The sequence below is a fragment of the Mus musculus genome, chromosome Y (assembly GCF_000001635.26).
Source record: "Mus musculus strain C57BL/6J chromosome Y, GRCm38.p6 C57BL/6J".
NCBI classification, from domain to species: Eukaryota; Metazoa; Chordata; class Mammalia; order Rodentia; family Muridae; genus Mus; species Mus musculus.
Window position 1 is genome coordinate 79,297,438 of NC_000087.7, and position 72,089 is coordinate 79,369,526.

A 72,089-nucleotide genomic window follows, 5' to 3' on the forward strand; every position below is an offset into this window, starting at 1 on the left:
AACTGAAAGCAACATAACCTAAGGGCATCTGTCAATATCCTGGATAACTATTCACAAAGCTAATCTTTCAAATTCCAACCAAAATTTTCATAGAATGAGAGGATTGGGATTTCGAAATCAGGTGAACATATTTCTTATTATTCATTAGTATTTTTTACTTAAACTAGCAAAATATATGTATTCATTTTTTAAATTTCTAATGTATTTCATTATTATTATTATTATTAATATTATTATTATTATTATCATTATTTTTGTTATTTTTATTACTAAAAATCAGTTTTTCAGTACAGTTCTTATTTTCCTCCTGGTTCAATTTGGTTAGAATAGTATCTAATTTTCTCTCATTGATTAAATAGGTTGTAACTTCTTTTGCTTTTATGTTGTGAATATAAGTTATGATTGTTAAAAGCCTGTTAAATATACATGATATTTTCTAAAGCAAAAATTCATGTATGTTAAAACTGTATTTAAAATCTATTTGTAATATTAACCATGGTAGAAGCAAAAAATAATCTCAAACAAAGTCCTGTATGAAAGGAAGAAGTGACCAGTTCCTCATTAGGCAGTGACCATTCCATCTCCACAGGAGAATATGCAGTGTAACTGTGGCTTCATAGAATGAATTCTGTATTGTTCCTTCTGTTTCTAATTTGTGGAACACTTTCATGAGAATTGGTATTAGTTCTTCTTTGATGGTCTGATAGAATTCTGCACTACAGCCATCTAGTCCCAGGGTTGTTTTGGTGGGAGATTATCATGATTGCTTCTATTTCTTAAGGTGTTAAGGTGCTGTTTAGATGGTTTATCTTATGGATTTGGTATATGTCTAGATAATTGCATATTTCACTCATCTTTCGCAGCGTTTTTTTTAATTATTCATTACTTAACTATGAAGTTTATTCATTTCAAGTTTTTTTTTTCCAGGCTGCATTCCATGGAATATCTTTGGCTGAACTGGAATTTGCTCTATAGACGAGACTGACAAGGAATTTAGAGATTTTCCTGCCTCAGCATAATAAGTCCTGGGATTAAATGTGTGTTTGCCCCCATTCCCTGGCACCTAGGAATTAATTTTGAAGACTACTTACATACCTTCATATAGTTCAAACCTTATAATATTACAAAATGGAAGCGTATCACAGTGATTCCTGCTTTTAACCAGAGGACTATGGGTCTTATATCATATCTCTTTTGACTTCTAAGAAAGCCATACATACATAGCCAATTTGAGGCCAGCCAGTGCTAATCAATACAATTTGGCCAAAATGGAAAGAAAAAAAAAACACACAGTGAAAGTGCCTTTCTTATTTTAAGAATGGGCTACATTATAATAACACACACACTCAATCACATTCAGACTCACAGAAACAGACAGACACACACAGAAACACACACAGACACAATCAGACAGAAACAGAGTGAGACAGAGAGAGAGAGAGAGAGAGAGAGAGAGAGAGAGAGAGAGAGAGAGAGAGAGAGAGAGAGAGAGAGAGAGAGAGAGAGAGAGATCCACAGTGTTGGTGTTGGGAATCATAGCCACCTCCTATTTGGTAGCAGCAACTTTGTGTAACAGATAAGTCATCTTTTTAGATATTGGCTCTAATTTTGAATTGGCCAAGAAAAACCTGATACTATGCAGTCTGGAGCTGACATTTGGATTTCATAGGATCCCTGAAAATGGTTTCTGAGCAAGAGAACATAAAGTTTAATCATTCCTGGTGCATCTCACATATCTTCTGCCCAGTCTCCAATTGAGACACACAGAATTTACTGTTGGGGATTTGATAAAGGGGGTTTATTTTTGACAAGAAGCCCCTGAAGGATTACACAAATACAGTTGAAACAACCTTAGTACATGTCAGAGTGTGGTACCTCCCTTCTTTATGCTTCTCAGTGCAGCTTCATTTAGTGTGTTCATTTAGTCCTGGTCAGAACACACAACAGAGCAGAAACAAACATTCTTTTCAATTTTTACACACCTTCTAATTTTTTCTTGTTTTTGTTGTGTATCTTGACAGACCCTTGCAAGCATTAATTTATTCTTAGATGAATTTGGACATTTTGAGTAATGTTCTCTTCCTACACCTTCCTTCTCTCTCCAGAAATGTGGAGATCTTTACATGACTCAGAGTATAAGATCATTGGCTGCTCTTGCAGAGGGTCTGGGATTCAATTCCCAGTGATCATCCTGTGTGTCACAGCCACATGTAAGTCCTGTTCCAGGGGATCTGATACAAGCTAACTTAGGACCTCCATGTAGTCCAGGAATGTTCACATCCAACAAATACACTCTTTCAGGTAAAAATGTCCATCCAATAGAAATAATGAAAAGTATGCTGTTTACCAATTGCCATGTAGAACTTGATTTCCAAATGAATACAAATATTATCAAGAGCAGACTTTAAAGTATGCATGTAGGTCAACCATTGTGATATGTTTGGTACTTATTTTTTCTTTCTTTTCTGTTTTGCATCCCCTAGGACCTCGCATACCTATGACTTGGAGGAAAGTAATCCAGAGTTCTTCCATAATCTCTGCTTCAGTTTCTGCCTCTACTTACCAGCTCTGAATCAAGTTCTGTCCTGACTTTCCTAGATCATGCAATTTACAAGCTGAGACTTGTAAACAGAAAGAACCCATTACCTCCTTTTGTAGTTTTGGGCCCCGATCTTTATCACATTGAAATCAAGACAGGCTTGCATACTTACACTTATGCTATCTGCCTGTGCTTGAACTACTGGTTACAATCAGTTTGTTCAGAACAGTGGAGTGACTGTTCAATGCCAGACAGTTACCTAGACATTGTTGCCCTATGAATTTGGGTTACATCTCTCTGGGTAACATCATTCTGTCTAATTGGCCACCCAGACATTTATATACTTATAGGAGTACTTATAAAAGGAGAGATTCCAAGATAATGGCTTTCTTTCTACTGATAAGCTTGCCTCCCCGAGTCTCAGCATAAACGTTAATTATGATTCATTAGAAAAGAGCACACACAAGACTGCAGAATCTCAGCCAATACTATTGAGAACACTTTTTTTTTTTAAATCACAAAGCCCTCACACAACGTTTTAAAAATCCTTTACTGGATTCATCTTCTAAGTATACACTATATGTTATATTTAGTGTATCATAAAATACTAAAGAGGAGTATCTACTTATGCACACTGAAAGTGTACTTCAAACAGAAAGCATTAATACTGTTACTCCATAGATGAAACATGTTTATGAAGTAACACTAAGGGAGATTTACACACAATATTTGCATTTCATATGAGGTCCCCAGATGAAACTTAATTGCATCAAAACACATGGCACAGCATGGAATAGGTATGACTAATATTAAAATAGTGAACAGCTGAATGCAGGAAGTATGGAATACAGAGTTACTAAGTTTGGTGGAATACTATATTTACATACAACATACATTAGTCAAAAACTCCTGCTGCATTAACTTTGCACAAGATTGAGTGTCAAAGCTAGTACATTTTGTCTGGTGTTTGGTGGTTGGTTACGCAAGTTGGTTGTGGTTTTTTCATATCCATAGTTAAAGAAGAAGCACTACGAAAAAAATTAGATTCAGAGATTTTCTAATTCCTCTCTCTACCTTTATTTCTGTCCTATCTAGTGTTTTGGAGTATAAAAAGAAGAACCTAGAAAATATCAAACACAAGCTCTAAAAATGAATCTTCCTTGCCCTCCACCAGAAATCATCAATTGTGAAGAAATACACTTCATCTTCTTTATCATAAATTTTAAAGGACTCTCTTCAATAGCTTCTTGACTGGACAGTTTCTTTTTACTTTTGTGTGTGTGTGTGTGTGTGTGTGTGTGTGTGTGTGTGTGTGTGTGTGTGTGTGTATGTGCCTTGCTGTGCATAATTCCTTCCTGTGTTGCTATCCATTCATGTTTGTGGATTTACTCACAACAAAGCAGATACAGTGCATTGGAGTATCTTTTGCTTTTTTTGCTTGTTTGTTTGTTTGTTTGTTTGTTTTTGTTTTGTTTTGTATTGTTTTGTTTTTTTTAATTTTCTGGTGGTGGGGAGTGCATCTATGCTTTTTGTTGGGAGCTATTACTGCAACGCTATTGTCCTGCTCTCTGAATTGGGTCTCTCCCCCCCCCCCGATAAGAAAAGAGGGTTAAAAGCAGGCCACAGACTCACTGCTCCGAGAACAACTACAGATTGTTCCAACCCTAAGTCAGTGCTGGATGTCCTGACCTAAAGATGTACCCTGATAACGCCAAGTTCATGCTTCAACCAGTATTCGCCAAAAGAAAAATTTCCGCTGCCCCTTCCTTTCTGCTGAGAAGTACTTCCTCTCCCCCCCCACCCTGCTGCCCCATCCCTCCTGCTGAGGTGCATTGCTTCTGCCCCATTTCTCCTGCTGAAAGGCACTTCCCCTTTTGCTTGTGCATTTAAACCTTGGTCATGGCTAATACATTGGGGTCCTGATGTAATTCAGAACATTTCCATATCTTTGTTCGCACAATATCCTCATCTCTCTCTACACCCCATTTATTTCTTAGGAGAAAGTCCTGTCGAGACCCTCGAATAACTGGACCTGCTGGACGGGTCAGCTTTTGAAGTTACAAATCAAATACTACCATTGAGTGACAAATCTACCTTAGACAGGGTTTTGAATACTTTAACATAAAGTGTTTCTCTCTTTATTACTAAGAAATTATAATCTTGTTTTTCTTGTACTCCTGAACTATTACAGAACTTTTAGGTCCATTTATACCAATTTTATGCAGACACTAAGCAATGTCAACCCATTGCTGACATTTTTTTATTGATAATGCAATTTGATCAATACATGAGTTCTTGTTTCTGCCTTGTGTCTGATTGTGTTTTCTTGAAGACTTGTATCTTATGGGCTATAACAAAAACTTGTAATGCTTGTAATGTACAGTTGAGGAGGGTGGTCTGGAGACTCGGGGGGTATTTCTGTGTATAGAATGAATGCCAAGTGCCTGGTGTTAAATCAGGGAAATGTTGCTCCTTAGGCTACATGCTCACCGTTTTGTGTTCATACATTTGGGGACAATATTTTTCAGTACCACAGAGCAAACGTTACAGGTACTTATTTTTAAACTGTCAGTAATCACCAAATCTGAAATCTGGGCCTTGGACCACGCTGTTCTCTCAAAGCTAGTCAGAAAATGCTTAGCCATATGAGCCCAATCCTTGCTTTTTATCCTTAGAGTGGAGGAAAACTGGTCTTTCCTGTAAGGGTTTTGCAATTAGAGATTCTGGTGTCAGCAGAGCTTACATGACCCCTATTGAGGTTGATCATTTGTAATAGCAAGGGAAATGTGGGAGGATCATTACCCTGATGGCTCAAAATAAGTCTAGAACACACTGCATTCTTCCCCCTTGTGGGTGCCATCCCTGTTCCCTGTCACATTTTGAAGAGAAACAGTGCTCCTCCAGGAAGCTGGAGGAAATTGGCCTGTATTCCTTTGGATGCTGTTAGACCCAGCCTCCAGGTCTGGACTGACTATCATTAAGGCCCCTGTCCCTGCTGTTCTCTCAGTTCTCCACAAAACAAGAGACTCTCTTTAGCTTTTGTGCTGAGTGATGTCAGCCCTTCTTCTCATATACTGATTAACTAGGCTATTTGGGCCTTAGAAGAATGTCTTTTTCTCAACTATCTATTTACCAGGTAAACTGTCAGTGAGAATGGTGAGACATCTATTCTTGGCAAGGTTACCATAATTAAGGGCAGGGAATATGAAGATAATGCAGACTTATTGATATATTCCCAAAGTCTAGATTTAATTGACACTCTAATGACTTGCACAAGAAACATGAGATTGTGGGTTGACTTCAAAGTGTAACATATGAGGTCCATATAGAAAATCAGGAGATGACTGTTGAGAACAGCACTGGGCTTTAAAGAATTTGTTCTACCATGACTTTCCCAATATTTCACCATCTTAATAAGTATGTTGTGAAGGCAGGAGATGGTGTAAGAGTGTTCTCATCAGCATCTAGGTCCCATGGATGCTTGTACACTCTGTCACTTCAAGATATCTATGGCACAGTGGTACCTGATTAACAAAGAAGCCTTTGTAGTGCCACAGAGCAGCAAATAGTGGCCTAGAAGCAGGAAGTAGGAAGGTTGACCATGGCCCTCCTTTCAGGATTTACACTTTAAAGCTGAGACACACTGTAAAACACACATGTTTCTGACATTTAGCCCATGGAATGTACAGAGAATATCTCGGTCGATTGGTGTGATGGTTTTAGACATGACTGAAAATGCGTTTATGTTAATCTGAGTGTGCTAGTAATCTTATGCCAACTTGTGAAAATCTAGAGTCACCTACGAAGAGGAAACATCAAATAGGATCTCCCTACATTAGATGGGTCTATAGGCATGCTTTTTGGATTAAAAAAAGTATATATTAATTTAATTTTTTTCATGTAATATGGGTTGAACAAATTCTTTCCCTACTTTATATCCCTACCATTCAACTCAGAGACACTGTGAAACTTATAGAAGTCATGGACCAAATGGATTTAACAGATACATGTGGAACATCTCTCCCTAAGACAAGAACACACATGGTATGCACTCACTGCTACGTGGATATTAGACAAAGAACACTGAATACCCATGATATTATACAGTAAATATCTGCACCGAAGCTGTACCCATACTGTATTCATATCATCACGAATCAGTATGCACAGTTCTCAGTACTGTGCATCTCCTAAAGGAGTATTGCCAACAGCAGATTTAGCAAGGCCTCAACAAGAATTATACCACTGGTAACATCACAATTTGTGGCTTTTAGGCTATATTAGGAGCTGGAGGTCATCCTCCTCATCTCTGTTATTCCCACAGCCTGAGGAAATTAGGGGAGCTTGCAATAACAGCAAGGATGGAGAACCAGAGACCAGCAAAGGGACTAAGACCATCTATCAGAATAAAAACCAATCTCTTCTAATATTTGAAATATCTGCCTTCCTAGCCCTTCTAATAAACCTATTTTTCAAATCAGACCTAAAGCCAAAATGCATGGTAGAATGTCTTTAGAATGAAAATAGCAGTTGCCACCTTAAGCCTTTGTTTGCAGGGATGCACTCCCCCTGCAGTCTGATTGGAGGATGTTGATTGACCTGCTTAAGAAAAAGAGACCCAGACAATGAGAAAGTAGCAATGCAAAGCTTCTTTTGGGGAAGTCCAGATACTTTATTCAGTTGCAAATTGCAAAGCTCTGAGAGTAGCAAGAAAACAGCTTTTCTGGGAGGCTGAGTCCCCAACTAAATTCTATGCAAAAGAGGAATTTTAGTTCTCAGAGTGATACTTATAAGAAGATTCAGGATCTGTGTTCAGCTAACAAATTAATCTCTTGGGCAGCCTCTGTGCTCCATGTTCTTATGAAAAAATGCAAACCGAGCCCCTTCCCCAGATTCGAATCGGATCTGGACCCTTACATTCCTTAGTTAGTGTGTCCTTTCATTTTATCAATGCATAAGAATTAGAAGTAACTGGATGCCAGTGGTGATCTGCTGCAGACTGACCTTTAATATCAGTTTGCAAAAAATTTAGATCAAATAAAGTAAAGGCAAGATGCGCCTTTGGTGACCTTGGGGGATATAACTGCCACTGTTTTGTCATAAAAGGCCAATTCTTTAAGGTCTGATGAGCACATTGAACTATTCCGTTTGCCATGGGCTTATAATGAATTCAAGTTTTATGTTTGATTCCAAATTCCTTAAAGAATGAAATAAAATTTTTACTAGAATAGGATGGCCCATTATCTGTTTTGATATGTTTAGGCAATCCTATTGCATTAAATGCTTGTGGGCAATGATCAATTACGTTTTTAGAAACCTTTCCTTTATGCAGAGAAGCAGAAAAAAGCAAAAAGAAATCCTGAACAAGTATCGATACAAACATGTTCATATTTTAGTTTTCCAAATTCTGCATAATGGGTTATATCCATTTGCCAAATATGATTAGACATAAGGCCTCTAGAATTGACTTATAAATGTGGCACTGGAGATAATGAAATACATTTAGGACATTGCTTTACAATCATTTCGCTTGTTCTTTAGTGATCTTATGTCTTGTGTGTGTGTGTGTGTGTGTGTGGGTGTGTGTGCGTGTGTGTGTTTGTGGGTATGTTATTAAAATAAAAGTTAAAAAAAAGCTTTTAAATTTTGTAAGAAAAAAAGCTGAGAAAACTGTGCTGAGAAAGCAATCCAATAAGCAGCCTTTCTCCATGTACCCTGCCTATACTCCTACATGTGTCCTGTCTTGATTTCACTCAGTGATGGAGTGCAATATAGAAATATAATACAAACTAAGCCTTTTTTCAAAGGAAAGGGAGGAGATGGTGGATGGGTTGGGGATTTGTTGAATGGAAAATGGGAAAGGAGCTATCATTTAAAATGTAAATAAATCCCAAAATTAATGAAAGACAATATGTCCTATGCAGAAATCCAAAATGACAACATGAAACTGCTCACATACTATCTCCTAAGCTCAAATGTGTAAGGCTTGGACATGCATGACTTCCATCTGTGCCTGCAGGCCACTGAAATCCGCATCAACTATGTGGATATCTACCCTGACTTCCTGGCACAGATGCTCCCCAAAATGAAGTGGGCAGTGATTATGCAGGGAGCAGTCACCTCAATCTTGGCTGAGGTACTTAAAGATCCAACTGAAAGCTATTAACAGGACGACACGTTTTTTAGGAAGATGTACCCACATGTGGCTTGAGATTGATGTATTGGATGGTACCCTGCAGTTCTCAGAATCTGGACATCTTTTCCCTATAAGCTGCAGGATCCCCAATATGGTGTTGAATGATAAGGATACAGAGATATAAACTTGTTAGCCACCACACTGTGAGGTGGGAGAGGGTGCACAGGTGAAGGAACACCCTCATTGAAGCAGGGGGACAGGGGATGTGATAGGGGGTTTCTGGAGGAGTGGGAAACTGGGAAAGAATACAACATTTGAAATGTAAGTTAAAATATATGTAATTAAAAAAAAAGACCAACCAAATAATGCAAAGTGAGGGGCCCATCGCTGCCACCGAATATGTAGCAAATGATGGCCTAGTTGGACACAGTGAGAGGAGGGGATCCTGGTCCTGAGAGACTCTATACCTCAGTGTAAGGGAATGGCATGACAGGGAAGCAGGAGTGCTTAGGTTGGTCAGTAGGGGGAGGAGGGACATGTTATTGGGTTTTTAGAGGGGAAAACTTGAAATGGGATAACATTTAAAATGTAAATATAGAAAATATCTAATAAAATAAAATAATAAAATAAAAAACCTTGGGAACAATAAGTTAATAGCAGAATAAAAAAAATCAAAGAAGCTGGGTGTGGTGTTGCAAGCCTTTATTCCCTGGACTTGGTAGGCAGAGGCAGGCAAATTTATGAGTTCAAGGCCAACCAGGTTTTCAGAATGAGTTCTACAACAGCCAAGCCTACACAGAGAAAACCTGCCTCAAAAAAAATAAGAAAGAAAGAAAGAAAGAAAGAAAGAAAGAAAGAAAGAAAGAAAGAAAGAAAGAAAGAGCAAAGCACCAAAGCACTCATGTGAATGCACTGGTTCCAAAGACAGCCCTGTCCAAATGATACAACAGCACATATTTTCACAAAATGGATTCTGAACATGTCCTCAGATTGGTCCTTTGACTATACTATCTAGGTTATTCCCCTCATGGTCACAAGAAACAAAAGGAGGCAAGATATTAGTCTGAAGCAGATATCAGACTGATGCCAAGACCAGCCTATGACTCCATTATGCTTTCTGTTTTCAAGCATCCAGAGAGTGGTTCTCAACCTTTCTAATGCTACAGTTCCTTCATATATATTCTTCCTCATGCTTGGTGAGCCCTTACATAGAATTATTTTTTTCCTACTTCATAACTGTAATTTCCTACTGTTATAAATCCTAACATAAATACCTGACATAAAGATAGTCCTAGACAACTCCCATGAAAGTGTCACAAGGACTTAGAACTTATAGGTTGCCATTCACAGTGCCAGGAAATACTAGTAAGACTAGCCAGCTCCTTGATTTTTACACTTTCTGCCTTCCAGAACTGTACTAGGATAGATGTGATCTATTTTAGTTGTCTAATCATGTGATCATCTGGAGTTGTCTAAGACTATCTTTATGTCAGGTATGTATGTTAGGATTTATAACAGTAGGAAATTATAGTTATGAGGTAGGAAAAAATAATTTAATGTAGGGGTTCACCAAGCATAAGGAAGAATATATATGAAGGAACTTGGAAACACACATACCCAAGTGGATGATGGAGTCTATTTTTCCTGTCCTGGAATCTTGGCAGGGATGAGTCAGCTCTAATGAAATAGATGAGAAAGGTTACTGGATGAATTCCTACTCAAAGTCATTGGAGACAACAGCAAATCTGTTTTGTCCGAATGGAGAATGGATGAGGATTTGTGCTCCATTAAAAAGGTCAATAAATTGACTAATTTGATTCCTGCCTGTATATTTGTGTGTGCTTTGTACTTTTTTCTGCTTTGTGTTGTGCTCTGTGTTCTTGATTATTACCTCTAGGGTCCTTACCATACTTGCAAAATGAAACATTTCTCAGTTGGAAAAGCTCTCATTTTTTTCCTCTGTATACAATATGATTCTTTAAAAAATAAGTTTTTGATTCCTTTGTACTAATAGTAAGATCAAAATTTCTGGGAAGACACTTTTCATTGAAAATACAGTTTTTCATTCAATAGATTCAGATTACTGTCCCCCCAAATCCTTCTACAACCTCTCCACTTCTCGACCCACCCAAATTCACACTTTTTCTTTCTCCCTTTATTAAAATACCAACAGGCATCTAAATAATAATGATACTATTAATGATACTAATGACAATAATAATAAGAATAAGATACAAAATAAACAAATGAACCAGAACAGAACAAAGCAAACATAATGAAAAAGAGGCAAAGAAAAAGCACAAGAAATATACATGTAGACACAGAGACATATATGTTCACAAACACTCAGAAATCCCATAAAAACAAAAAAGACTGCAAACCATAATATATAAACAAAGGACCCTTAAGGTATTCTTTAAAGAACCCTGCCAATACCTTATTATATAAAGGACCTCCAAGATTATTATCCAGTTTGATTTTCATTTGCCAGGCAATGCTGAACTAGAGACTTAGATTTAAGCATGGTTTGCATACCCAGTGATACCCTAGTGGAAATTTGAATGTTTTCCTTTCCAAGCTACAAACTAGAAATAACTTCTGAGATAAAGATAGTGGCATGCACGCCCTTCCCTCTCATTGCTTGGGCTCTTTCTATCTCAGACCTTGCAGGCGCTGTGCATACAGATACTGCTACAGACACTTTTAGTTCAATGCAACTGATAGTAGAAGGCCTTGGGTGAGAGTTTTAACCACTTCGACCTATGGGAGTGATAGGATGATAAGAAATATCAATGGCTCATTTAAACTTGGTTGCTTCATTTTCTATACTCATGCTGGTTTGCAGCATGACCACCTTCATAGTCTCTGTGGGTTTTGACATGATGAATGAACAGACAATCTTCAGAGGATGTAAAGAATTAAAGCTCAAGGAATGTATGAGGTGGCCCACTAGCCACTCAAGTAAGGTTACTAGCCACTCAAGACCGCATACCTGAACTTCATCTCTGAAATAATATACATGGTAGAAGAAGAGGATTGTCTCTTCCACACTGTCCTGCAATCTCTACACATGTGCAGTGGTTTGTGCACAGTTACACACATATGTACTTTATCAAACACATGTACCTATAATGTAAGTACATTAAAATGTATAAAATCATATAAAAACAAGCAGACCTCCTACTGGAAGTTTCAGAGAGACTACATTTATAGGATTTGGAGCTTGTTTGTTTCCTACAAACCTCCCATGCAGAAGGGAGGTTTTACATCTACTTTCGCACGACTAAGACTTCGCTTGAAGCACTTGCCTGGGATTCCTGTAGATTTGTTTTTTCTCACCACATATGAAGAAATCTCTTTGTATTCTGAGTGCCCTAGATGCTGCTGAACTGAAAAATGCACATGCAACACAGACTTCCCACAATTGCTGAAGGCAGGCCCTCCTTTCTTTCTTTTACTGTAGAAGTAAATTTTCCATTTTCTAAACTACAGACAGTAGTAGTTTCCTTCCTAACACAAATGTCTCTGGTTTAGTTAAATAGATTTATTAGCTTCAAATCAGACAATACCATGCAAGTTCATTTTCAGAAGGGTTAAGTGGAATTGAATTTGTGTTGTGTATTACTAACTGAGAGGCCAATTTATAACCACAGAGCACTTTGAGTTGAGTGAAAATAATATTTTTACAATTATAAAATGCATAAAATTCCGTACCAAATTTTTATCAAACTTGCTTTATATGTAAGATAAAGCAAAAATTAACAGACAACTACCAAACAGTTAAAGCATACAACATGGCAATAAATTAAACGAAAATGCTTATTTAGAAGTGGGAGAAGATAAGCTTTTATGGAATCTGTTTAATTGTATAAGAAAGAGAAACATCACTTTTCTTCACATGCTCAGAATATAAGAGGGGGAAAAGATCCATGTGATAATCCAGTTCTATGTACACAAAATTAAGCAAGATCCTCATAATTAATGTGTGAGTACACAATGCCTGACTCAAATTCTATCATAGACACTCAAGTCCTGTCACTGAAGGCTCATCAGTCTCACTGTATTATTGTTTACTATTATTATTATTATTATAATTATTATTAATTAATTGCTGTTGTTTTTCTTTTTGTTATAATTACATAATTTAAATTTAAAATTTATTCAATTTCAGTAAATGATATTCAAGAAATGTTTAAAACTTTTAATATTGACCAGGGGCAAATGACTCTGCACTAAAAAACTAGATCTCATTCCCCATATTATTATCTGTTAACAGTGTGCACAAGAAGACCTGAGACCTAACAAAGTTGTCCTTTAGTTCCTCATTTTGCTCACATCAGCATCTGTAAACCATTGCCAAGTTCAGAGGCTAAGAATCTGCATAGTATCTTTCACAGACCAAGTCCTCATCGATGACAGAAACTGTGGCTATGTACTGTGTTTATACTTTATTCCTCATGATGAAGGAACAGCTGAAAGCAAGAAACTGATGCTCTAAAGGGCTTACCAAGAAACTTCCCTGGACAATATTGGTATGAATTAATACAATTTGACTAAAAGAGCACTTTGTCCACCAGGCTTGGAAGATGTAGAAAATGTAAAAATATTAAAGAGAAAAATGTAAAGCTGTACTTGTAATATAGTTAACAAAACACCCATGGAAGGAGTTACAGAGACAAAATTTGGAGCTGTGACGGAAAGATGGAGCACCTAGTGATTGCCATATCCAGGGATACATCCCATAATTAGCTTCCAAACGCTGACACCATTGCATACACTAGCAAGATTTTGCTGAAAGGATCCAGATATAGCTGTCTCTTGTGAGACTATGCCGAGGCCTAGCAAACACAGAAGTGGATGCTCACAGCTACCTATTGGAATGGGTCAAACGGCCCCCAATGCAGGAGCTAGAGAAAGTACCCAAGGGGCTAAAGGGAACTGCAACCCTATAGGTGGAACAACAATATGAACTAATCAGTACCCCAGAGCTCTTGTCTCTAGCTGCATATGTATCAAAAGATGGCCTAGTGAGCCATCACAGGAAAGAGAGGCCCTTTGGACTTGCAAACTTTATATGCTCCAGTACAGGGGGACGCCAGGGCCAAAAAGGGGGAGTGGGTGGGTAGGGGAGTGGGGGGATGGTATAGGCAACTTTTGGGATAGCATTGGAAATGTAAACGAGGAAAATACCTAATAAATAAAAAGAGAAATAAAAAAGACTTTATGGTTAATGAGAGTAAATTTTTGTTAAGATTTGTTCATATAGCCTGTCTTCCACTTAGCTCTATTTCCATAGCCAATGGAATGAAATTCTGCCAGGCCTTGTCTATCATCAATATGAGTGGATGTGCAACTACAATAGCCAAAACTAGAAGTTATCATGGAAGATCTCTTTTCTGAAGAAAAATTGAGGAAGAGTGGATTGGGGTAGCAGGAGTGGAGGAGAAGTCAGGGAGCAGAGAAGAGAAGGAATACTAGGTTTGGAATGTTGATTGATTAACTAATTTAAAAAATCAGCTCCAGGACAGATTATTTTCTGGTGTTAGAGAAAACTCATCTCAACAATTATTATTAAGGAGAATTTTATTATCTGAGATCCTACAGTGAATTCGTATTGGTGTTTGTGTCTGTGTCTGTGTGTCTTGGTGTGTGAACCTACTATGTTGCTTAAAGTAGCTAGCAAAATATAATTTGTCTTTCATGAGCTCACAAGCCAGGATTCACTTCTCTGACTACACGGCCATCTTAAGAAGTATCCTCCTGACCAAGCAGTTGTTATTTCTACATAAACCTGGGATTCAATCTACCCTGCTTCTAATTGGGACCAAATGTATAAACCACATGTGTTTCTCTGCCAGACTACTAGTGGATGAGACCCTCGAGTATCAGATGCATACCATGTTGGAGAGGGTACAGAAGCTCCCATGCACTGACCTTATCAATAAATTAATGCTCAAACTTTTCTATAGAGAAAACTGCTATACTCATTTAAAATTAAGAAATCACAAATTGTACATCCCTTTAGGCACAGGAGTGGTATGCAATCATTTAAAAATTCCAGTGTGTGTAATAAAAGCCAAAATAATCAAAGTCACTTTACTGCTCTCTTTTACTTCCACAGAGATGGATAACTAGTATGGACAGTGAGATCTGTAAGTGGACTTCAAATGCTTACAACTTTCTTAGGTTTGTGCTGGCTTTCAGGTCTTCTTGTGTTCCCCAAGCTTCTTGAAAATAGACAATGTCAAGGGAGAAACTGAGGTGACAACTACCATGCTTACACTGAAGGAAGACACAGTCTTATCATCTTGTTCATAAATTTACCTGAATCTTTGTTTTGGTATTCTATGACGGTCAACATTATAGCCACTGAAACTATGCCATGAATATTAATTCTTTCTGACTTCAAGGGCCATAATAGCATTTTACATCTCTTCTGAGAAAAGTGAAGAATTAAATCATAGTCCATGGTACCTGAAACCAGAGGATAGTGTCTAAGAAAACATTGCTATGGACACAGATGTCTAACAAAAACATAGGTATGGATACAAATGTCAAACAAATACTCATTTCTTTTATTACTAATACAAAAAAAATGTGTGGATAACACAGATAATGAAAGACAGTGGGAAACAACGTAGAATTCTATTGTATCTTTTTTTATGATATGAAACATAACTCTCCCAAATTTTCTAGATTTTAAACCTTCTTTACATTCTGTCCCTGCAATATGCTAATTTTCCTTAGCTTGGCCATTCTGTCTGAGTTTTCTGACTAAGTACATTCTGGTGTCTGAGAAGCCTTGATCATCTGTTAAACATTTTCTCACACAGGTTACATGTATAGGGATGGTCAGCAATGTGGGTCAGCTGGTGCTTAATGAGGTGACATTTTTGAAGGAATGGTCTCCCACATTCAATACAGTTAAACAGGATTCTCTCCTGTATAAAATCATTCATGTTCAACTAAATTTGTATTATGATTAAAGATTTTCTGGCAACAGGAACACAGATGTAGTTTTATTTCTTAGTGAGTCAGATAATGTATTTTAAAATCTGAACGGTGTTTTTCTGTGTGTGAGGGTGCATGTGTGTGTGTGTGTGTGTGTGTGTGTGTGATATGTATTCAGAATCCAAAGAGACCAGAAGACTTAGAGACACAAGTAGGTTTTTATTCTTGTTTTTTTTTTGTTCTTTTGTTTTGTTTTGTTTTGTTTTCTAAAAAAGTTTGTTTGTTTACCCCTGGCTTTCCAAAAACTCACTCTGTAGACCAAGGTGGCCTCAAACTCAGAAATTCGCCTGCCTATGCCCCCACCCCCCAAATGCTGGGATTGAAGACCTGTTCCCACACTGCCTGACATTAGACAGTTTTTTTGTTAAACTATATTTGGTGCTATAAACAGAACGGGAAGTTTAACATGTACTGTTTAAGAATTGAGCCATCTCTTTCTTCACAATGCAAAGAATAACAAGAATGAATAAAATAGAAAAATATTGTATAATAGATATGAGGGCTTATCTATAATTGTTTAAGAGTTAAATAATAACAACAAAAAGTCAATCAGCTCAGTCTGGACATATGTATACAAATTGCCAAGTAACTTTTAACAAAACACACAAGCAATTCAATGAAGGAAGGCTATAAATGTCAATAAATGATGGGGAGCAAATTGGACAATGTGATGAGTGTTCTTGGGTTTGAACTTTACTGCATCAAAAATTAACTAAAATCCAAATGACTGGGCAAGACATTAATGGATTTTTTTCTTAGTAATTTGAAATGGCAAGATCCATTTTGAATCTGAATCTTTCAAGTGGGAAAAGTCACTTTAAACCTGGCACACACTTATATAAATGTTCTGCAACCTATATGAAAGACATGGAAGAAGAAAGTTTGTTTTCTTTGCCTGTTTGCCCTCATTGGGAAGCCCATTTCTTCACTGTCAATACAGGCCATTTTCAGTATTCCATAATACACTGGAGACTACCTGAGACAATCCACCTCATTGACTGAATAACTATGAGGTTCTTAGAATATCAGTTGGTAGACAGCTATTGTTGGATCACACCCTGTAATTCACTTTAAAGTATATTTAAACTACATTTAAAGTATATTATATAACAAAATATTATAAATGATAAAATATATTACATATAAAATAAATTATATATAATATATACACCATAGTTTTATAAAATTATGCATATATATAATTTGTGCTGTATGTTTTGTTTCACCCGAGAGCAGTGACACATAATAGGTAAAAGAGTCAGCCTCACACTCAATCTCAACTTCATACTGTATGTAAAATAATTCACAAGGGCAGGTAAGAACAAAAAAATTTAGGAAAATTGGAGTATATGTATGATTAATAGAGTTAAGAGTGCTAGATTTCATGGAAGAAATATTCATTCTAAGAGAAATAATTGATCCTCACTAAAATTAAGAACTTTCACGCTGAGCTGGATGGTGGTGGTGTGTGTTTTCAACCCAGAACTTGGGACACAAAGGCAGGTGAGTTTGTGGTAAACCTGCTGTACAGATTGATCTTGAGGACAGCCAGGGTTATGCAGAGAAATTGTATGTTAAAAAAACAAAGAAAACAAACAACCCCAAAACAAAAAATAACATAGAAAATATTTTATTTTTCTGTAGCAGTTCCTGATTCAACAGTGAAGAAGCAATCTAAATCAATTATAATCCAAAAGGCAATATCTCCCAGAGTATATTTTTCACTGTTACAGTCCAGGTTACACAATGTATACACAAAGGAAAGGAGTTATAGTTAACCAGTTAAACTAGTCAGGTGGTTAGCTTGTAGATGGCCAGCATTACAACACTGTAGAGTGTCTTCTTCCATGGGTTAGCATAGCCCATTCTACCTCAGATAAATGCATTTGTATATCGTCAAATATTAACATTCCTGAAGAAGAGAAAGGACTTGAATTTAATACTGAGTCAGAAGCAGTTGTTGTACCTGTCTGTGAATCATGGCAGGCTGCATACTGAGGAAATTATCAGTATCGAATTTAGGTGGAGAAACTGGGATAACCAGAGGTAGGCAAGTGGACCAGATAATTGGTTGTAAAATATCCAGTTTCCACTCTGATCCTGACAAGTTTAGTCGCCTGGAGATCAGTAAGGTTGAATGTACCAGAGAACACTAGTGGTCTTAGCAGCAGGAAAAATCTAAAATGAGACTGCCTGAATTCAAAAGGGAAATGTTAAAATAAAATAAAACAATAACAAAAAGCAATCTGACTTTCTCCAGCCCCTCTATGGTCCAGTAGCCTCCATGGCTTTTTAACACCAACAAACCACTAGTAAACACTACTGTTGGGCAGATTTGTGTGTTGCTATAAAGATGCCTTGATCATTTGCTTTCTTGGGTGTTATCCTTCATGAAGTTATTTCTCTCTTTTCCTTCTCTGTAAAATATATAAGACTAAACTTAAAAGCATTTTCTGAAGTGATACATGAGTCCCACCCTCTCTATATAAGATCTGTTTACCATGAGTCAGCCAAAATAAACTCTGCCTGACATTCTTAGGTTGGATTCTGAAAGAGGTGGTTTCTGTTGTCACTGGGGTGTCACTTATTTCCCCATTCACTAGCAGCACCTAGAACATGGCACTAGGGTACAAAGGCCAGTGGAAGTCCTCCTCTCTCAACTCATGGATGTATTTTCATAAAAAAAGATATTAATCCCAGCATCTATTCCACCTCTAGAGAACATGAATGCCAGCCTAGGCTCCTATACCTAACAAAACTCTCAATCACCATAGATGGAGAAAACAATATATACAACGACAAAGCCAATTTTACACATAATCTTTCCTTAAATCCAGCCCTACAAAGAAAAATAGGTGGAATACAACAACACAAGGAGTGAAACTACACCATAGAAGAAAAAAGAAAGTAATCTTACAACAAATCCACAAAAACATGCTTCCACCTCTAAGAATAAAACTAATAGAAAGTAACAATCACTTTACCTTAATATCTATTAATATGAAAATTAATATTACCATCATAACCTAATTGAATGAAATTCAAAAATATGAGGAATTAGAAATTGTCCGTTTTTCATTATGTTGTTCCTAATTTGGTAAATAGGATTAATAAGTCCAATATTGTATAATCCATATAGTCTTTCTTCTTGTTTATACATAACACTGTATTGCTGTGTGCCACATAATGGTCTTGAAAACATGGTTCCCCTATCTCAGCCTCTGTATTAGTAGGATTGTTTATTTGATATTTTTACACTATACTATGGTTTTCAGAACAGCTTAAATTTTTCAAAACTCTTTATAAACCAAAATAAATGTAGACAATTAATTTGGGAGGTGGCTTATAAGAGAACAGCAAAGAGTGAGACTAAAGGCTTTGCTTGATATTTATTATTATTGTATAAATTCTGAAGAGGACTTTATAAGTTACTATTATTCTAAGGTGAATGCTTTTGAAAAAACATCACATCCAATAAAACTGAATTCTATCATCAACTAACTTCTGTGACACTCTCCAAGCAGAACAATTCTTCATTGAAACAGTTGATCAATGACTTCATGGATAGACCATCTTAATAAACACCCATTCCATAAGTGAATGTACCCTGTTACATGTGGCCTGAGAATGACAACAATCACTCAAATCAAATAGCTTTGAACATAGCAGGAAATTAGTATCCAAAAATCATGCCTACAGTTCATTCCTTGCCACAGCAGATATAACAACTCTACCCTTAGTACTATGGAGGTAAAATACTTTGGTGATGTGAGGGACATTCAAGTACAGCCTTATTACAATGAAATCCAGTGTCCATAAATTGTTCTTCTTTTTTTCTTTTCTTTTTTTTTTGTATCACAGTAAGCCAAGATTTTTTTTTAATTTTACAATTATTATATACTTTCTTCGTTTACATTCCAAAAGTCCCCTCCCGCCTCCCCCCTTACCTCTCCTTGATCCCCAACATACCTACTCCCACCTACATTCCCTAGCAGTACCCTGAGCTGAGGCATATAACCTTCACAAAACCATAGGCCTCTCTCCCCACAGATGGCCTACCAGGCCATCTCCTGCTACACATTCAACTAGAGACATGAGCTCTGGAGGTACTGGTTAGTTAATATTGTTGTTCTTATTTAGGGTTTCAAACCATCTCAGTTCCTTGGGTACTTTCTCTAGCTCCTCCATTGGGAGTCCTGTGTTCCATCCAATAGATGATTGTGAGCATCCACTTCTGTATTTGCCAGTCACTGGACTATCCTCACACAAGACAACTTCAGGGTCCTGTTAGCATAATCTGTAAGTCAAGAATTTTAAGATCTCCTAAAAACACAACAAACAAACAAACAAACAAACAACAAACAAACCAAAAGACTATTTATGTTCACCAAAAAAACTAATAGTGATATATTATTTTAATATATCATACAGTTAATATATTTGCAGTTATTTAAAATTTATGAGAAAAAAGAATTTTCAGTATTGCTGCAGACAAATATATAAATTGATTGTTGTTTCTATCAAACAACATTTTTAATATTCATTTTTATTGTTACAATATTTTATAAATATTAAGGAACATGATAAAAAATGGAAGGTTGATAGGTTTTGAGTGGGCATCAGCTGGAGGAGTTGGGGTACAAAATAAAAAGAAGAATGTGATGTAAGTCTGTTTACTCAAAATATGTTTTTAGATGTTAACAAATTCAGATAAATTGAAATTATGTATATTTTCTTATCATAATGCAATAAAAATTAAATCAAAATATATTTCTAGAACTGGTGGGATTGCTCAGCAGTTATGAGAACCGGCTATTATTTTACAGTTCCTGAGTTCAATTCCCAGCAACAACATGGTGGCTTACTACCATATATAAAGTGATCTGATGACCCCTTCTTTCATGAAGGTGAACCCATAAAAAGAGGACTCATACATTTTAAAAATGATAGACTTAAACACATTAAAATGTTTCTATTATTATTATTATTATTATTATTATTATTATTATTAAAGTGACTAACTACTTCCTTTCATTTCTTTCCACCAAACCAGCCTTGGAAATCTAATGCACAAGTAGGAAAACACTGCAAGTTAATGGGCGGAATGCTCTTGGGTACATGAAATACACACTAGACTAGTTGAAAAAATGGAAAAACTAGCTGTTAAGGGCAACTTTTGGTTAGGCAGTGGTGGTTCATGCCTTCAATCACAGCACTTGGGAGGCAGAGGACAAGGATTTTTGAGTTCAAAATCAGCCTGGTGTAAGTTCCAGGACAGACAGTGCTACACTAAAAAACCCTGTCTTGAAATTTAATAATAATAATAATAATAATAATAATAATAATAATAATAATAATAAAAGCACCTATTCTATGCAGAGGACCAGGCACAAAGCACCCACATTGTGGCTCATAACATATGCACAATCACAGTTTCAGAGAAACAGTGCTCTCTTTCAGCGTCTGTAGGCAACAGAGGCATAAGTGAGAGAGAGGGGCTGCTCAGCCTAGCACATAAGTGAGAGAGGGGACCTGGGCAGCCCAGCATATAAGTGAGAGAGAGGCCCTGCCCAGCCTAGCACATAAGTGAAAAAGAGGGCCTGCAAGGACTAACATCTAAGTGAGAGGGAGGTCCTGGGAAGCCTAGCACATAAGAGAGAGAAGGGCCCTGGGCAGTCTAGCACATAAGAGAGAGAGAGGACATGTGAAGCCTAGCACCTAAGAGAGAGAGAGAGAGAGAGAGAGAGAGAGAGAGAGAGAGAGAGAGAGAGAGAGAGAGAGAGAGAGAGAGAGAGAGAGAGAGAGAGAGGACCTGCCCAGCCTAACTCCTAAGTGAGAGAGTGGGCCTGAGTGGCCAAGCACATAAGTGAGAGAGAGAGGGCCTGCACTGCCTAGCACACTCTTCTATCAAGCTGAGGACTAGGAAAGTAGAGAAAGGAGAGTACCAGGGGTTGTAGGAAATCTGCATGTTCCCTTCTGAACTCTTAGGGCAGCATAGACTATTCTGGTGTGCGTGTGTACATGCAGAAGTCCACATTATTAAATGTTTATGCACATAAATAAATAAAAAACCAAAAATGCTTACAAGAGCCTCTACAGCTGAAATTAAGTAGAGCCATTTGCTGTATTTCATATGTTACATATTTGTTCTGGATTTTCAAGTTTGTAAGCACTTGTCAACCAACAAACTGGAAATCATTTGTCTTAAAGCCAGTAGATTACTCCCACCTTCTAAAATCTCCCTTCAAAGTACTTGGTATTCCGTGAACGCATGCGCAGGGTGTATTCAGCCAATCAGCACAGTCCTTTGGTGAGACCTATTTGCTCCAGCTGGCATCACAAAGGATCCTCTGAGGCTTCTGTCTGGGTGTGGCCCCTGACAACGGTTTTTTTTTTTTTTTTTTTTTTTTTTTTTTTTTTTTTGCCATTGAGGAGCTAAGCACAGAAGGGTGCGGTTTGGAAGGTGTTCTCCTCTTAGATGAGCTGTAAGTGATAGTCTGCCCTGATCAGGGTTGTTGGACAGTTAATCGAGGTGTGACAGGGTGGGGAATCTCAGGCCCAAGAGGCCACTATGTGAGGAAAAGCCTCCTGATCGCCATTTTCTGTGGAATCTGAGGGTGAATGGAAGGTGGAGGACCATATTCATGGAAGAGGATCGAACAGGTCAGGGCCATAGAGAATTGGGAACCCTTGGAAGAGAAAAGCTTGGGGCCTGGGGATAGGATCAGAGAACCAGCTGCAGGACTGTGGGTCAGGGAACAGGGAGCCATTGGTGAGATGCCTTGGCGATTGTCCTGTGTGATATTCAGGATCCCTTAGAAACACACTGAGGATTCCTCCCTCCTCATTGTCTTCTCTATGGTGTGTTCCTTTGGTATAGACTGTATGAACATTGCAGACAGTAGAATGGCATAGGAAGATGAATGAAAAGAAGAAGAGGAGATAATTGTAAGAGATTCATAAGTCATTGGGGATGGATTCTGACCACAGATCTTTCTGTCTCAGTCTCCCATGTATTGGGATTAAAGACTTGCACCACCAAGTTCAGCTTTTTCTCTCAGTTTAGTTTCTGTAGGATGGGATCTATCTTTGTAGTTTCAGCTGGCCCGGCTTGGCCTGGCCTTGAACTTACAATCTTCAGATGTTTGAAATCCTCGGCCTCCCCAAATCCCTAATTTCTCCAATATAAGGTCTTTCTGTGTGGGTGGTGGTGGTAGTTCATGTTTTTTTGTAGACTTAGTGGTGGATCTTTTTGATATGAATATACAGTTACCATGTTCTTTATCTTTCTGGATAGAACTGTGAGTTTACGTTAGACTGAGATAAACTGGTAAACAGAATTGCTGATGTTTTGTTTAAAAATATTCTGTGGGAGATAGGACCAAAATTCAGATACCTCAAAGGTTAAAGGATGTTGCTCATCGTTTTTTGGGAGGAGGGGAGGACTCATATGTTGAAGGTTGGCCAGTTTTTGTCTCTCTTTAAACTGAGAAATGGCAGACTAATAATTTAGGTTCTAAAGGAGGTTTTTAAAGAAGTGAGTTAAAGAAGTTTTTAAAACAAGTTGTGAGGGAGAGGGACATGATAAATGGGATACACGGAGGAAATGGTACGGGTAAGTGTATATATATATGCATCACCATATTGAATATGTACACAGAACTCTCTGATAAAGGCAATTGATTAAAAATATACATGTTAAGTAAAAAAAGAAATGATCTTTCATTGAGCTAAAATAATTATTTGATTTTTTGTTATTTTTAATTATTTAAATGATAATTTTTAATCAGGTAACTAAGTTCTTTTTTTTCCTTTTTATTTTTATTGTTTTTTTTTTTTAAACTAAGAAGACTACTGAGTTCTTATGAGAAGAATGGCTCTTAAGAAATTGAAGGTGATACCAAAGGAAGGTTACTTATTACTTTTGGACTTTGATGATGAGGACGATGACATAAAAGTTTCAGAGGAGGCTCTTTCGGAAGGTATTGCATTTCCAGTATTAATTGTGTCCTGCAGTTCATTAGACTTTACCTAGTCACCTGAAATGGAAGAAGTCTTTGTTAAGAGTTTACATATACTTCATTTCTAATTTTACCTATATCTCTCTATTCCTATATACAAGGTTTTGCAGCACATAAACCTACTCTTGGAACTATATCAGCATATGTTGAGAGAGAAGAACTTTCTTGATTTCACCTCAAGAAAACACATGAACATTGTTCGTATAATATGTTTGCCAAACATGAATTTATTTCATAAAACTTGCAAATAAATTATTTCCTTTCTTTTTCTATTATAACTTTTCCTTATTTACATTTCAAATATTATCCCCGTTTCTAGTTTCCACTCCAAAAAATCTCCTGTCCTCTCCCCTCTCCCCCATCTCCCCAACACATCATCTACCAATTCCTAACCCAGGTATTCCCCCATACTGGGGCATAGGATCTTTACAGGAACAAGTGTCTCTCCTCCCATTGATGCCTGACTAGTCCATCCTCTGCTACATAAGAAGCTGGAATCATATATCCCATTATTTGTTTTCATTGATTGGTGGTTTAATCCCATGGAATTGTGGGGTACTTGTTAGTTCATGTTGTTTTTTCTTCTAGGGGCCTGCAAACTCCTTAAGCTCCTTAGGTATTTTCTCCAGCTCCATAATTGGGGACCCTGTGCTAAGTCCAAAAGATGTCTGTGAACATCCACTTTTTTATTTGTCAGGCATTAGCAGATCCTCTCAGGAGACAACTATATCATTCTCCTGCACCCAATCCCTTGTTGGCATCTTCAGTAGATTTGGTGGTTGTATATGGGATGGATCCCCAAGTGAGGCAGTCTCTGTATTCTTTTATTCTCAGCTCCAATCTTTGTCTCTGTAACTCCCTCCATGATTATTTGGTTCCCCATTCTAAGAAGGAACGGCATATCCACACTTTGGTCTTCCTTCTTCAGTTTCATGGGTTTTGCACATTTTACCTTGGTTATTCTGAGCTTCAGGGATAATATCCACTCATCAATGTGTGAATATCATGTGTGTTTTTTGTGATTGGGTTAAATCTCTTAGGAAGATATCATCCAGATCCATCCATTTGTATAAAAATTTCATGAATTCATTGTTTTTAATAGCTGTGTAGTAATTCATTTAGTAAATGTGCCATATTTTCTATATACATTCCTCTAAAGAGAGTCATCTGGGTTCATTTCAGCTTCTTGTTATTATACAAAAGGCTGCTATGGACAAAGTGAAGCATGTTTCCTTATTACAAGTTTGAACTTCTGGGTATAACCTTATCAGTTTTATGAGGTCCCATTTGTCCATTTTTAATCTTATAGCACAAGACATTGGTAGTATTTTTTTTCAAGAATATCCCCCCTTTGCCCATGTATTCCAGGCTATTCCCCACTTTCTCCTCTATAAGTTTCAGTGTCTCTGGTTTTATGTGCAGTTCCTTGATCGACTTAGACTTGAGCATTGCACAGGGGATGAGAATAGATCAATTTACATTCTCCTACATGCTAACTGCCAATTGAACCAACACCATTTGTTGAAAATGCTGTCTCCTTTCCACTAGATGGTTTTAGATCCTTTGTCAAAGATCAAGTGACTAAAGGTTTATTTCTCTGACTTCAGTTCTATTTCATTTATCTACCTGTGTACCACTATACCTGTACCATGTAGTGTTTATCACAATTGCTTTGTAGTGCACTTTGAGGTCAGGCATGGTGATTCCACAAGAGGTTCTTTTATTGTTGGGAATAGTTTTTCCTATACCAGGTTTTTGTTTTTTGTTGTTGTTGTTGTTGTTGGTTTTTTGTTGTTGTTGTTGTTGTTGCTTGTTTGTTTTTTTCAAATTCCAGGAGAATTTGTAAATTGCCCTTTCTAACTCAGTAAAGAATTGAGTTGAAATTTTGATGGGGATTATATTGAATCTATAAACTACTTTTGGCAGAACACACATTTTTACTATATTAATCCTTCCAATCCATGAGCATGGGAGTTCTTTCCATGTTCTGAGATCTTGTTTCATTTCTTTCTTCAGAGACATGAAGTTTTTATCATATATATCTTTCACTTTCTAAGTTAGAGTCACACCAAGCTATTTTATATTATTTGTGAGTATTGTGAAGGGTGAGTTTTCCCAAATTTCTTTCTCATCCTCTTTTTCCTTTGAGTAGAGAAAGGCCACTGATATGTTTGAGTTAATTTTATATTCACCTACTGCACTGAAGTCATATATATGGTTACGATTTCTCTGGTGCATTTTTGGGTCACTGATACATGCTATCATATATTCTGGAAATAGTGATATTTTGACTTCTTCCTTTCCAATTTGTATTCATTTGTTTTCCTTTTGTTGTCTAATTGCTCTGGTTAGGACTTCAACTACTATATTCAATAGGTATGAAGAAAGGGGGCAGCCTTGTCTAGTCCCTGATTTTAATGAGATTGTTTCATTTAGTTTAATGTTTCCTACTCGTTTGCTGTCTATTGTATTTTTTTTTTTTATGTTTAGATATGGGCCTTGAATTCCTGACCTTTCCTGGACTTTTATTATGAATGGGTGTTGTGTTTTGTCAAATGCTTTCTCAGCATCTAATGAGGTGATCATGTTGTTTTCGTCTTTGAGTTTGTTTCTATAGTGGATTAAGTTGACAAATTTCCATATATTAAACCATCCCTGCATTACAGGGATGAAGTCTACTTGACCATGATGGATGATCGTTTTGATGTATTCTTTTATTTGGTTTGCAGTGATTTTATTGAGTATTTTTGCTTCGAAATTCATAAGGGAAAATGGTCTGAAGTTTCCTTTCTTCATTGTGTTTTTGTATGGTTTGAATATAATTGTAATCTGACTTCATAGAACAAATTAAATAGTGTTCCTTCTCTTTTGATTTTGCATATTAGTTTGAAGAGTTTTGGTATTAGGTCTCCATGTGTAAGACCCCGAAGATGGACCTCCTCTCAAGTCCAGTAAAGTCCCGGGATGAGCTGGCCAGCACCCCAATGACTTGAGAGAAATCGACACCTGATGCAAACTGCAAGAGTTTTTATTATCAGCTAGCTAAGGACAAACTCCTTCCACTGTGCAGGGCAGGGGCGTATGACTCTGAGATGTGACAGAAGAAGGTTTTTATTAGCTAGCTGAGGAATTGGGATGAGTTGGGAGGAGAGTTTGGAGGAGTTGGGAAGAGATGGGAGGAGTGTTCTTCTCTGCCCAGATGTCCTTGTCAAAACTCCAATTTTGAATCTCTAGCTGTAAGGCTCAGAAACCAAAAGGATTTTTGGTGGCTGTAGAGAACATAGAGTCTCTTTCTGGCTGTATTTTTATAAATCAGGGAAAACAATCTTGGAGAATGTCCAGGTGCTTTACCTTCCAGGGAGAAACGCTCTAAGTTGTGGTCTCACATTTCCCACTCCTTCTAGTACATAGTTCTGATCTTATAAGTTAGAAAATTAAACCTCTGGCCCAGCTGCCAAACAAAGCCAACATGAGGTCACAGCTTTAGGATATGTAAGATTGAGAACCTCAGAAGCCCATTGAATGAGATAAAAGAGCCTCTTGCCATTGGGAGGAGGGAGGGAGGGAGGTTCCTGTGCAGTGCCCACTGTGTGTGAGCAGTGCCAGGCCAGTGGGCCATGGCAGGCTGGATGCCAGAACTGGGCACATGCTGGAGGTGTGGCAGCAGGGCTTGTGAGAATCATCAGGGAAAGTCCTTTTGATCTGAGTTCAAGTTTGCCAGAATGGTGGCACCAGACCAGGACAGGTACTCCTGTTTGAAATTTATGTGGCACCAAGATGGTTTCTGGTTCGTATGTTTTTTGTTTTTTTGTTTTTGTTTAAGTTTTTTATTGTGTTTCAACATTTCCAAGGCATCTTTTCTGACCAGTTGTAGGTCCTTCAAGTGAGCTAGTGGGAGTTCTGAAAAAGAAACATGAGGGTCAAACATTCCACCTGCTTCTGTTAAAGGGGGGGGGGTCCCCAGTTGAGGAGTTTGAATGGTGTAAGTTTAAATTTCCCTGTGGTGTTCCATACTCAGAACAAGGTGAAGGGAAAAAGAGCTGCATAATCTTTTCTGCAGGTCTCTAAAACCAATTTAGTCAAGGTTTCTTTTAATGCTCTATTCATGTGTGTTTTTGAGCTTTACTAAAGTTTCTTTTATGAGTGTGGATGACATTGCATTTGGCGTATAAATGTTCAGAATTGGGAATTCATTTTGGCATATTTTAACATTGATGAATATGAAGTGTCCCTCCTCTTTTTTTTTTGATAACTTTGGGTTGAAAGTCGAATTTATTTGATATTAGAATGGCTACTCCAACTTGTTTCTTTGTAACATTTCCTTGGATAATTGTTTTCCAGCCTTTTACTCTAAGGTAATATCTGTATTTGTCCCTGAGATTTGTTTCTAGTATGCTTGGTCTTGCTTACACATCCTGTCTGTTATTCTATGTCTTTTTATTGGTGAATTGTGTCCGCTGATATTATGAGATATTAAGGAAATGTAGTTGTTGCTTCCTGTTATTTTTGTTGTTAGAGTTGGAATGTGATTCATGTAGCTTTCTTCTTTTAGGTTTGCTTCAAGATCAATTTCTTGGTTTTTCTAGAGTGTAATTTCCCTCCTTATATTGGAGTTTTCCCATTATTACCCACTTGATGGGCTGGATTTGTTCGAGCATATTGTGTAGATATCGGTTTTTTTTCACAGAATACCTTGTTTTCTCAATCTATTGTAAAAATTTTTGATGCGTCTAGTAGCCTTGTCTGGCATTTCTTTTCCCTTAGGGTCTGTATGACATCTGCCCTGGATATTATGGCTTTCATAATCTCTGGGGATAAGTTAGGTATAGTTTTGATAGGATTTCCTTTATAAGTCACTTGACCATTTTCCCTTAGTGCTTTTAATATTCTTCTTTTTCTTTTCTTTTTTTTTATTATGCATTTGGAGTTTTGATTTCTATATGATGGAAGAAATTTCTCTTGTGGTCCAAACTATTTGGAGTTTTGTAGGCTACTTGTATATTCATAGGCAACTCTTTCTTTAGGTTAGGGAAGTTTTCTTCTATAATTTTGTTGAATATATTCACTGTCCCTAAATTTGAAAAACTTACTTGTCATTGATACCTATTATCCTTAAGTTTTGTCATCTCCTTGTGTCCTGGATTTTCTCGGTGTAAATATTTCCTTTCTAAAATCTCTTCCAAAAATTTACATGGAGAGTTTTTCCAGATAAATTCAAATCGATAGTACTTTATTAACTATTACTTATATAGAATCCTTTCAAATGTTTCTGTTTTCTATTGTTAATACAGTAAAGAGCCCAGCATTTGATAAAAATGAGAATATATCGCCTCAAGCAGAAGCAGATGAAGATATGGGGTAACATTTTCAATATTTTTTGCCAGCTCAATAGATTACTTCATAAGTAGTGTTTGTATTACCTTCACTGGAGAAGTAGATTCAGGAAGATAGCAATACAAATCAGACACTGCTATATGTTGAGTTCAAGCCCAGCTTGAGGTCCTTCAGACCTTGTGATAACAAACACATAGCAACTAGTATAATATGACCACCTGCCTGAAATCTTCCAAGATATACACACAAAGAAAAGGAGAAAAATCATGAAAATAAGAGGGGGACCATCTGGCAAGAAGAAGGGTCTCAGCAAGAGTGGGAGAGTAATGAATAAACTACTGTGGGTGTAAATGTATGAATTGGTAAAAGTAAAGGATACAAGATCACTTTGATACTCCACCATGTAATATATACATACATATATATATATACATACATACATACATATATATACACATACATATACATATGTATATATATATATATATATATATATATATATATGACATTTGTTCTTAACCAAACATTATATATTTATTATAAATAATTAAAAGAAAGTTCTTTTTAAAGTTTTGTGTGGGTAAGAAAAATGCCTACCAGTCCACTATATTTCTTGCATTAATTTTTTTATTTTCCTTTCTTCACAGAGATGAAGTAGACAGTATGTTGGATAAATCTGAAGGTATGTGTTTTTGGAGGTATTTGCCTGTTTTTTAAAGAGGTCAGAAGAGGGCATCAGATTTCTAGACTGTATAGCAAAAGGGGATAATTTTGGGTTCACAGTAATTGTAGTTTCCTTTAAAACACATATGAGATAACTTCTCAGCAAACATTCAGAATGCAAGATTAGCTGAAGATGTAGCTCAGTGGTAAATCACCATTTAAAAGTGATGAGTTTCATCTTCAGTGGCAAAAATAAACAAACAAAAACAAACAAAGAAACAAAACAAAACAATAACAATAAAAACCCCAAACAAACCAACAAATGCACCAAATTAACAAAAATCCTACCAAACAAGCAAAACACAGTTATAAGTCTTGCAAATGAAATGTTAGGTTGTCCAGTTTGCCAAATTAACTGCAAATTGTAAAATGAGCAAGAAACCCAGTCTGCTCTTGTAAGGAAACAAGCAAAACCAGCAATAAGCATTTTAGGAGCCTAAACTTAGGCATGATTAGAGAAGAAAAAAAAATATACAGTGGCTACCACAAGAGAACAAACCTCTCAGAGGGGCTAGAGAGATGGCTGTTTTGGTAATGTGCTTTATTTGAAAGTATATAAATTAAGGAGGGGGTCTTAAAAATGCAGGCTGCGACCCAGTGAAAAGTAGTTGGAGACAGCTTGCTGGCTAGCCAGGCTAGTGGCATTGGTGAGCTGCAGATTCAGAGAGAACCTGTCTCATGTTTTAAATTTGGGCAGTCAGAGGTGGTTCATGCCATAATCCCAGCAGTTGGTAACCAGGGTGAGGTCCAGGACTACAACCCTGCCTTGAAAAAAAAAAAAAAAAAAAAAAAAAAAAGGAAGTTGGAATGTGATTGAGAATGCAGCAAATGTCTATTTGTCGCCCTCTTATGCATACTTATACTGGAATGTATATGCATCAGTTTTTTACAATACTCTTTATCTGATTTACACAATCCATTAAAATGATGGTTTTTGTCTTTTTGTTTTTTCTCTATGAGCAAATTGTCAATATTAAGAAAGTGTTATAATTTTGTAATCTCCACTGTATAGTACAAATAAACATCTTTCAAGAAAAATGATCAGCACACCTTAAAAGACACAAAGGACAGGGATGGAAAGATGGCTTAGAAATTAAGAGCACTTGTTGTTCTTGGACAGAACCAAGTTTTAGTTCCTAGGACCCACACAATGGCTCAAAACCATTTTTAATTCTATATCCATGGGTTTTGGAATTCTCTTCTAGTTTCTATGTGCACCACACATGCATGTTTATAAACACAAACATGCAAAAACAAATTACTTAAATAAATAAAACAATTGAAAATTACAAACAACAGCACCTTCATCTGAAACAAAGTAGGAGAGTCTTGTTTGGGGTCCGTTTTATTTTAGCTTTCAAGTTAGTATTGTAAACTTGGAAAATGGAAAGCCTCTGGGTAGTAGTGGCAGCTAAAATACTACCTCCTTTTTGCTCTTCAATGACAGACGACTGATTGAGCCTTTCTCACCCTTAGTACACATGTGCAAACACTGCCAATCAGCAAGGGCCTTGGCTGAGATTGTTTTCCCGCTATCCAAACCCTGTTACCCAGTATGCTTTGTGGTAGTCATCAAGCCGAGTTCTTGTGGAAGCATGGTAGGGAGAAGTCTCAGTAGAGGTAGTCAATTGTCTGTTGAAAGATGATTAATACTGTTTGAGCTGGGGGCCTGTGTGGGGAAGAAGGTGGAGGGGTGGAGGTGTTACTTTAGGAGTAAGGAGAGGAGGTGACCCTCACTGGACTCAGGAAGGTACTGCTTCCAGGCTCACAATCAACTTTTCCCACTTAGGTCTCTGCTGAGAAAAACAGAGAACTTCGCTAAGGGCAGGGGTTTGAACAGAATTATTTTCTAACAGAAAGCAGGAAGGCCAGGGAATTGGAGACCCTGGAAGTCTTCTTGGGGCTTGGGGAGGTGAGGAGTGAGTAAATTGGAAGTCAGTTAGTGGAGCCAACAGACTAAAACCTTCTTTTAGCTGCTGCTGCCTGCCAGGAATTCATTAAAAACGAACTGAAAACCAGTCTTCATTTACCTCTACCTGTTGTTAAAATGGCAGATTCCCGAAATTTCTATGTATAGGCTCCAATTGCCTCAAAATACAGAGGCTCCTCTCAGCCTCAGAAGTGCTGGGACTTCAGACATAATTCAGGCCAGGTTGTTGTTATTTATTTGTTGTTTTGGTTTAGGACAGTAAGCTCTAACTCTATATCTCAGGATTGTCTGAAACCTCACCTGCAGCTTTGACTGGCCTTGAAACTGAAGTCCCCAGCCTTACAAATGTACCTGGGCCTGAGGAAATATGTGTTCTTTATTTTTTATATTTAAATTTTTGTTTGTTTGTTTGTTTGTTTGTTTGTTTTTTATTCCTTTTTTCCTTGTTGAAGATTGAAACCAGAGCTTCTTGCTGTAGCAGTAAAATATTTGTCCAGCCAGAAAAACTTTATATTTTAGATCTGCTTTAGATTTGTATTATGATGAAAAAAATTGAGGAGCTTGGTTATGATAAAAGCAACCATGATTTCATTTGGAGATTGAGATGCAAACACATTTACTCTAATTTATCAAAACCCTAGCAACAATGGGACCAAAATTTAGATCATCCTGTGATTGCATATAAACCCACTTGAAGTCACAGTTAAAGCCATCATATTAGGTGTGTGTGTGTGTGTGTGTGTGTGTGTGTGTGTGTGTGTGTGTGTGTGTTTACATTTCAAATATTAGTCATTTCCTGGTTTCACCCCAGAAATTCCCTTTACCATTCCACCCTCCCTCTGCTTCTATGAGCATGTTCCCCCACCCACGAACACCCATGTCCCTGCTCTGGTATTTGCCTACACTGGGACACCAAACTTCACATGACCAAGGACCTCTCCTCTCACTGATGTTTGACAAGGACATCCTCTGCTATGTATTTAGCTGGAGCCATGGTCCCCCTCTTTGTTTGCTGGCTTCGTCCCTGAGTGCTCTGGGGGGAGGGGGGCGGTCTGCTTGGTTCATATTATTGTTCTTCCTGTAAGATTACAAACCCCTTCAGCTCCTTCAGTCCTTCCTCTAACTCCTCCACTGTGGACCCCATAATCAGTCTGATTGTTGGCTGTGAGCATGAGCCTCTGTTTTTGCCAAACTCTGGCAGAGCCCCTAAGGACACAGCCTTATTAGGCTCCTTTCAGCAATCATTTGTTGGTATCCACAATAGTGACAGGGTCTGGTGTTTATATACGGGATGGATCCACAGGTGGGGCAGATTCTGAATGGTCGTTCCTTCAGTCTCTGCCCTGCACTTTGTCTCCATATTTCCTCCCAGTAGTATTTTGTTCCCCATTCTGAGAAGGACGGAAACATGCACACTTTTTTCTTCCTTCTTAAGGTTTATGTGGTCTGTGAATTACATTTTGGGTATTCTGAACTTTTAGGATAATATCCACTTATCAGTGAGTGCATACCATATTTTTTCCTTTGGGATTGTGTTACCTCATACAGGATGATATACTTTAGACATATCCGTTTGCGTGTGAACTTCCTGAAGTCATTTTTTCTTTATGGTCACTATACATTTTTATCACTATTTCTCTATAATACAGCTTGAGGTCAGGGATGATTCCCCCTGAAGTTCTTTTATTGTTGTGAATAGTTTTACAATATCCTGGATTTTCGTTATTCCAAATGATTTTGCATATTGCTCTTTCTATCTTTATAAAGAATTAAGTTTGAATATTGATGGAGAGGGCATGGAATCAGAGCTTACTTATGGCAAGATAGACATTTTTACTAAATTATTTGGGACACCAATCTATGGCCATGGGAGATCTTTCCATCTTCTGAGAATTTCAATTCTATCTTCAGAGACATGAAGTTCTTGTCCTACAGAACTTTGACTTGCTTTTTTCGTGTCACACCAAGTTATTAAAATATGAGACTATTGTGAAGAGTGTTGCTTCCATAACTTCCTTTTCAGCCTGTTTATCCTTTGAGTAGAGGAAGGCTACTGATCTATTTGAGTTAATTGTATATCCAATCACTTTGCTAAAGTTGTTTCTCAGGCTTAAGGGTTCTTTAGAGGATTTTTTTGGGGTCACTAAATATACTATCTTATTACCTATTAATAGTGATATTTTCATTTGTTGTTTTCCAATTTTTAACTTTTTGACCTCTTTTTGTTGTCTATTTAATCTGGCTAGAACTTCCAGTACTATAGTGAATAGGTAGGGAGAGAGTGGGAAGCCTTGTCATATATTAGTGGGATTGCATCGAGTTTCTCTCCATTTATTTTGATGTTGGATCCTGGTTTGCTACTATGTTTAGTTATGGGCCTTGCTTTCTGAATCTATCCAAGACTTCATCATGAAGGTGTGTTGATTTTTTTTAAATGATTCCTCAGCGTCTAATGAGATAATACTGTGTTTTTTTCCTTGAGATTCTTTACATATTGGATTACATTGATGGATTCCCATATATTGAACCATTCCTGTATCCCTGGGATGAAGCCGCTTGATCATGAAGGATGATCATTTTGATGTGTTCTTGGATTGTGTTTAACAGGATGTTATTGAGTACTTTTGCATCAATATTTATAAGTTAAATTGGTCTGAAGTATCCTGTCTTCATTGGGTTTTTGTATGGTTTGGGTATAAGAGTAAATGTGGCTTCATAGAACAAATTAAGTAGTGTTCATTTTCTTTTGTTTTTGCATAATAGATTGAAGATTGTTGGTATTGGTGTTTCATTGAAAGCCTGATAGAAATCTGTACTAAACCCATCAGATACGGGGCTTTTTTTTTTTTTTTTGAGGGGGGAGCTCTTAATGACTGCTTCTATTTCTTTGGGGATTATGGGAGAGTTTACAGGGTTTATCTCAACCTGATTGAAATTTAGTACCTGACATCTGTCTAGATAATTGTCCAATTCATCCAGATTTTCCACTTTTGCTAAGTTACAGGCTTATATAGTAGGATCTGATGATTTTTTTGGATTTACTAAGTATCTGTTGTTATGTCTCCCTTTTCATTACTGGTTTTGTTAATGTTGATATATTCCCTGTGCCCTGTAATTAGTCTGGCTTATGTTTTATCTATCTTGTTGACTTTCTCAAAGGTCCAGCTCCTAGTTTGTTTGATTTTATGTTATAGTTCCTTTGTTTCCACTTGTTTGATTTCAGCCCTGAGTGTGATTAGTTCCTGCCTTCAACTCCTCTTGGGTGAATTTCCTTCCTGTTATTCAAGGGGTTTTAGGTGTGCTGTCAACCTACTACTGTATCTTCTCTCCAGTTTCTATTTAGAGGCATTCAGAGCTATGAGATTCCCTTTAACACTGCTTTAGTTGTGTTCCACAACTTTCGGTATGTAGTAACTTCATTTTTTTTAAACTCTAAAAAGTCTTACATTTATTTTTTTTTTTTATTTCTTCCCTACCTGATTTATCACTGACTGGATTTTTGTTCACCTTCTACGTGTACATGGGTTTTCAATTATTTATATTATTATTTCAGATCAGCCTTAGTCCTTGGTGATTAGATAGGATGTATGAGATTATTTGGATATTTTTATATCTGTTGAGGCATGTTTTGTGACTGATTATATTGTTAATTTTGGAGAAGGCGTCATGAGGTGCTTAGCAGAATGGACAATTTTTGTTCTAGAATAAAATGTTCTATAGATATCAACTAATGTATTTGTTTCATAACTTCTGTTAGTTTAACTGTGTCTTTTTTTAATTTTTCTTTCCAGGATCTTTCCATTGATGAGGAGGGTTGTTGAAGTCTTCTGCTATTATTGTGTGTGGTGCAATGTGCATTTTGAGCTGTACTAAAGTTTCTTATATGAATATGGATGCCATTGCATTTGGACTATAAATGTTTAGAATTGAAAATTCATCTTGGTAAATTTTAACTTTGATGAATATGAAGTGTCACTCCTTGTCTTTTTTGATAACATTGGGTTGAAAGTCAAATTTATTTGATATTAGAATGGCTACTCCAAATTTGTTTCTTTGGAACATTTGCTTAGAAAATTGTTTTCCAGCCTTTTACTGTGAGGAAATGTCTGTCTTTGTCCCTGAGGTTTGTTTCTGGTATGCTGGGTCTTGCTTACACATCCAGTCTGTTTGTCTATTTCTTTCTAATTGGTGAATAGAATATGGTGATATTAAGAGATACTAAGGCAAAGTCTTTGTTTCTTCCTGTTATTTTTGTTGGAATTTTGTTCATGTAGCTATCTTCTTTTAGGTTTACTTCAAGATTAATATCTTGCTTTTGCTAGCATGATTTCCCTCCTTATATTGGAGTTTTCCCTTTATTATCCCTTGAAGGGTTTGGTTTGTTCAAAGATATTGTGTAAATATTGTTTTTTCACGGAATACCTTGTTTTCTCAATCTATGGTAAAATAGTTTTGCTGCATATTATAGCTTTGGCTCTTATTTCTGCTCTCTTAGTGTCTGTATGATATCTACCGTGTATCTTATGGCTTTCATAGTCTCTGGGGAGAAGTTAGGTGTAATTCTGATAGGAATTCCTGTATATGTTACTTGACCATTTTACCTTACTGCTTTTAATATTCTTTCTTTGTTTTGTTCATTTGGTGCTTTGATTAATATATGATGGCAGGGATTTTTGTTTTTGTTGTTGTTTTTCTGGTCCAAACTATTTGGAGTTCTGCATGCTTCTTGTATGTTCATGGACATCTCTTTCATTAGGTTAGGAAAGGTTTCTTTTATAGTTTTGTTGAAGATATTCACTGGCCCTATAATTTGGAAATCTTACTTCTCATCTATACCTGTTATCCTTATGTTTTTTCTTCTCCTTGTGTCCTAGATTTCCTGGATGTACTTAATTTTACTTAATTTTTAAAATCTGTTTCAAAAACTCAAAATGGGCAGTTTTTCCAAAGAAATTCAAATTGATAGTACTTTATTAACTATTACTAATATTGCATACTTTCAAATGTTTACATTTTCTATTGTCAATACAGTAAATAATCCAGCAATTGGTAAAGATGAAAATATATCGCCTCAAGTAAAAGGAGATGAAGACATGGGGTAATATTTTCAATTCTTTTTCTTTTTTTCTCTTTTTTTTTTCTTTCTTTTTTTTTTTTTTTGCCAGTTCAATAGAGTACTTCAAAAGTAGTGTTTGTGTTACCTTCACTGGAAAACTAGATTCAGGAAGATCAGCATTTCAATGTCAGATGCTGATATATGTTAAGTTCAAGCCCAGCTTGGGATCCTTTAGACTTTGTGATCACAAACACATAGGAACTCATACAATAGGACCACCTGCATGTGATCTTTGACACACTCAAAGAAAAGGAGAAACATCATAAAAATAAGTAGGGGACTATCTGGGGGAAAAAAGGGTCTTGGCAATTGTGGGAGAGTTATGAATAAACTCCTTGTGGGGTGTAAACGTATGAATTGTTAAAAGTAAATAATCCAAGTTCAAGTTGGTAGTCCACCATATATTTTATATGCATATGACATTTGTTCCAAACCAAACATTATATATTTATTATAAAAAATTAAAGAAGGTTCTGTGTAAAGTTTTGTGTGTGGTAAAAAAAAATGGCCTACCAGTCTACTATATTTCTTGCTTTAATTTTTTATTGTTCTGTCTTCACAGACATGAAGTAGGCAGTATGTTGGATAAATCTGGAGGTATGTGTTTTAGAAATATTTCCCTGTTTCTTGAAGAGGCCAAACGAGGGAAACAGATCTCTATAGAACCTATAGCATAGGGGGATAATTGTAGGCTTCACAGAAATTATAGTTTTCGTTAAAAAATACACACAGATAACTTCTCATCCAACATTCAAAACTAAAGATTAACTAAAGATGTAGCTCAGTGGTAAAGCACCATTAAAAGTTATAAATTTCATCTTCAGTGGTGAAAACAAAAACAAAAACAAAAAACCAGCAAAAAAAAAAAAAAACAAACCCAGCAAATTAAAAAAAAAAAAAAAAAAAGCACCAAAGAAACAAAACACAGCAATAAGACTAGTAAATGAAATGTCAGTTCGTCCAGTGTGCCAAATTAGCTGCAAATTGTAAAGTGAGCAAGAAAACCAATTTGCTGTTGTAAGGAAACAAGCAAAACCACCACTAAGCATTTTAGGAGCCTAAACTTAGGCATGATTAGAGAAATAGAAAAAGAAACCAAACAAACAAAAAACAAACAAACAAAAAATTGCAGTGTCTATAGCAACAGAACAAACCTTGAAGAGTGGCTAGAGAGATGGCTGTTTTAGTAAAATGTTTTTCTTGAAAATAAAAGTGGGGGCCTAGAATCCACTTCTAAAATGCAGGCTGCCAACCAGTGCTGAGTAGGTGGAGACAGCTTGCTGGCTAGCCGAGGTAGTGGCATTGGTTAGCTGCATATTCAGAGAGAACCTATCTCAAGTTTTAAGTTGGGTCAGTCAGTGGTGGCACATGCCTTAATCCCAGACGTTGGGAGGCAGAGGCAGGGAGATTTTTGATTTTGATGCCACCCTGGTATACAGGGTGAGTTCCTGGTTAACCAGAGCTATACAGATAAACCCTGACTTGAAAAAAAAAACTGAAAATGAAAAAGAAATTTGGAATATAATTGAGAATAAAACAGATGTCTATATCTGGCCTCCTTATGCACCCATATACTGAAATGTATACACTCCATTTTTATCCTGAAACTATTTATGATTTACACAATCCATTAAAATTATGGTTTTTTTGTTGCTGTTTTGTTTGTTTGTTTGTTTGTTTTTCTGTTTCTGGAAATAGACAACATTAACAAAGTCATTTTTTATACTCTCCATTATATAGTAAAATTAAACATCTATCGTGAGAAATGGTCCAGCACACCTTAAAACACACACAGGATAGGAATGGAAAGATGGCTTAGAAATTAAGAACACTTGTTGCTTTTGTACAGAACCAAGGTTTAGTTCCTAGAACCCACATAATTCTCAAAATCATTTTTAATTCTAGATCCAGGGATTTTGGCATCCTATTCTAGTTTCTAGGGGAACTAGTCATACATGTTATATAAATACAAACATGCAAAAACACTTTAGTTTAAAAAAAAACCAAAAAAAAAAAAAGAAACAAAAAAACAAAACAAACAAACAAACAAAAAAAAAACAATTTAGAGTTACACAGAACAGTCCCTTCATCTGAAACAAAGTAGGAGAGTCGTCTTTGGAGTTCATTTTATTTTAACTTTCAAGTTAGTATTGCAAACTTAGAAAATGGAAAGCCTCTGGGTAGTAGTGGAAGTTAAAATACTACCCGCTTTTTGAAGCTTTAATCACAGATGACTGAAAGAGCCTCTCTTACCCTTAGTACTCATGTGCAAACACAGCCAATCAGCAATGGGCTTGGCTGAGATTATTTTCCTGCTGTTCAAACCCTGTTACCCAGTATGGTGGCTACAAAGAGTTCTTGAGGAAGCAAAATTCTTGAGGAATCATGGTAGGATGAAGTCTCAGTGGAGGTAGTCAATTGTCTGTTGGTTAATCCTGGTTCAGCTAGGGGTCTGGGTGGGGATGAATGTGGAGATTTGGAGGTGTTTCTTCAGGAGTAATGAGATTAGGTGACCCTCACTGGACTCAGGAAGTTGCTACTTCCAGGTTCACAATCGACCTTTCCCACTTAGGCCTCTGCTGAGAAAAACTGAGAACTTCACTGTAAGTGCAAGAGTTTGAACAGACTAGCTCCTAGCAGAAATCAGGAAGGCCAAGGAAATGGAGACCCTGAAAGTATTCTTGGGGACTGGGGATGTGAGGTGTGAGTAAACTGGACTTCACTTAGTGGATGAAACAGACAAAACCCTCTTCTGTGCAACTGCTTCCCACCAGGAATTTATTAAAAAGAAACTGAAGACCAGTCTACATTTTAACGTGTTGTGAAAATGCCACATTGCCGAAATAATAGGTTCCAAACTGCCTCAAATACTAGAGGCTTCTCTCAGCCTCAGAAGTGCTGGGAATTCAGACATAATTCAGACCAGGCTGTCTTTATTTATTTGTTGTTTTGGTTTAGGAAAGTAACCTCTAGCTCTATATCTCAGGATTGTCTGAAACCTCAATTGCAGCCTGGACTGGCCTTGTACCTGAAGTCCTCAGCCTCAGAAATGTAATGGGGCCCGAGGAATCATGCCTTCTTTATTTTTTATATCTAAATTTTGGGGGTTTTTATTTTTCATTCCTGAAGATTGAAACCAGAGCTTCTTGCTGTAGCAGTAAAATATTTGTCCAGCCAGGAAGAATTTTATATTTAAGATTTGTCTTAGATTTGTATTGTGATGAAAAAGGTTGAGGAGCTTGGTTGTGATAAGAGCAACTATGATTTTATTTGGAGATTGAGATGCAGACACATTTACTCTAATTTATCAAAAAACTAGCAGGAATGGGAAAAATTTAGATCATCCTGTGATTAGATGTAAACCCACCTGAAGACACAGTTAAAGCCATCTGTGTGTGTGTGTGTGTGTGTGTGTGTGTGTGTGTGTGTGTGTGTGAGTGTGTGTGTATTTATTTACATTTCAAATATCAGCCATTTCCTGGTTTAATCCCAGGAAATCCCTATTCCATTTGACACTTGCTTTGTTTCTATGAGCCTGTTCCCTCACCCACATACTCCACCTCCCTACCCTGGCATTTGCCTACACTGGGGCATGGAGCTTTCACAGGACCAAGGACCTCTCCTCCCACTGATGTCTGACAATACCATCCTCTGCTCTATATGCTGCTAGAGTCATGGGTGCCCCTCTTTGTTTGGTGGCTTAGTCCCTGAGTGCTCTGGTCTGTCTGCTCGGTTCATATTGTTGTTCTTCCTGTAAGGTTGCAAACCCCTTCAGCTCCTTCAGTTCTTCCTCTAACTGCTCCCCTGGGGACCCCATGATCAGTCTGATTGTTGGCTGTGAGCATCAGCCTCTGTTCTTGCCAAGCCCTGGCAGAGCCTCTCAGGAGACAGGCATATTATGCTCCTATTAGCAAGCACTTGTTGGTATCCACAATAGTGACTGTGCCTGGTTTCTGTATATGGGATGGATCCAAAGGTTGGACAGAATCTGGATGGTCATTCCTTAAGTCTCTGCCCTGATCTCCACATTTCCTATCAGGAATATTATGTTCCCCATTCTAAGAAGGACTGAAACACCTACACTTTTGTCTTCCTTCTTCTTCAGCTTCATGTGGTCTGTGAATTACATTTTGGGTATTCTGAGCTTTTAGGATAATATCCACTTATCAGTGAGTGCATACCATGTTTTTTTTCCTTTGAGATCACACAGGATGATATATTTTAGATCTCTCCATTTCATGAAGGCATTGTCTCTGTACCATTACCATACATTTTTTATCACTATTTCTGCATAATGCAGCTTAAGGTCAGGGATGATTCCCCCTGAAGTTCTTTTATTGTTGAGAATAGTTTTGGGATATTCTGGAGTTTTGATATTCCGAATGGTTTTGCATATTGCTCTTTCTGTCTCTACGAAGAATTGAGTTTAAATTTTGATGGAGAGTGCATGGAATCTGTAGATTGCTTTTGGGAAGACAGCCATTTTTACTAACTTAATCTATGACCATGGGAGACCTTTCCATCTTCTGAGATTTTTCAGTTTCTTTCTTCAGAGACTTGAAGTTCTTGTCATAGAAATCTTTCACCTGCTTGGTTTGAGTCACATCAAGGAACTATAATTTGTGACTTTTGAAAGGTGTTGTTTCCATAATTGCCTTTCATCCTGTTTATCTTTTGAGTAGAAGAAAGGTACTGTTTTGTTTGAGTTAATTGTATATCTAGCCACTTTGCTGAAGTTGTTTTTCAGGTTTATGGGTTCTCTGATGGAATTTTTGTGGTCACTTAAGTATACTATTTTATTATCTGCTAATAGTGATATTTTGATTTATTCCTTTCCAATTTTTATTCCTTTGACCAATTTTTGTTTTCTAGTTGCTCTGTCTAGAACTTGTAGTACTATAGTGAATTGGTAGGGAAAGAGTAAGAAGCCTTGTCTAGTCCTGTCTTGTCTTATTTTAGTGGGATTGCATCAAGTTTCTTTCCATTTAATTTGATGTTGGCTTCTGGTTTGCTTCTATATTTAGGTATGTGCTTAAAATTCTTAATCTATCCAAGACTATTATCATGAAGGTTTGTTGATTTTTTTTCAAATAATTTCTCTTCATCTAGTGAGAACTGTGTGTGAATTTGCTTCAATATATGTGTGCATGTTTGGATGTGTGTGTCTGTGTGTGTGTGACAGATACATATATATGTATCTGATGAATCCGATTGTTTCATAACTTCTCATTAGTTTCACAGTGTCTCTTTTTCATTTCTTTTTTCCAGGACCTCTGCGTTGCTCAGAGTGGGGTGTTGAAGTTTCTCACTATTATTATATGGGGTACAATATGTACTTTGAGTTCTAGTAAAATTTCTTTATGAATTTGGTTGCCCTTGTATTTGGAGCATAGATATTCAGAATTGTGAGTTCATCTTTGATGAATTATCCTTTGATAAGCATGAAGTAACATTACTTACCTTAAAAAACAAAAAAAAAGTACTTTGTGAACCTCCTCTTTTCACAGTAGGCCCTCTTGACTACTGAGGCTTTTTTGTAACAGCTTTGAAGGAATTTTAAAATGAAAAAAAATAGATGTAAACAATTTCACAGTTCCATGTACTCATAGCTAAGTGATATGTATACAAAATTCTGTACATGAAACATATTTTCATTGATCCAGTGCTAATTTTATATTAAGTCAGTTTCTTTTCTAGGAGTCTTCTGTGCTTCCTTCTTTATATGGCACAGTGCAAAACTGAATTCTTTAATGTAACCCTTATAACTTATTTTTAAATTTTATGTTATGGTTATTGTTTTTTTTTCTTTCTTTCACGTGTGTATGTGCACAACTAGTGTGTCTTGTACCTGAGGAAGCCAGATGAAGGCCTTGAATCCCCTGAAACTGAAGTTATAGGTAGTGAGCCACCTTGTGGGTTTTGGTACTCCAATCTCAGAAAGCTGGAAGGGAACCAGTGCTCTTAACTGCTGAATCATCTCTCCAATCCCTTCATTGTTTTTCTTTTTCTTTTTATGAAATGAATTATGTAACTGTAAGTGGAAGACAACTTACTAAAAAATGAGAGAATGATACTCAGATTCTAAAGTATCTGTTTTAAATTATATGTAACTGAATGCTAAGTGAGCTTTCTCAGAAGACAGTAACTTGTCTTTGAGATATGGTGTCATTATGTAGTTCAGGCTGGCCTGCATTTTCCTATTTAACCTATGCAGTCTTTACACTGGAAATCTCCTGCTTAAGCTTCCAATACTAGGATCATACACACAAATAAAAACATCTTTACATGGCTTACTAAACAATGCTCCTAATACCTATTTTTGGACTTATTTATGTGTATTAGTGTTTTGCTTACAGTTATATATGTGCACCACATGTGTACCTGTTGTTCAGATATCAGTTGATTATTTCAGATACCTGGAACTGGAGTCAGATAGTTGTGAGCCACCATATGAGTACTAGACACCAAACCTATGTCCTTTGCAAAGAACAGGAAGTACTCTTAACTGCTGAGCCATATCTCTACCCCCATGAAACAATATTATATTTTTAAAAAATAATATTTTGCTTCTTTCAAGTTACCCATTTTACCAAATTATTTTTTTTCAACTGAAGGATTTGCTCTATTTAGAGGAGGCAGAATAATCATTTAATAATCTGATTTTGTCTAGTACTATGTATGGTGAGAATATTAAACATGTACACCGAAATATAGCTTCATCCTAGTTACTGAAAGCTAACTGTGCATGCTAGAAAGGTACTAAACATTTTCTGAAGCATTACAATTTTCATGAACTGCAGCAGTTACTGATCAAAAGTTCCTACCATAATTTTCTTCAAGTGTTTTTTTAAAGGATATGTTCTGAAATATAATTACCAATTCACTTTAGAAATAATTTTATTTTGATTAAAAAAAAACTTGGAGATCATTGTTTTAAACATAGATTTTAACATTTTTATCTATTTTTATTTATATAGGTATTTTGCCTATAAGTATGTCTGTGAGTCATATACATATGTACCTGGGGCATGCAGAATTTAGAACAGGGCATCACATCCCCTGGAACTGGAGTTGGAGATATTTGTGCACATTATGTAGGTGCTAGGAATCAAACGCAGGTTTGATTCTGACAGGGTCTCATTTGTAGCTCTGTCTGTCCTGGAACTCAGTATGTTGACCAGGTTAACCTGGAACACACAAATATCTCTCTGCCTTTTCCTCCAGAATACTAGGATTAACATGGGAACCAATATGACCGGTTGCCCTCTTATTTTAATTGAATATTTTAAACAATGGGTCTAACAGTTCCACAGTCAAGTTTGTTCTTTCAGTTGCATCATCTTTTTTAGATTTGGAAAAGAATTAGCCTTTATTAAAAGTGTTTCCTTATGAAGAATTAAGTATACTTTTGATCCTTTGTTTTGTGCATTTGTTCTTTTGAAAACTGTTCTTGAAGCTCAAAATTATTTTCCTTACAGAAATTAAAATTCAGATAAGATTAGATATTTCTTATCCAAAATACATGGACTGTTTTTTTCTATGTTGTGGAACATTTCTGTAGACTTTACAGGTTGAACATCCTTCATCTGAACATACCAAACCCTAAGTATTCTAAAGTATGAAGCATGTTTGTGATATCTATCATTTAATTTTAAGTTTCCATAGCATTATTGAATGAAATTTATCTATATCTATTTTTACTTGAATACATGGAATCATCTAATTTTTCTTCAAAATGACTCTTTATTTTTAATATAGATGACATTTATAAGACGCTTCACATAAAGAGAAAATGGATGGAAACTTATGTCAAAGAATCTTTCAAAGGCAGCAACCAGAAATTAGAAAGATTTTGCAAAACGAACGAACGAGAGAGGTAGAGTTGTTATATTTGTAGGGTCAAATGTGTATCATTTTAAAAATTATATGTGGCTGAAGTTTAAAAAAAATTATATCATGTCTGATTCTTTAGTAAAAATGTGTGGCTTTGATTTTGTCTAAACAGTTAACCCTATAACATCATGCCTTCAAGCAAACTAAATCTAATTCATAGAAATCTATGAAAATTTTATTTTCTGCTTTAAGTCAATGTTAATGAGATTTAAATTTTAATTTACATTCATTGTGGAAATACAGAAGTCTTGCACATAGTCTTAGGAATGTAATTTATGGATTATTATGTTTAACAATATTCAAAAGGAACAACTACAATTACATATGCAGACAATTTGTATATTTTAGTTGACATGTTTTGCACTGTCTTTACTAAGGCAATGTATGAAAAATAAATTAGAACTTATATTTGGTAGAAAATAATGAAAAAAAACCACATTGAAATATAATTAAATTTTGTACATGTATATATATATATATATATATATGTGTGTGTGTGTGTGTGTGTGTGTGTGTGTGTTACGTGTGTGTTGTGTGTGTTTATATTTCTTTAATTTTGAAAAGCTAAAACGTAAATGAAAACCTCTCTGATAATATGTTAGCAGAAAAATCTATAATGATTTCCCATTAGATATTTTATACTGCTATTTTTCTTTTTATAGTATGAAATGTTCAATTGAATTTGTTCTGAGTGTTCATTTTCATATTGGTATGAAATGTGCCTGCTTTTGTTACTGTGCTTTACAGGAAGAACATCAACAACAAATTTTGTGAGCAGTATATAACTACATTTCAGAAGTCTGATATGGATGTACAGAAATTCAATGAAGAAAAAGAAAAATCAGTGGTTGGTACCATAAAAAAAACTTAATATTTAACCTAGTATTACTAAGTAGGAATGGAACAACTAGCCTTGAGTTGAGCATATGAAACTAAATTAAGTTCCATTATCTATCTATCCTTGCTTCTGTTCTAGTCTTACTGAGATATAAACTATTGATTGCATACTATATCAATGAAAACGACTAGGCATTTTATGGTATACCAGATCATAAATTTTCAAGAGGCAGACATTTGCAGAAAGATCAAGAGATGATTACCAGTGACTACAAAAAAAAAAAAAACAAAAAAAAAAAAACAAAAAAACCACAATATATCAGAGTTCAAAGAAGAGAGAAAGCTTATTTATTGGTTTCACCTGGACTCTGTTGTTTATATTAAAAAACCAACTCAATTTGGTAAATCAGTTCTTACAGTCCTAAATTTAGTAAAGATTTAGTAACAACAGAGGATGGAAACAAACAATCTCAACAGCCCTGGAAGAATTTTCCTGTGGAAGAATATCAGCAAACAATTTTAGATCACGTCTCCATTACTCTACCTGTAGAGTCATCACCTGGTTTCCAAGTAAGATCTGAGACAACGATAATCATATTAACTATTTTATTTTATTTACTGGTTAATAGTTTGGAAAGTATTCAATTTGAAAGGAACAGCAAATTCATTCTTGCCTCAGAAGGCATTGAGGAACCTGCCATTATGAGTCAGTTCTGGAAAGAGATAGGAACTAAAGATAAATAATAAATACTCCAATTGAAGACAGTTTTTAAACATTGGACTCTGGATGACATTTCAAGGGAAAGTGATCATCCCTGTAAATAAGGAGTCTAAAGACAGAACAGCAGGGTACTTCAAAATTTGTAATTCTGCATATGGCAGCTGGTGAGAGGGAGCCAGTAAAGGAAGAGAACCACTGGTAGAAAGAAAACTACCATGAGTGAAGGAAAGTTTTAAAGAAGAAAAGATCCCTAAATGTGTCATATGCTGCATGTGGGCCCAATAAGATTGATTTACAGGGCTGGAAGATGGTTTAATTGGTAATCTTTCTCCCGTGTAGGCATGGAGACCCTAGCTTATATTCCCTGCATTGGGATGAATGCCCACACCACCACCACCAACAACAAAATAAACAACAACAAACTAGCAACACTAAAAACAAACCACCACCACAACAACAAAAAAAAGTTGGTGTGGTTGTGAGCATTTTAAAACAACCAATCTCAGATTTAGTTCAGAGAAAAGAAGATCTCCAGATCTTTGTAGCCACCAGGTGTAGCATAAATGGTGAGCTCTAGGTTTAGTGAGATTCTGTCTCTGAAACAGTACTGTGAAATCAAAGATGACACCCAATATTAACCCTTTGTCTCCAAATGTATGCAGGTGCACTTTTTTTAAAGATAAGCATTGCAAATTAGAGGTAATTTTACTTAATTATGATGATTTGAGTGCAAATGTGAGGTAAAAAATTGATCACAGTGAATAAAGGGCAAAACAGGATTGTAGTAGCCCAAGGTGAAAAGGTGTAAAGGGCTTGTCTTAATTTTTTTTTAAATGCAAATTATCATGGTTGTGCGCAACCCTAAAGAATACAATGAGAACTTTATGTTACTACTTCTATGTGTTGCTTGAGATTGGAATCTAGAGAAAACCAATCTAAGCTTCCAAGACTAGGATTTTACCGAGTTCATGTATACATGGTGCATGCCTATAAACATAAGAACTTGGGAGGCTAAGGCCAGTCTGTGCATTATGAAAAACTCTTTCACATTAAAAAAAATTCCTACCCCACAATTGGTAGCATAATGTTATTTCATATTATTGTAAATATATATATATATTTAGTCAAAATAGTTGTTAAAATTTTAAATCAGTTGGAAAACTATTCCTTTTAACTTTCATATAGAATTATTTTTGCTCACATAAATGTTTTAGTATTAGATATACATTTAGTGTTTTATTGTTAGACTACCATGCATGTTGCATGGCAGTAACAACAAAAATAAACAGAATTGTTATACTAATGTTTTCCTTTTACATTTGTAGAATAGTTGTCAAAAAGAACAACAAGCATTGAAACTGTCCAAATGTAGTCAGAACCAGACCCTGGAAGCAGTTAAAGAAATGCATGAGAAGTCCATGGAGGTATGTTGCACATGGTCCATAAAATGACCTTAGGAATCTAAATATGTTTTAATAATCATAAAGTTTTAACTACTTATTATTTTGAATTATTTCTTACTGAAATGACTGCTATTATCCATAAAATCCTAATGGCTTTGTATGAATTATTAAAGATATGAAATGATAAAATGGGAATTTGACCTCAGATGTACCTCATACTTTAATAACACTATAATTATCCTGCTTTATTAAACATAACCCTAACACTAACCCTAATCCTAATCCTGACCTTAACCTTTACCCTATACATCATCTGCACAGAATCTTTCATATTTGTATCCTTGGGAATTTATTTAATAAGAGGTACTTTTCTGTTTTAGGTTTTGATGAACTTGGGGACCAAGAACTAAGATATGCTTTTTGGTGTAGATGGTGAACTGAGAAAAAAAAATGTCTATGTTTGAAAGAGCCATCATGGAGAATAATCTGAAGTACTCTTCTACTTTCCCATCTTCAGAAAAATGAAGCATGAAAAATTTTCACTTGCTGGTATATATATAAAACAAATAAAAAAATCTCTAACTTTTTTGTTTCCTATGAAACAGAGTTTTAAAGTTTCTTTAATCCTTGTTATTCTGATGATTCTGAGAAGGAAGTTAATCCCAGTGATGTGATTACAAAGTTAACTAGCAGTTATACCTTTAGAGTTAAAATAGAACTTCTTTATTTTTAAATATCTTTAATCATTTTCTTGTTTAAGTGTAAGTGCATCTTTATATTAACTTCCAAAGGAAATCTAAATGAATATGTGAATGGTATATAGTCCCGTGGACTGAAATTCCACACACTAATATAGTTGAATTATTTAAAATTTATTCTTATACTTTTTTTAAAGTCGAGATTTTATTCTTCTCCTAGTTCCCCCTCTTACTGTTCCACACCCCATATCTCCTGCCTATATGCCCCCATGCTCCCAGGGCCCCAAGCCCACAATCCCCATCTCCAAGAGTATGTCCCCACCATCCTGTCCCCTCTCCACCAGACCTCCCTGCTCCCTGGGGCCTGAAGTCCCTTGAGGATTAGATGGACCTCATCTGACTGAGTCCAGACCTGGCAGTCCTTTTCTGTATATGTGTTGGTGGCTTTATATCATCTGGTGTATGAAGCCTGGTTGCTGGCTCAGTGTCTGAGACATCCTGGGAGGTCCAGGTTATTTGAGATTGTTGGTCCTCCTACCGGGTAGACCTCTTCCTCAGCTTCTTCCAGCTTTTCCCCAATTCATCCACAGGGGTTCCCAGCTTCTGTCTATTTGTTGCATATAAATTTGAGCATCTGACTCTTTCACCTGCTGGTTTGGTCTTTCAGAGAGCAGTCATGATAAGCCCATTTTTTGTGAGCACAGAATAGCATCAGTAATAGTGTCAGGCCTTGATGCCTCTCCTTGAGCTTTATCACAATTTGGTCTTGTCACTGGATCTCCTTTTCTTTAGGCTTTTCTCCATGTTTTTTCCTTGCAGTTCTTTCAGACAGGAACAATTCTGGGTTAGAGCTTTTTACTGTGGGATGGTAACTCAATCTTTCCACTTGATGTCCTGTCCCTCCACTGGAGGAGGACTCTACAAGTTCCCTCTCCCCACTGTAGGGCATTTCTTCTAAGGTCCCTCCCTTTGAGTCCTTAGGGTCTCTCACCTCCCAGGTCTCTGATATAACCGAGGGTTTTCTCACCTCCTACCTCAAAAAGTTGCCTGTTTCCATTCTTTTTGCTTTTCCTCAGCACTTCAGTTATGTTCCCCACACACATAATACCTGATCATGTTCACCTTCTTGTCCCATTTCCCACCCAGGCTCTTTCCTCCCCATCACTGTAGTGATTTTTTTAACCTTCTTAACATTTAAAATTGTTTTCATTCATACAGATAATTGAAATTTATTTATTTTTTGATTCATTATCTTATTAGTTTCCAAAGGTAAGAGATACAAATAAAGAAGGTACATTGGGTTGATTTTATTTCACTTCATTTCATTTTTGAAATAGGCACATAGTATGTTGTGTATTGTCCAAGAAGTTCTAGAATGTTTAGGTTCCAGGTGATCTCAGCATTCCATGTAGGTATTATTACAGGTATGTGACAACATACCTGGCTTATATTGTTCTTAAGAAAGTAGTCCCACAAAAATTTCCTATAAACACTTTAAAATTAACATTGCTCTCAGAGATGAAAATATTTCCTGTTAACTTACAAAATTCATAGAAAGTATATTTCTTTCTTGAAAGAAACTAAACTGCTAACTTCAAGGCAGGATAAAAGGACTGATTAGCCCCCTCTCTCTGTTCTAGGCCCAACCTCTCTGTTCCCATTGTTCTTGTTTCTATAGCTCTGTCTCTCTCTTTGTTTTCAGCTAGCCCTCTATCTGTTCTTTGCCCCACATTTTTCTGACCTAATGGTTTTGTTTCTGCCTCTATGCCTCTATACCTCCCCCATTTCCTCATTCCTCTACCCTCTCCCAATCATTCCCTTTATACCAGGTCTGTTCCGTGGTGTAATTTCTGAAGGTCACAACATGCATGGGTCCAGCAAATGTATTCCCTTGCCATGTAATATTTCATAACACTAACACATTAAAATCAACTGACAAAATCTATAAATATTAGTTTGAGACATGGATTTTTGTATTCCCAAAAAGGAATCAAAACAACATTTCATTTGGCTTGGCCTTCAGATAAATTCAGATAACCTAACCTTACCTAATCACTAAGAATGCTAAATTATGCACTTGTTTTTCTCCTTGCAACAATGTATGTCCATCAGTGCCCTTTGACACAAATAAATCCACAAACTTGCTCCATTGACAAGAGCATTGCTCATTTAATCCTGTGATAACAAAAGCAGGTGCAGCAGGAGCAGCATCTGCCCTAGGTCCTCTCAGGTGCTCTTTCATTTATTCACTCTCAAGAATCACTAGAATTTCAAACAAAAACTATCTGCAGCTGGGGACAGACATGAGATTAAAACAAAACAAAATAAAAAAAAACTACACATATAACATTGCTGAGTTTTTATAGGAAGCAAAATTCTCATACATTTTTTCCTATAAGGAGGATGGAGGATCCTACAACTCAGAAGCAAATAAAACTTCCAAGTTTTAGGAAGCTCAGAAAGGGCTAGGTTTGCTGAGGCCCTCCCAAAGGCAAGAAAAGAGGAACACAATTGCTGGGGTGATGTTTCGCCTACCTCTTCCTGGTAAAGAGAATTCAACACAGTTGAATTCTTTTCAACAGCTTAAGAGCAGGAATGCCTCAATGCTACAGGAACCCCAGGAACCCAGGGAGGACTGCTTAAATACACCCCAGCACTGGGGAGGGCTATGCGTCCTGCTAGGGTTGGTCAGTCTGCAGACATGTTAATTTGCATGCACCCACTCAGGAGGGGTTGGTGCCAGATTTGGTCTAGCACCTGCTCAGTGGTGTTGTTTACTGCGATGGTGTACCGGAGACCAGCACCATCTTTTAGGTGCTGGCTGCCTACAGCATGAACAGATTTTTTTTTTTAACTACTTGCTTGGACTGATCTTCCCCTGCTTTGTGGGCCCAGCCTGCTAATTCTGTTATCTACTGTATTTGTCTGACTCATTTGGGATAAGGATTTACTTGGACCCAGCTTCATTTGTCACATCCACTTTTCAAGTATAAAAAAAAATCACATACTCCATCTACCAACATGGGAGACATTATTTTTTGATATGCAGTTTTCCCCAACAGTGGAATGACAAGACGACCAGAGCCATCCCTTAGGACAGGGACAAATGATCCAAAAGTTACTATTCTCTAACCTAGGACAACCAGTGTCAATAATTTTATATGTCTCTGCAAACCTAGATTATGGCTGATCAACTTCATTGAGTCAGTGGTAGCACTCAGAGTGGGCATACAGGCTAAATGATAACTATATATGTGAACATCCTTCAACTCTGGCCAGATGTACCCCTAAAGCCCATTTTTACATTTCCTACTGGAAGCACATCTTATGAACAACCTGGCACTACAAGTGCAAAAATGGTGCTCCTTCAAAAGGAGCCTTCTGCATCAGACTGTCAACTAGGGACCTGGAAACATTCTAATTTCAATATCACTAACTTAAGAAACCCCTGACAGAATACTGGCTGGCAGATTGGAAAGGGCACGATCACAGGGTCTGTGTTAAATGTCAAGAGAGTTTCTATCATGCATTAAGTGACATCCAGATCTTCCATTCTTTTCATGAGGAAATAAAAATTAGCCCATTTCTCATTGCTCCCATAGCAAGAAATCTGTTTTTGGTCCTGTTGCCACAGACCCTCTGGGTCCCTCTTTCTGCATGGAAAGAGTCACTAGTCCGAGATGGGCAAAGAGTCTGCGAATGACAGAAAGATGAACACGTGAGATTGTGTACTATCTGAATGTCATTTGTCAAATTGAGCATCAAACTTTTTATACACAAGAAAATAGGGAAGTTAGGTGACACATTGGCAAAGTACAAATGAGGTTACTGGGTGCTTAATGGCTCTTACACAAAACAGAGGAATGTAAACACAAAGACAGGCAGGAACTGGTCAATAAAACAACTGAGACAAAGTCAGCCCTATCTAAGGTCACCTAAAGTCTTAGAAGCCAGGTGTGAGGTCTTACACTCCTAGGGCAATGGCTTTCACACCCAAGTCATATTTCTAATTAGGGAGTTTGGCTCTAGCTAACCATCTCATTACCCTAAAACCACAGCCAGATCTACTGCCTAAACCATTGTAAATTCCTGTATGTGGGAGTGATTTGGCTTTTATTCTAAGTGATAGTGTAATACCAAAGGCAATTCTGAATGTCACTGAATAGGCAACATTGAATTCCAAACCCATGGTCAGCTCAAGGACTTTCTAGGACATTGGAACACTGGCAAAGGCTTAGCTATGTCAGAAATCAATCTTAAAAGGCACTTATAATAAGATATTACTAAAAGAGAGCACATGGATCTGTACACCAGACTAACAAGGGGATAGGGTATGAATATGTGGGTTATGAGAATGCCAAAGCTCCAGGAGTTGAGTTCATTTTGAAACTCTTTGACTCATGAGTGCTTCCAGGGCTCTTGGACTGCCAAGCAGACTTCACTACAGTGTGCATGTGCGGCATCCTGGTAGACACTAGAGTCCAGTAGCTAAGGGTGTATTTTGGCCATGCATGTGAAAAAACTAACATGGAAGAACTATGGCCTGGATAGATAAAAAAAAAAAAAAAAGAACTGGATTCCTGTAATCCTTTGTATGAGACAAGGTTCCCCGGTCCTGCTACAAATCTTGACTCACTAAAACTTCAATTATTGGGACTAGGAGTGGTAATAGCACATGTGTTTAAACCTAAGCACTCCAGAGTCAGAATCCTCTGTGATTTTGAGGCTAGCCTGGTTTACACAGTGTGTTCCAGATTACTCTGACCTACATAATGAGATCCTGGACAAAACCAAAACCAAAATTGAACTAATACTTAAGTTGTTGGGGAAAACTGACCTACCTAATGGAAGGGTGATTTAAACTTCAGCTGGAAGCCCCACATGCCTGGGCCAAACATTCTTTAATGCAGTCACTTGGGAAATTCAATGGTGTGGATTCCCAAACCACTTTGAACAAAACATCTATTCCTTGTCTAGTTTCTCTAATCTCTGACAGGACCGAAAAAAAATGTCAATGCAGGTATCAGGTACCATGCCCTTTGTGGGCTATACTGGATATGTTGGGTACACAGCCTCGATTATACTTTTTCTCACCTAATCAGGATTGTGTGTTTTGGGGACTAGCTGTACAATTTTCTTCCTGTTCCAACTTACCAGAGGGGACCATTTAGAAATCTAAAGTACTAGCCAGGTGGTGGTGGCACTCGACTTTAATCCCAGCACTTTGGAGGCAGAGGCAGGCAGATTTTTGAGTTCGAGGCCAGGCTGCTGTTCAAAGTGTGTTTCAGGACAGCTGGGGGTATACACAGAAACCCTGTCATGAAAATAAAAAAAAAAAATCTAAAGTACTGGTAGTCGCAAAGTAAATGGTGTGCCCTTGAAATTGGCAACTAAAAATAAAATGAATGGCAATCTGAGTGTAAAATTCATTAACATGATCCAGCTACCTGGACAGAGTCCTGAGGCTACCAAACTCCCATGTATATGTGAAACCATATTAGCAGTATAAGACACAGTTTAAATAATTATTAGTATAATATTATTTTGTGACATAAAATTATTAACTGTACAATACAAGAAACATTGAATTTATTACTACTATAACTCCAAAAGCCCTTAATATACATTTGTATAATAGTATCCTCAGAGGATTGAAACCTTCCACCCTACAGGAAGCTCCTTAAGCAGAGAGATAAACAACTCAAAAGAAATCCAGGAAGCTCTTTAAGCAGGAAGGCAAACACCTTCAAAGAGCTTCAAGGAGTCCCTCAAACTGACAAAAGTCAGTAGGCTTCTCCCTGCCAGAGAAAGGAATAAAAGCTGAGAGTCCCTCTCATATGCAGAAAGATGAGGTACAAAAGAGAAATATGAGGCCAAGGCTTAGAGCATTTCTCCCTGGAAGGTAAAACCCTGGACAATCCCCAACCTTGTTTTCCCTAATCTCTAAAATACATTCAGAAAGAAGCTCTTTGTTCTCTATAGCCAGCAAAAAGCCTTTTTGTTTCTGTGCCTTACAGCCAGAGATGTGATAATTGTAGGAAGACCTATAGGGATATGGAGATAGAGAGGATATGCAGACTACTCCCCACCCATAGCCAAGTTTACTCCCAACTCCTCCCAACTCTCCCCATCTCCTCCGAACTCTCCTCCCAACTCCTCCCAATTCTTCATCTAGCTGTTAAAACCCCCTGTTCTTACTGCTCAGGGTCAAACTCCTCTGCCCTGCAAGGCAGAAGGAGTTTGTCCTCAGCTAGATTTAGTAAAAACTCTTGAATTTGGCATCAGGGGGGGTTTTCTCTTGAGTCTTTGGGGTGCTGGCCAGCTCATCCTAGGACTTGAGTGGAGGCCCAGCTTTTGGTGGTCTTACATGTGGGTGCTCATTTGCTGAGATTTGTGGCCTACCCCAGTTCTCAGAAATCCCCGCTGAGAGGTAAGATCCTGCCTTTGTCTATGTCTTTGTCTATGTCTTTGTCTGCAGGCTTTTTTTGAATTTTGTATTCTTAGTTTACAGTAGCCTGTGCACATGAGAGCAACAAATTCCCTGTCTGGGATGGAGGGGAGTGTTACTGACAGACGTGTCAGGAGTAACTGCCTGCCAACCTGGGAGACATCCCAGAAGGTCTGAGGGAGCTCCAGGGATGCCTGGGTATTTCCCATCGGGGAGCCAATTGAGACTGTGCTCACTCACCCGTCTGTTTCTGTTACTAGGTGCTAATTGAGTGGTGCTCACTCAACCATCTGTTTCTGTTACTGTGTGCCAATTGAAAGGTGCTCACTCAGCAATCCATTTCTGTTACTGGGTGCCAAGTGAGAGTGTGCTCACTCAGTCATCTGTTTCTGTTACTGGGTGCAAAGTTAAGAGTGTGCTTACTCGGCTGTCTGATTGGGTACTGGTTGCAGTTATCGTAATTTATTGTGTGTATATCTTGTTTGTCTCCCTGAATGTGACTCTGACAATGAGACAGACTCTTAGCACTCCCCTCGTATGAGTCTTGTGATTTGGACTGAAATTAAGACTAGGATTCACAACCTGTCTGTAGATGTCAGAAAGAGATTTTGAAGAACTTTCTGCTCTAGGGAATGGCACGCTTTTGGTGTTGGTTTAACACCAGAGGACACTCTTGATTTGATTGTGATTTCTGCCTTTAAAAATGTTGTTTAGGCAGAGGGGACCAGGGTCTCAACCAAATCAAGTGCCATAGAATCTCATCTAAAAAAATTTAGCCAAGGATCCCCCCCATCCTTGTTGAAACCTTGAGTTCAGTGGAAAAAGCCAGACTCCTGAGACCTAACTCTCTGCCACTCAGAGAAAAAAAAAAAACTGAGATAAAAATAGTGGAGTCTGAACTGCAACCCTGGCTCCCACAAAGATATATCCAGAGTTAGAAGAACCTCCACAATGGCATAACACCCTACCACCATATCCCCAACTCGTCCCCTCCCAGACCTCTCAACATGTCTGAGGTGCCGCTGGAGATGTGGGGGTGGGACCAGCAGCTGGAACCTGAGGCTGTTGAGCTCGGAACCTAGAGGAAACAGACTGCACAGTGCTGCCTTTATATACTTACGGCCCTCCTCCATCAGAACCCAGACACCTGCAGTCCCTTTAGTACTGGCCATTTTCCTCTACTGATCCTATAATTTGAAGGCATATCATGCCCCCTTTTCTGGAAATCCCTCTAGCCATACTCATCTAATGTAATCTCTCATGTTCTCTCATCAGCCCACTAGGGATAACTGTCAACAGAATTTGAGCATTCTTTTCACCACAGAGGAGAAAAAAAAAGATACTGCTGGAGGCCAGAAAGAACATGCTAGGGGTCAATGAATGGCTGTCACATCTTCTGAATGAAATAGATGCAGGCTTGCCTCTGACAAGTCCTGACTGGGACCCTGAAAGTCCTCACAGTAGGGGGCAGTTGACAGTTTTCCTCTGGGCTCTAGTAACAGGGCTGAAAGGAGCTGGCAGGTGCCCCACTAATTTGGCCAAGGTAAGAGGGATCCTACAAGAGGAAAAGTAGCACCCAGCAGTGTTTTTTTTGAGCACCTCTTAGAACCATACAGGCCTTACACTCACTTTGACCCTACATCAGAGGGCCAGCAGGCAGAGATGGACATGGCTTTCATTGGCCAGTCTGCTTCTGACATTAAAAGGTTACAGTGTCTATAGAGTCTGCAAATATTATCTTTGAAAGATCTGGTTAAGGAGACAGAGAAAGTGTACTATAAGAGAGAGACTGGAGAAGAAAAAAGAGAAAGAGTAAAGAGAGAGTCTGAAAAAAGATAAATTATACGAGATAGAAGGCTGTAAGAAATTTAACTAGGATTTTAGACATAATTCCAGGTGATAAGGAATATTATAGAAAGGGAGGAGGATGTAGGCAGACAGTGTACCTGGGTAACACAGCACCAAGAAGATGTCAAAACTCCAGAGGACCTTCGCAACCACCTCTAGATAAGGACCAATAAAAAAAAAATGGACACTGGGCAAAAGACTGCCCCCCCCAAAAAAAAATAGATATCAGTCCTCCCAAGGTCCTTAACCCAGATGACAATGCCTAGGGCAGATGGGCCTCAGGCCCCCCTCCCCGAGCCTAGGGTAATCCTAACTGTGGAGGCGACCACCACATATTTCCTTGTTGATACCAGAGCAGAATTTTTAGTCCTGAAAGAGCCACTGGGGAAATTGAAGAACAAGAAAACTGTAGTAATAGTGGCTACTTGTCAGAATCCATACTCTTGGACCACTGATAATAAAGTTGATTTAAGAAGAAGCCAAGTAACTCATTACTTTCTCATCATTCCTGAATGCTCCACCCCATTGTTGGGGAGAGACTTACTATCAAAATAAAAGCCCACATAAGTTTCTTTTCAGAAGGAACTTCAGTCTCTTGGATTCCACCATCTCTATAATTTTAGCTTGAAAATCAGAAAACTAATATAGATAAAGTGAGCCTCAAACCTGTTAGAGAAAAGTTCTAGAAGGGAACTGGTTAGAGAGATATCCTCAAGCCTGGCCAGAGACTGCAGGTATAAAAATGACAAAAAGGGTGCCCCCATCGTTGTGATGCTCAAAGCTGGTGCGACTCCTATTGGGATATGATAATACCCCATGAACAAAGAGGCCTTCAAGGGCATCAGACCTCACCTCAAAAGGCTCTTAGAACTGGGTGTTTTATTCCCTTGTCAGTCTTCCGAGAATACTCTGCTGCTAACAGTTAAAATTCAGGCTTCGCCCCGGGAAAGCAGCTAAGAGGTGACCTGCTAGGGGCATACTGGGCAATAAATTTTACTAACGTTAATCCAGCCAAGTACAGTAATAAATATTTATTAGTTTTTTTTAGACACTTTTTCAGGGTGAATGGAAGCCTTCCACACTAAGAAGGAGACCACCAATGTCATGGTAAAGAAGATATTAGAGGAAATTTTCCCAATATTTGACATCCCTAAGGTAATTTCATCAGACAACATCCCCTCCTTCGTTGCTCAGATAAGACAATTGCTTATAGACCCCAGATTTCAGGACAGGTAGAGCAGATAAAGAGAACATTAAAGTAAACCTTAACTAGATTGGCTTTAGAGACCAGCAGAAAAGTTTGGACAACACTCCTAACCTTCGCCTTGTTCCCAGGGAAATTTATACTTACACCCTTTGAACTCCTCCATGGGAGACCTAATGAAGCAGGGAGAATGTTTGACCTGGTGTTCCTTTTTCCCAACCCCTGCCAGCTCACTTGAAGGCCCTATAACTGATCAAAAATGATTCCTGGGAATTGCTGAAAAAAAATCAAACAAAGACACACAGACACACAGACACACACACAGACACACACACACAAACAAACAAACAAACAATACATAGGTACCAGGAACCACAATGGGACCACATCAATTTCAAATAGAGCATCCTATCCTGGCCTGACACCACCTTTCTAACAACCATAAACCCAGACGAAAAGGACCCTAACTGGTGCTTGTGACAAGCTCTGCTGCTGCTCCTCCAGCCTGTGTCTGGCTCCTCCTATTGGCCCCACCGAGGCCCACTGACCCAGCCCTGCTTGCACTAACTGGCCTTGGCTCAGGAACTGAACCTCCTCCCTCCATCCCACCTCTGGTGAGAAACTCTTTAGTCTCATTAAAGCGCTTCTGGGGCTCTCAATGTAACAAATTCTGAAGATGTGACCTCATGTTGGCTTTATTTGACAGCTGGGCCAGAGGTTTAATTTTCCTAGTTCTAATATTAGAACTATTTACTAGAAGGAGTAGGGTATGTGAGACCCTGTCTTATAGCATTTATCCCTGGAAGGAAGAGCCCCTGGACATTTCCCAACCTTTTTTTTTTCCCTTGATCTCTAAATAAACATCAGAAAGAAGCTCTTTGTATTCTATTGCCAGCAAAAGGCTTTTTGTTTCTGTGCCTTACAGCCAGAGATGCGATAATTGTAGGAAGACCTACAAAGATATGGATATAGAGAGGAGGTGCAGACTACTCCCCCACTATACCTCCACCTATAGCCAACTCTCCTTCCAACTTCTTCCAATTCCTCAGCTAGCTGTTAAAGTCCTGTAATGTTACTGCTCAGGGTCAAACTCCCCTGCCCTGCATGGCAGAAGGAGTTCCTCCTCAGCTACCTGATAATAAAACCTCTTGCAGTTTGCATTAGGTGTGGTTTTCTCTTGAGTCTTTGGGGTGCTGGGCAGCTCATCCTGGGACTTGAGTGGAGGCCCAGCTTTGGGGGTCTTACAGAGTCTTGGTGAAGTTGAGACTAGTTGTCTGAAAGAAGCAGAAACAAGAGGGAGCTGGAGCTACCTTGCCTGGAAGAGGTTTAGATCCACTGAGCTACATTGAAAGGATTCTCTCCAACCTGTTGAGCTGTCTGCTCTATTCTCCAGGTTCCCGTTTTTGTGGACCATAGTGGGGTGGGTTTGGTGGTGCAGCTGTCCCTGAGTCATTTCTGCTCCTGTAAGTAACCCCTCACACTTATTCCTGTAAGGAATCCCAGTAAAACTCATTCATCAACCAATTTGGAATTCAGCAACATTTATAGCATAACCAGTTCTAATTCCACCACAGTTAATGCAATAGCCAACATTTGGCCTTAATTATTACAGATTGATTATTTTTGCTTGTTTATTGTGTATAAGAATAACTCAGTGAAATTCTCCCTTTCTCCCATATGGATTCAGTCCTTGAAATCCAGATGCCAGGGAGCAAAAAAAGAAATTTGACTTGCTGAGCCTTCTTGCCAGCTCTGATTTTGCCAACTTTAATGCTTATAGCAGAAACATGGCCTAAAGTCAAAATATTTGTATTTATTTATTCAAATTCATTTGTTCATTTAATATATTCGTGTGTGCCTATTCTCATGCCACAGTACACAGGGTTTTTGGGCATTGCGGTTTTTAGTGTCTTTTTTGGGGTTCTATTTTTTTTAAGGTTATTTTAGAGTTTTAGGTTTTTTTTTTTTCATTAGTTTGTTTTATATTTTGTTTCTTTGTTTCATTTGTTTTTTTAGTAAGACTTCTTGAGTTCTCTTTAGAATTTTAGATTTTTCTTTAGGGTTTGTAAAGTTTTAATTATGTCTTTTAGGATTTTTTTTTAAGGTTCTTTCATATAAAAAATAATTTTAGGGTTTCCTCAGTGTTTCAGGCAACTTTTTAAAGACATGTTGTTGTTGTTGTTGTTGTTTTTGTTGTTGTTGTTGTTGTTGTTTGTTTTGTTTTTTTGTTTTTTTTTTTGTTTTTTTTTTTTTTGCTTTTACAATTTTTAAGGTCTTTTTAGGGTTCTTGAGATTTTGGGGAATTTTAGGGCATTTTTAAAGTGTTTTTAGAATTTTTAATGGTCTTTTTAGAGTTCCTGTTTTTTTGTTTGTTTGTTTGTTTTGTTTTGTTTTGTTTTGTTTTGTATTTTTGTTTTATTTTTTGTTTTGTTTGTTTGTTTAAGTATTTTCAGGTCTCCTTTCTGTGATGTCCAATGGCTTTAATCCCAGCATATGGCAGGCAGAGGCAAGCAGATTTCTGATTTCAAGGCCAGCCTTGTCTAAAAAGTGATTTCCAGGACAGGCAGAATTACACAGAGAAACACTGTCTTGAAAAACCGTAAAAAGTATATAGATAGATAGATAGGTAGGTAGGTAGATAGGTAGATAGATAGATAGATAGATAGATAGATAGATAGATAGATAGATAGATAGATAGATAGATAGATAGACAGACAGACAGATAGATAGATAGATAGATATAGATAGATAAGATAAGATAAGATACATAGATAAGATAGGTAGGTAGGTAGGTAGTTAGGTAGGTAGGTAGGTAGATGATAGGTAGAAAGGTAGATAGGTAGATAGATAAATATAAAGTATTTTAGGTTATTTTAAAAGCTTTTTAGGTCTCTTTTAGTGTTTGGTTAAAGATTCTAAAGTGTTTTAGGGTTTTCTTTTTTAAGATTTTAGGAGTCTTTTAGGGAGTTTTAAGTATTTTAGAGTTTTTAGGATGGGGGGCTTGAATGACAGGGATTTTATGTAGGGTTTTAGTTTTTTATGATTTAAAAATATTTCTGGATTTTTTGGGATTTTAGGGTTTTCTTGAGGTCTATATTTGGAGAGGGATGGATGTTTCTTGATTTCTTTTGAATTTTAAAGTATTTTAGGGTATTAGGGTCTTTTAGGGCTTTTAAAGGATTTTAGGATTTTTTTTTTAATTTCTATTTTTTAAGGCTTTTGTTTTGTTTGTTTGTTTGTCATTGTTTATTTTATTTTATTTTTTAGAAATTTGGTATATTTTGTTAGGGCTTTAGGGTCATATATATATATATACATATACATATACATATACATATACATATACATATACATATACATATATATATATATATATATATATATGTATATATGTATATATATATATATTTTTTCTTTTTTTGGTTTTCTTGATTTTTTTAAACTTTCAGTGTTTTTTGGGTCTTTTGCAATTTTTATATTTGCCTCTCACCATTTGTTTATCTCAGATTTTTACTGGCCTTATTGTTTCTGACTGGATCCTGTTCCTCCAACGAGCTGATTGTGAACTGGTTGTGGTGGAGCTTCCAGGAATCAAAGTTGTAGATGGTTGTGGGACTGGATCTGGAGCAGTGGCTCTGGCCCAGGCCGAGTTTTCGGCCAGAAGGAAAATGTATCTCTACCAGGGCAAGACAGATATGGTTTGCTTTCACTGGGCCCCTTGAGGTCCCAGGTAGGCACAGTATTGTGGCAAGCGGTATCTCATCTGTGAGCTTGGCTATGACAGACCTCCTAGTAGTCAAGATATCTCTGTATGTGGGAGGAGTTCTGGAGCACCAGCTTTGCTGCAGGGAAGAGTTGTGGCATCATGATAAAGTCTTATCCCTCTGGAATGATAAGACAAAAAAAGCTTTCCTTCTACTAGTTGCCTTGGTAATAGTGGTTGATCACAGCAATAATACAGCAATTGCTAACTCCCCTTTATGTTCATTATGATAAGTAATATATTAGGTTTTCTCTCTTTCTGCAAGAGAATACTATCACTCAACCTCACACATGCACGAAATTATATAAAAATGGCCTCAAACCCGTATGAGAGCAAAACTATGTTAATTACCTTATTCCAAATCTGTGTTAACTCACCTAACAAAAGACTCTCCTTCCATCCATTTTCCTCCAAATGCCTTGATTTCAGCTACTGCTACAAACACACCAGTAGTGACCCACCTGACAGGCCGAAAAGCCTAGACATGGTCCCGAGGCGAAAACTTCACGGAAACTTAGTCTCCTGTATTCATGGTAACCTGTATAATGAATGTTCCAATGTCCTTGCTTTAGTCGGTAAATGGATCTGTGTGCTTTCCCTTAATATAGCTTTTTTGTAAGTGCCTCTAAGGATTGCTTTTGACATATTGCTAAGTTAGATACCTCACCTAGGAATTCCTGTCCTAGGCATTCCTTGAGCAAACTATGGTCTTTGAATTCACCAAGGATGCTGCCTATTCAGTGACATTCAGATTTACCTCTAGTACTGTAAGAGAGATAATGAAAGAAATCAGGCATTACTATCTGTTCCACAGAGTTAGAATTCTCAGGGCAAACTACTACCATATGCAAGAATTTACTATTATCTAGGAATAAGAAAGGTTGTGTTATAAGAAGAAACCAGAATAGATAATTAGAACTATAGATATTTGAGCTTCAAACATACACAGGAATTTGCAATGACCTAGGGGCCCGAGGTATTATATGATAGACTAGAAGAGGAACTATTGCAAGGGCACAAAACCATTGCCTATGACTTCTAAGATTAAGCAAACCTTAGGGAAGGCTACTTTTGATCCCAGTTTTTAACATTGAATTTTATCCCAATTGGTCCCTGCCAGTCCTTTGTAGGCATTCCTCTATTTTGTGTAAAAGTCACTTATAAGACTATTGCTCCCTTTGAGACAAATTACATTCAGATCCACACTCCTTTGTGTCTTGTCTGTTTCTCAGCCTCTCTTCTTGTTAAATCCTTGCCCACCTTTACTCAGAATCCAAGATATGCCCATGGAGCAAGGACCCAAGTGAGGTTTGTCTGTGGCAAGCTACCTTTCAGTTGACTAAAATTATATCATATATATATATATATATATATATATATATATATACACTCCAGCTCTATTCAGGTACCCCAGGAGAAGGCATTAGATCTCATTATGGATGGTTGTGAGCCACCTAGTAGTTACTGGGATTTGAAATCTGGACCTTCAGAAAAGCAGTCAGAGCGCTCAACCACTGAGCCATCTCACCGGCCCTATATACCACATTTCATCTATTAAGTTCATAATGGAAAAGAAACGGTTCCATTTCCTAGCTATTGTGAATATTGCAATAAACATGCATTGAACATATATCAGATGTAGGACGTGGGATCTTTAAGTATTTGTCTTGGTGTGCGACAGCTAGACTATCTCATAAGTCTAGTTTTGAAAACCAGTGTACTAATTTACACAGTGCTGCCCATGTTTACATACCACCATGGATACATATGGGAGAGGAAGTAGTCAATTGATCCCCATTTGTAGAAAATGCAATCCTGTCCTTAATAGTTTCAACAGAAAACTTATATACAAACAGTTTCAGCAAATTGGAGTGATACAAAGTCACATTAAAAAATCAACATATTTATATATGCCATCAATGAACTTGCTGAGAAAGAAATAAAGGAAGTAAAAGCCAATTCCTAATAACATTTTTTTAAAAATAATAGGAGCTGGGAAATAGTTAAGGGGATATTGTGCTTGCCACACAAATGTGAGGAAAAGAGTTCAGATAACCCAGTACCCAGTGGTGAGTGAGTGTGTCTGCTCACCTATACTCTGAGCAGAGGAAGACTGGAAATCCTGGGTCAAGCTGCCTTGCTATACAACCCAAACCCTGCTCAGTAAACAGAGTGAAAGTCATCAAATTACACAGCTTTAACATGTGGTCTGTACATGCACATGCACACACATGAACATATACACTTACATATATGTACAGCTTCATACATGAAAAAACATTATATATACATGCCATTAAGATCCACCTCCATTCTCCCTCATCCACTCTACACACACACAAACACTCACACACACACACACACACACACACACACACACACACACACACAGAGAGAGAGAGAGAGAGAGAAAGAGAGAGAGAGAGAGACAGAGACAGAGACAGAGACAGAGACAGAGAGACAGAGAAAGATAGACAGAGACACAGAAAAACAGAAAGACAGAGACTGAGAGAAAGAGAGAAGGGATGAGGAGGAGTCATAAGAAGATAAATTGTAAGAAAACATTAAGACAGGACAAACAAGAGTGTCTTACTGTTCCCACAAAACTCTGCTAGGAGAAATAGCATAAAAGCACAATGGTGTCATCAATACAGCTCCAGTCATGAAAAAGAAAGTACACCAAGGCCCTATTAAATATCCAAACCAACATTTTGTTTGACTGACTTCCAGTGTCAAGCTTTTAACATGCCAAATGTCAAAAGATATTAATTTAGTTTACAAAAAGACTTGGTCTTATGTCTTTCCTGGTCATTCAGTTGTTTGTTCATGTAAGAGAATAAACTTAAGAAAAGGAATAGATTTTAAAAGCTTTATTAAAGAATATTAATTACTGTGTTAAATGCTACAAACCTATTCAGTTATTTTCATTATTACATTTACAATGAATAAAAGTCATTTTATTTGAACAACATTATAATGCTGTTATTAATAATGATATGTTTAAAAACATATCCAATATTTAGAAAAATTCACAGAAAACTTTTCAAAACATAAGTCAAGTAATCACCTTCATAGATTTAATTTCAAAGTGAAAAATTGAACTTTCTTTTCAATATCACCATGCTTAAAACAAGCATTTCTCCATTTATAAACCACTACTCATTTTGCCTTTATAGATTATCTGAAAGAAACATAGTAACAGTAACTTAAATCCAGAAAGCTATTTTGTTCTGACATTAAGATTGCACAGCTAATTCTCAAAAGGTGTATATTATCTGAATCGATACATATAATTTCCTACCCATTTTACCATGCAGCAAGTTCTTCATGCCTAGCAGGATTGTTCTGTTACTTAAATTCAATGTTTTCAGAGATAGCAAAAGACCAACTAGAAATTCAGATAAGAATAGTTAATACAGAATTAGCCAGGAATACAAGTTACCCCAGATTGTAGGAGAAGAGTGGATATTCTGACAGCAAATAGCTTTTAAATATAAACTCCTGAGATAAGTTGGAGTTAAAAAAAAAGAGAGGGGGTGGTAAAGCATTCAAGAATTCCAAGAAGAAAGAACTTATGGCATAGCACTGAGGCAATGGCACAAGGAAATAACTGGTTGATAGAAAGTGTCCCTGAGTTTCTGAATGATGCAAGCCTTTATTGCTGCATAGCCAAAGGGAAACAGAAATCCTTCACAAAAATCAAAGAGAGGAGCCAAATAAACACCTTTCATCCAGCAAGATCAAAAACTGCTCTTAGAAAACTGGCAAAGTGTACAAAACACGCAAAACAAGTTTCTGTGTCAGTAAAGTAGGATCTTCACTTATAGCCTCAATTTTACACTTTCTCAGTGTACCAATTTCTATAAAACATGACCTTTCAAAGAATCAGCTTGACTAAGTGTTTAATAAACAATCCTGTGCAACTATATTCCAGCTGCATCATTGGACATAAACTGAATTTTCCATGTGTTGCCACTGATGTGAGCCATTATCCTGTTGTGCTTCAGGAGATTTATATGACCTTCAACAAGCAATCCAAATATGAAAATGAATAAGAACCCAACTTGCTAACTGTGACAGACAAAACAATTCTTTAAGGCCACTAGTGCTACATTCAGGAGTCCAACTTTGTCTGTGTTCTGAATCTAGTCAAAAACAGTTAAAATATTGGAAATAAAACTTGCATCTGTACTATAAATAGATTACTGTTTTGCCCTTATTCTCTGAACAATAACATGTTAATTGCACAGTAATATTTCAGTAAGTATTAGTCATTCAGAGATGTCTTTCAGCATCCAGTTAGACTCACAGTTGTCACAAATTTATCTAGGAGAGTTCGTTTTTAAAATACAGAATAATATCTGTGATATCAATTCCATGCATTCTTTGCTCTATTCAAATACTATCACCAGTTCTTTCCCTAGCAAGTATGCCAGTGTTTGTCTATCCCCATAGCCTCTGAGGAGGAATTGTATGTATAAAACTTACCCATTCATTTATGAGATGGAAACTGACGTCACTGAAAATCTCACTGACTACCACAGGTTATAGGGATCTATCCTGGTTTAAAATGGACTTGAGATCACAGCCTCCTAAGAACATGTCCATTATTTCATATCATGCTCTGACTTCAACAATTCCTTGTCATGACCCCTTAGAGTGGGCACCAGACCAGGTAGCACTCTGAACCCTAAAGAAGAGAGTCCTCGGGGTCCTTCCTCATTCAGAAACTTTGGACGATTGCCGTGCTACCTGAAGCAGAACTGCAAAGTGAGGCAGCCTAGGATTGGCCAGTGCAAGAACAAGGACAACCAATCTACAGGTTCCAGATTGGCCTGTGCAGGCAAGAGGGTAGCCATTATCTAGGCTCGGGACAGGCCCGAGAAGGCATGAGGACAGCCGTTCTCAAAATTTGCTTGATTCCTGAGGCCACTGTTACTTATATTCTGTGCGATTTGCCTTACGATATGTCCAAAATTTTCAGGAGAGAGCATCACTCTTAAAGGATGCTGCTTCATTGTTTCTTTCTGCAAGTCACCATTGGCAAGTCCATTCCTTGCCCCTTTAAGGGTCAGTCGCCCATTTCATGTTTCTTGAACAATTTTCTTAATGATTAAATGGCAAGACATGTGGAGAGATGGCAGCGAGCCTCAGCACAGACTTGACCCTATGACCACAGACCACAGGTTTCCCTGCTTCTAGAGCCTGGTACTGCCTTCAGTGTCGCCCAAAGAAAGGTGATACCCTACCCCAATCGGGGAATAGCCTGGGGCCCACTTCACTGACCCCCAGCTGTATTTAACATCTTAAGCCAACAGGGGAAGCATTTGACCAGCAGAGACCCGAAGGACTTTGTGCCTCCAGGGCTCCTTATACAGAAACGGCACAAGTTCAGATGCCTAAAGCCCTATGAAGACCACACATTCAAAAAAATCTGATGCTCATGTTGCAGACGAGCTACAGAAACCCAAAGCTCTTATAAAGCGTTTAGCCATTTACACGACCCTGGGCCCTCTGAAGGAGCTAAAAGAGAACAACAACAAAAAAAAAAAGATCAGTTACACTTTCTCTGATGTTTCCTGAGTTCATGAGTAACCCACTGAGCAGGGTACCAGACAATCTGTTTTACCACCTTCCACCAGAAAATGAGTGGCCTCATCTGCTGTGTCCATGCATAGATAGGTGAAAAGAAGCCAGCCTATGTCCACTGGGTTTGAAGAACCTAGGGATTTTGACCAGTCGGGTGCCAGAGTTCCTGCAGCATCTTCCAAACACAGGGCTGGAGATACCAGTCACAAATTCAAAGAAGATAGCACACTGCCTGGGCCATCGTCTGCTGGACAACATGGACAGGTAATTTACCCACACATTCAAGGTTCCCTACACCCTTCCCAATCTAACCAAGGAGATCTGGGATCTTCAAATTCTCAGGGCAGGTCCTTATGCACCAAAAAGTTTTGAGAACTAACGCAAAGTTTCCAAGACTCTATGGGACATTGCACATCTGCCCAGGCATCCCATAGACTTCCCACGTGTGCTTAAAAGAAATTCATAAATGCCTCCTCTTCCAGAAGGAGTTCAAAAGTTTGTTCCCGACCCTACATAACTGTATTCTTTCCAATTCTCCTCCAAAGCATTTTGGAGAAGAACTCTCTTGTCAAGCAACAGGCCCCATCAGACAAAGAGGGCTCCAAACCTTCTTCGCCTAACGGTAATGTCAGTGATGTCTTATTAGTCCCTAATGCATCAAGTCCCACCTCCTCTTCCCAGGAGAATTCAACATGTTTGACAGATGCCAAGGCGGGGCAGAGAGCTAAGTCCTCTCAAAATGACAGCCAAAGATGTTCCCTTTCTCCCCCAAAGTGCCATATGCAATCTGCTTTTAGTAAAATGAGTTTGAGAGCGGACCCTGCTGAACAAGGGGGTTTCAAAACTTCCCCATTAAACTAAGAGGGATTTCAAAGTCATTTATCATTATAAAATGGGCTCATGTCATTTCTTACAGTAAAAGGGAATTAAATGCACAACTTCCTAAGTGAGCCTCACACAGCTCATACCTGCCCAAGCAGAGAGAAAAAAATTCCACAAGGAGCTCAAGTACTTTGCCATTCATGGAATTGCACTTGAGTGTTCCACACATACTCAAGATGTGGTAGAATCACTTAAGTCCTCCAAAGGGACTCTACTTTACTTCTGCACAAAGTGAACTAGAACCATAGGCAACTTCCCCAGGGGTTATGATAAATTCTCATTCTGTCAGGAGGCCAAGAAGATTATCCCCCTCTATGGAACGGATTCAAAGACAGTTCTTAAGTTTTCTCTACCACAGAAAGGAAGATTATATCATTCTCCTGCTATGAAATGTGACACAAACATTGTCATTCTAGTAGAAGACTGAAAGATGCTCTGTCCAAACAATGGGTCTTCAGAAAGTCCTGATCTGATCAAGAATTATTCAGATATCTCTTATCAGCCAAAAGAGCCCTCTTGATTTGTCAGCAGGCCCCAAACACCTGAGAGATTATTCCAAAACACTTCCAGTGAGCTAAACAATTTCAATATTTGTCGTAGAATACACAACTAAGAGGATATCACCCTCTCAGCTGCCACTGGGCACACTAGAGGCTGTGAAGAATTCCCCATATATGTCCAAGTTTCTAGGATTTCCAAAACCTGTACAGGACTCTCTGCATACTACTCTATCACATAAAGGGACTGTAGGACAGGATAAATCTACAGAAGAGAGTTCTAGCCACAGTCCCATCTTTAGAAATGGCTCATGGATATGATACATCTTCAAAAGATGTTCTAGGACAGATTCCATCTGTAAAGAAGGGTCTGGATCCAATACTATGTGAACATGGTGCTATCGGATGTGATTTGCACGCACAAGAGTCTGTAGCATCCTGTACAGCCCAAAGAAGGGAATTCCATGTATTCTACCTGTGCACAAGAATTCATATGATCTCCCCAAACTTCACAGGAGACTATGAGAACTTCTCTATCTCTCAAGAGGATCAGCCCTCTTCTCCAAATACACATTCTTATCCACCTGCACAAGGGCTGTTGGTCCTTCTCCATGCCTGCATAAGTCTCCATAATATATTCCAAATGCCTAAAAAAGCTCTGGATTTTACTTCATCTTCCAAAGGGCCCTTGGAACCTGTTTGCCCATCAAGTAGTCTATGACACCTGAAATATCTACACAGAAGTTGTTATCCAATTCTCTAGCTGAAGAAAATTTTCTTGGAACTTCCACTGTTACACAAGGAGGTCTAAAAATTTCACTAAATGCCCATGAGGCTCTTAGACCTTTTACACATGTCCATGAAGCTCTAAGAGAGGCCACATCTACGCAGGTATCTCTAGGGCCTTCTCTTAATTCTGAAGCTATTGTCAAGACTTGTACATATACACAAGGAAATTTAGACCTTCACCATCTGTGCAAAAGGTCATATGTCTATCATATCTGAACAGGGTGCTTTACAATTATTTCCATCTACCCTAGAGTGTTTATTTTCCTTGTCTTGTCTGGTTGAAAGCAGTAGACATTTGCCCTCTACCAAAGTGATCCACAGGCATCCAGTTTCTACGAATTAAAAAAAAAAACAAAAAACAAAAAAACAAAAACAAAAACAAACAAACAAACAAACAAAAAAACCAGGTTGTTGATCCTTCTGAAATAGGACACTTCAGAAATTCTGTTAAAAGGTAATACTTGCATCATGTCCTGCTGAAAAAAACAAACAAACAAAAAAAAAAAACATCAAAAGCTACAACTATTCCTCAGGTGAGTCCCACAACATCTCTATCCAAAATACCTTGAAATGTTCAACAAATGACCAAGGGACTGTGGAAACTTTCTTGTCTACCCAAGAGCATGTTGCCCACTTACATACCTTATAAACAGACTCTGCATTCTTTAATATCTACACTAGGGTATTTCCATTTGCAAAGAAATTTTGAAATGTCATCACTGGCACAAGGAACACTAGAGTCTTTATATCATCCCACAAGGAAAGGTACAAAATACAAATCAGAATAAGACATTCTGTGACAGTCTATATCACCACGGGGGACTGTAGAACCATCACAAAGTAATACAAGGGCTTTAGGATCTACTCAACATGCTCATGGGAAGGCTCAAATATTTCCATCTACTCAAGGAACTGAGAAACATTCTTTGTCTCTTAGAGGGGCTATGGGACTACCCAAATCTGAAACTAGGCCCTAAAAAATTCACCATCTGAACCAGGACCTGAGAAAATTTTCAGTTTTTTTTTTTTTTTTTGGGAAGTCTTCTACACGTTCTCTATTTTTGTAAGATACCGTGTGACATCTACCATTTGATACAGAGGTTCTTACATCTTCTCCATCTAACCAGGGGACTAAGAAAACATTGTTATCTTCCAAAGGGAATGTGAAACCTTCATCAAATGCAAGACATGCTCAGAAACCTCCATGCACAATGACGGGAACTTTAACAAATGTCAGATGTAACTAAGGGCCTCTAGAAGATTCTGTTCCTGTCCCGGTGAAGGAGGGATTTTTACTTCTATCTCAGGAATTCTAAGAGCATTCAGCACCTTTCCAAAAGAAGCTATGGTACTTGTCACACATGGTAGAATCTCTAGATACCTTGCCATCTTTCCATGGGACTACAAATCCTCTGCCTTCTACAGAGGTTATGTGACCTCCCAAATCTGAACCTAGGAAGTCAGAAACATCTCCATCTGAAAAAAATTCTTCATCCACCAGGAAAACTAAAAAAAAAAAAAAAAAAAGAAAGAAAAACAAACAAACAAAAAACAAAAACAAAACAAAACAAACAAACAACAAAAAAAAAAACATTGTTATCTTCCCAAGTGACTGTGAAACCTTTGTCTTCTGTACCATGTGCTCAGAAATTTCCACTAATTACATCAGGTACTCCAACAACTGTGAGATGTAAACAAGCAGTTCCAGAATATTCTATACCTGTCCAGGAAACTTTGGATTTTTTGCTGACGATTCCCGGGGTTTCTAGAACATTCAGCATCTTTCCAACAGAAGCGAGGGAACTAGTCAACATGGTAGAATCTCAGGATACCTCACCAATATTCCAAAGTACTACAGTCCCTTTGCCACATCCCTCAAGTCATACAGGATATTCACAACCTGACCAATGATCTCAAGAGAATTCTTTAGAAGTCCCAAGGGATCTAGCACCTTTGAAGTCTACCAAATTTTCATATCTGTTGAGGCATGTCTAGGCCTTTCACTATATGCTCAACAGTCTATCCAGCAGTCATCATCTTCCCAAAAGATTCTGGGAACATCAGAGTGTGCCAAGTGTATTCATTAACATTTTTCTTTCGTCTCAGGTTCTTTGGGAATGTATTCATGTGTCCTATGGATGACAGGAACATTGCTACAAGTCCCAAAGCCTATTGGACATTCCTCACCAATACAAGCATGTCAATCCCCTCCACCATCTATGAAAAGAAACTGTGACAACTTGTATTCACAAGCAACTCTTGTAGCATAAATCTCTCCATTGTTCTCACCATCTACTCAGGTGAATGGACAAGCTTACCTCAATCAAGAATCTACTTTGGGACAGCCCATAGCTGCCCAGGGAGTTCAACAACTTTTGTTGTCCAGCCCAGGTTATAAAGAAAGTGACAAGCAGGAAATAGGAATTTTTCCATCTTACCAAGTACTTCTGGGAATTTCCTTACCTGCAGAGGGAATGGTAGGATCATGACCATCTGTACAAAGGGTTCTGGGAACTTCCCTATCTGTCCAAGAGTCTCTGTTCACACCCAAACAAGAACCTGTAGGTACTCTGCATCTCTAACAAAGTCTTTCAAATATCAATCTACACACTAGAGGGCTCTCAAATTTTTTCCATGTGCTCAACATACAATGTTCATCATGTTCCCCACACTAATGAACCTCTCCTTTCTAGCCAGAAAAATCAGA

At 37.5% G+C, this 72,089-nt stretch overlaps 1 protein-coding gene across 1 annotated transcript; it reads left to right on the forward strand.

Annotated features, from left to right (window-relative positions):
* Positions 1 to 23,550: 23,550 nt before the first annotated feature.
* Positions 23,551 to 48,074, forward strand: Gm20916 (predicted gene, 20916). The gene is made up of 9 exons (XM_030251608.1): positions 23,551 to 23,668; positions 28,999 to 29,065; positions 29,689 to 29,723; positions 36,726 to 36,792; positions 37,373 to 37,407; positions 44,569 to 44,686; positions 45,451 to 45,550; positions 47,587 to 47,685; positions 48,045 to 48,074. The coding sequence occupies exons 1-9, from the start codon at positions 23,551 to 23,553 to the stop codon at positions 48,072 to 48,074; spliced, it is 669 nt and encodes a 222-aa protein (XP_030107468.1).
* Positions 48,075 to 72,089: the final 24,015 nt, after the last annotated feature.

Excerpts from the sequence above, each read along its gene's own strand:
- Gm20916 (XM_030251608.1), top strand. The coding sequence starts at position 23,551 with ATGAGAAGAATGGCTCTTAAGAAATTGAAGGTGATACCAAAGGAAGGT. Across the intron at positions 23,669-28,998 it reads AGAGGAGGCTCTTTCGGAAG|TAAAGAGCCCAGCATTTGAT; the intron begins GTATTGCATTTC and ends TTGTTAATACAG. Across the intron at positions 45,551-47,586 it reads AAGAAAAAGAAAAATCAGTG|AATAGTTGTCAAAAAGAACA; the intron begins GTTGGTACCATA and ends TTACATTTGTAG.